This window comes from Cimex lectularius, unplaced genomic scaffold, assembly GCF_000648675.2.
Source record: "Cimex lectularius strain Harlan isolate CLEC.00 unplaced genomic scaffold, Clec_2.1 scaffold135, whole genome shotgun sequence".
Lineage (NCBI taxonomy): Eukaryota > Metazoa > Arthropoda > Insecta > Hemiptera > Cimicidae > Cimex > Cimex lectularius.
Genome location: NW_019392793.1, coordinates 726,141 through 798,229, shown reverse-complemented (window position 1 = coordinate 798,229; position 72,089 = coordinate 726,141). Strand labels below are relative to the sequence as shown.

The 72,089-nt window shown below is 33.9% G+C and overlaps 1 protein-coding gene and 1 long non-coding RNA gene across 4 annotated transcripts; one reads left to right on the top strand and one right to left on the bottom strand.

Annotated features, from left to right (window-relative positions):
- Positions 1 to 55,267: 55,267 nt before the first annotated feature.
- Positions 55,268 to 57,896, bottom strand: LOC106663760. Of its 3 annotated transcripts, none has more exons than XM_014388848.2 (7): positions 57,188 to 57,896; positions 56,885 to 57,099; positions 56,451 to 56,601; positions 56,218 to 56,386; positions 55,744 to 56,134; positions 55,583 to 55,683; positions 55,268 to 55,517 (listed from the first exon to the last, which is right to left on the bottom strand). In XM_014388848.2, the coding sequence occupies exons 1-7, from the start codon at positions 57,882 to 57,884 to the stop codon at positions 55,427 to 55,429; spliced, it is 1,815 nt and encodes a 604-aa protein (XP_014244334.1). In that variant the 5' UTR covers positions 57,885 to 57,896; the 3' UTR covers positions 55,268 to 55,426. The 3 variants fall into 3 exon arrangements, with proteins under 3 accessions (XP_014244334.1, XP_024083685.1, XP_014244335.1); XM_024227917.1 differs by having other exon boundaries at positions 55,599 to 55,683; XM_014388849.2 differs by having other exon boundaries at positions 55,269 to 55,517; positions 55,603 to 55,683.
- Positions 57,897 to 58,140: 244 nt separating this feature from the next.
- Positions 58,141 to 58,529, top strand: LOC106663761. Its single transcript, XR_001340083.1, has 2 exons — positions 58,141 to 58,225; positions 58,274 to 58,529. It is a non-coding gene; the product is annotated as an uncharacterized LOC106663761 (long non-coding RNA).
- The last annotated feature ends 13,560 nt before the right edge of the window (positions 58,530 to 72,089 follow it).

Here is a 72,089-nt window from a genome sequence, read left to right as displayed (position 1 = left end):
TGTGTGTGTTTTACATGTAATTGTATCTGACATACGTCGTCACATACATATATATCCGTCTTTGTGCATACATAACGGATTATTGTAAGTGGGATAATTTGGACTGTACTCAGTATCATAAATTAACCTTTATGACATGTTGAAAAGAAGGGCTTTGCCAACACATACGTACATTCAACCGCAACGCAAATGACATGAAAATGGGCAACTCCAAGGGATTAATTTAGATGTTAGTGTCATTCGCCAATAAATATTAAACCGGGCTGGCCGGATCAGCAGAAGATCCTACTTTCTAATAATACCTTACGGCCGATAAATCCACTAATCCGACAGTTAATGAACAAGGTGAAACGAATCTTGTTACTGGAAATGAATTAATTATAGATGCAAGAAACGGGGGAAAAAGAAGTTTCCTTTTAAAACATTTATAAAGATTTTAATGGGGTTTTATTTCTTTAATGGTATTGGAAACTGGGTTTTTTTTCTCCTACCATAACAAAGTGATTAATTCAAATACGACTGTTTCTGCTGAAATCTCGTCTGTGTGGTTTTAATTTAATTTAATTTAATTTGTTATTTATTTTAACTGAATAACGTTTCAAAAAGCTCTCAATAGAGTGTTTACATTTTTTTCCTTCAAATATTTTAATATCTTTTCAGTTTGTTTATTTTCAGAGAGAATAATATTAAAAAGCAAAGGGGCTATTATTTACGGTGAATCTATCTTATTTACCAGGAAATGAATAAATCAACGCTTAATAAAGTCATTTGGTAGATTTGTGTAACACGTAAACAACAGAATTTGTGTTTGCCAAAATTTCGATTGCATTTGTGAACGGAAAATGGATTTTACATACAAGCCAAATTGATTTTCTGCAGTGTGGATGCTACACAAAATCTTCTAAAGTTTAAAAAAAAATTGAGAATCTTGCAAAAAGATAAGCAAAAACGTCAACGTGCGTCAACATAATTGTTATTGATGATTTGTTTCCTTTACAAGTTATAAATTGAAAGTTTAAACAGAGAACATGAAATGCATGTCGAAAATTGACTTTAAAATCCAGGCTACGCCCAGTCAGAAAATAGCAAGACTTAGCCACGCCCATTTATACTTTGTCTATAATTAATACATCGCAAAATAAAAATAATGTCCCAATTAAGATTACAAGTAACATTTAACTTACATTTTTAGTAAGATATGTTCAAATCAAAATGAAAAAATAATAATATAGTTTCCCAATGTTATCTTAATAATTCACAGGATAAAATAAACACGTCATTACAAACATTATTACCCTGAATATTTGCATCGAAATTAGGCTTTCAGAATAGCTGTTTTACCTTGCTGTAGATTATTGGGTAGTGAACTCGAGTTGACTTTTTCCCTGTTATGTTCCAGGTCGATAAGGTAACAGCCGCCAAATCCGTATTAAATAAAACCCATTCCCTCGCTTAAATAAACGTACAGGCCTCTCTGCTTAAGCAAGAGCCGTTGGAAAGTTGTACATTTTAGATCTTTATCGCTAAATAATTAAATAGAATAAGTGAACCGTTAACCCGAAAGAGAGGCGATCCTTTTAGGTTGGATCGATAAAGTCTAAAATCAAACAACAAAAGAAGATATATGAAACATCCACAAATTATTCGAGACATCACCATAAAAAAAGGATTTATTTTCTTGATAAATATGCTAGTTATGTAGGAAGTCCCAGTAATTATGCATTTGGGGTCTGTTTCGATGACGTACGGTATCATCACTCTTTTGATATATTTTTATGGGAGCTTTTGATATATACAATCGGCTTTCGATTACAAACAACCCGTTTCAACATGCCTGCTCTTCTCGGTTGAGTATTAATCTTTTAATAACAAATAAATACTGATGCTTACAGTAATTACTTTTATACAAACCCAACTTACTACCGATAATTTATTCAGAAATCAGATGGTTTAATTTTATATTGTGTTAATTTTACACATTTAAAAGCAGGACTGTTTTTCGAAAAGCAAAACCCGAAATGGAAAAAAATTGGCGCATGATTTTGGTAAAACGACACAAAAATAAGTCAAAAAAAGGTTTTTGTAAAACAAAGATATCAGAAAAGATACATACAAAAACTAAACAAACTTACAACAAACCGGACTTAGACTTTGACCGTCTAGCAACGCCAACTATGACGCCATAGCAGATATAATAACTTGATCGATTGCTATTGCAATTCAACGAAGAACCGTAGTTACCATATTTATTGCTAATTGAGTAATTATCTTTATTATTGTTTGATTCCAACAATCCAAATTTTCCGTGTGAGGAGTTGTTATATATATTATCTACTTATCTATTCACCAATCTATTAAACCATCTAACTTTCTAACAATCTGCCGACGAATTTGCTACGAATATATAAGTCTGCGACCAACAGCCAAAATTATTTTGATTGTATTGTAAGAAAATCTACTGATGTCGATCTATGTACATGTATGTATCTATATATATATGTATATTGTTCTATTTATACCATATACCAATTCATACTTTTCCCAATCTATATAAACTTTATCTTCTCTCTCTCTCTCTCTCTCTCTCTCTCTCTCTCTCTCTCTCTCTCTCTCTCTTTCACTCTTTTCCATATACTGTTATTTACCTATATGTACATGGATATATCAATTTGTATCAATTTGTTTACCTCTTTATCATGTTATCTGCCGATGGATCTGTCTAAGTATACACTTATCTATGAATTTGTTTTTTACACTAGCAAAACTATACTATTCTTTTTTATCACCCTATTTTCTTATCACAATTGTATCAGCCTATTCATCGATTACCGATTTATCAACAGCTTAACTATCGTTAAATACAGGACAGTTAAGCGTGCTATTTAAAAATATGTTTTGGATATATAAGCTCAAATCTGCACATGTGTGTACATAATACACACTTGTACAAAGTCGACCCTATCACTTCTCGAAGTCCGCCGGCAATTCTAGCTTTTGTAATTTACAATATATTACCGGTAGGCCTCGAAAATCACGAACCTCGGGTGTGGCCAGTCTAGGGTCAGACTCCGTCTTAACGAAGATCCATAAATAAATCACCGTTCCGAAGACCCAAAAACCCCAAAGAGTTTCAACTAGGTAGCAAAGGATTTTTTACCAGTACATTTATAACATAATACTTGTTAGAACTGAATGTAGAACCTAGAACTTGATCTTAGTTCTTAAAAAAAAAGGTTGGACTTCAATATAAACAAAAAAGGTTGGGAGCAGAAAACAAAAAATTTTGTAAACAGAAAGCTAGGAAAACATACTAAAACTCGGCCCACAAAATACAAATTATCCACGCCCAATCGTTTAAAGTAAATAAATAATAATAAAGATAGTATATATTCACTTTCAGATAATATATTCACTTTTCTGTACATTCAGTAGCATTAAAAAAACAAGATTGTCAAATTTCTGGAATTGAAGTAATTATGCAAATCTTTTAACGTAAAATCTCTATTTCACTAAATTAGCCTTTTGCAAAAGTATTATTTTACCGAATATTAATTAAACTGGTAAACTATTTATTTATCATAGCGTTGACTAATTAATGTAGGTATGTACACAACTAAATTAATAAAATAATTAGTATGTACAATAACGAAGACTAAATTTCAATTTTAAGATTGATGAAGTTAACAACATTAATTACACGAGGAGGTGCCCATTCCCTACTACGCTTTCTTTTAAGTGGAATGTCTTTGATCTTCAACGAACCCCAAATCCATTTTAAATTAATTCGCTATCTTCTTACTTTTTAATGAGAAACTGTGCTCTGGGCGAGATGTCAAATCTTTTAAAATTAGGTTGTAATTTATAAACGGCCTGAAACGCTATGAGGCGATTTACAAACAAGTCGTTGTGCACGCGTTAATAATGATTAATAATAATGATGCAACAACGGTTAATGGTTCATATGAGTGCTTATATTAACATTAAAATCGTTGTAAATTGTACAAAAAGTAAACGAGAATAAATTACGTAATACTACAAAACAACTTTTTAAATGTTAATAAAATGCTCTTATCTTGAGATGAAAAATGTCATCATGAGTGATAGCGAGTGACAAGTGTATGCTAAGGCTTACTTATATCGGAGTGTCTCTACTGAGTGACTTCTCCGTTCAAGACAATAAAGTCAATTATATTTTTTATCACCTTGGTATTTCCTTGTTGCATGTCATTCAACAATAGTAAATTTCAAATAAAACAAAAAATCAAAATAAAAGCTCATTTTAATCAGGGTAGATTAGAGGCGATTTATATCGCGAGTCACCTCTCCTGTTTTACAGTATAAAACACAACCACACAAAACATATGTACTATGCGAAGAAAGAAAATATGTATTAGAGTTATAAAGACCATTTTATATAACATATGTATGTGTAAAGTTAACATATGTAAACACTTAGCTAAAGATATAATACATATGTATAACATTACATATTGTGTATACAAGGTGTATCTACTTCTATATTCCACCTATTTAATTCGCAAACGATTAACTTTAGCAAACAATGGTCTTATACAAGCCAAAAGTTTATTTTAGCTAGGAATCGCGTTGTGGTAACAGATTTAACATAACTTTCTCATCTAGCTGGGAAATGTCACTAACTTTGTTATTTTAAATGAGTATGTCATATTTTTATTGTGCAATTCGATCTGGAGCTTATTTTATGCCACTTTTACTGAAAGGAAAATTTTGACAGGATCGACCATTTCCGAGTTATGCCCGATGGAAGACGCGTGAGCAGAAAATCCTTCTTTCTAATTTATTAGCGATAAATTCATAAATCCGACAGTTAATGAACAAAGTGAAACGAATCTTGTTATTTGAAATCAATTAATTATAGACGCAAGAAAGGGAAAAACGAACTTTTAAAACAAGTGGCATAAAATAGCCTCTAGAAACGAATTGTACAATAAAAATATGGGATTCTCATTTAAAATAACAAAGTTAGTGTCATTTCCCACCTATGTAAACACTTAGCTAAAGATATAATATACATGTATAACATTACATATTGTATGTACAGGGTGTATCAACTTCTATAGTCCTCTCATTTAATTCGGAAACGATTAATTTTAGAAAAAAATGGTCTTATACAAACCCCAAGTTAATAGAAATAATGAATGATGGAGTGAGTGTGGTGTTCAATCCTTTTTAAAAAGATAGTTCCTACTCACAATAAGTTGTTTTGCAACGATCCGGATTTCGAGCACTTTAGCTCATCACCAGGTTGAAGAAATTCTACAACCTGATGATGAGCTAAAGGGCTCGAAATCCGTATCGTTGCAAAACAACTTACTGTGAGTAAGAACTATCTTTCTAAAAAAGAAGCCCAAGTTAATTTTAGCTAGGAATCGCGTTGTGGTAACAGATTTAACATAACTTTCTCATCTAGCAGGGAAATGACACTAACTTTGTTATTTTAAATGTGTATCTCATATTTTCATTGAAGCTTATTTTATGGCACTTGTAATGGAAGGAAACTTTTGATAGGATCGTCCATTTCTGAGTTATGCCCGATTTTTTTTTTTTTTTTTTTTTGCAAGCAAAAAATATGTTCTCACTTGTTTTGACCGAGTTATGGTATTATTTTTCATTTTGTTTTAGCTTTCTTATCTAATGGTAAATGTGTATATAAAAATATTCATGTCTCGATGTTTTGTTACGTTTAGTTGTGGCTTGAAGAGAAATCCCTCCAGAAATAATAGAAAATGTCACAAACGAAGAATTCTTGAAACGAGAGAGCTCTGGGCATCCTACGCAGAGAGCGTATTTGAGCATTTATTACAAATATAAATTTTAAAAAATGTTCACATCTGCAACAATATAATAATAGCTGTGTCATTTTAAAAATAAAATGGACTGGATGATGATAAAAAAAATCCTTTTTTGCAAAAAGAGTTCTTTTTTTTCAAAAATCAATATAAGCTAAGTTTAAAAGCAACCCCATGATTCCTACCCTATTCTGAGACGATTCCTACCCTAATTAACTTGCTAATGCTAATGGTCGTCGAAATAAACGCACCTCCTCACTCGTCTTCCGTCGGGCATAACTCAGAGTTGGACGATCCCAACAAAATTTTACTTTTAGTAATAGTGGCATAAAATAGGTTCTAGAATCGAATTGCACAATAAAAACATGGGACTCGTATTTAAAATAACAAAGTTAGAGACATTTCTCAGCTAGATGAGAAAGTTATGTTAAATATGTATCTACCTAGCGATTATTAGCCAGAAATTAACTTGGGGTTGGTGTAAGACCATGTTTTGTTAAAGTTGATCGTTTTCGAAACAAATGGGCGGACTATAGAAGTTGATACACCATGTATACATTCTCTACGGTTATAACTTTTATTCTGCCTAATATCAAGTTCAATGTTTGTAAAGCACAATGATGTTAGATGGCGTGGTTCTTATCTTTGAGGGTGTTCCCATGTTTGAAATACCGACGCCTGACGATTCAGTTTAGTCGAATCTTTTTCGTCTTTTTTAAAATTATTTCATGTCCCAAGTTTTACACCCAACTTCATCCTCTACTTAGGGACATCAGCCGACTTTGTATTTTTGTATTTGTAAAACTCGGCCGCTCACTTTTAAGCTGGACACTCACGTTGCCTGACTACAGACTTCGTAAAATTTCTACGGTTCAAGTAATAAATGTTTATTTTTCCAGGCTGAAAGCGCTCCACTCATTAGAAAAATATAAAAAATTCTGGTGCTAAATATACGTAAAAATATCGAGTAATTTTGGAAACATTTATTTATTTGGGGATCGAAATCCAATAACTTAAAGAAATTAAAAATATGTATAAAAACAATAAGGACATACATACATGGTAATATTATAAATGTTAAATATAAATGATAAATATAAAAGTACAACTCAAAGGGTAAAAACTGAACAACAACAAAAGTATAAAGTCATAATTATTAAGTAAATTAAGGCAAAGGAAACAAAATAAAGCTGAAAGACAATTGAAACTACATTATTTAGGTACATATTTAATGAAAATAATGCTCTTTGTAGACATGTAATAAGACTAGAGTGCAAGATTTAGGTGGACCAGCAAATGAAATAAATTGTAATAAACATTCAGAAATCGTGAGATGCGGTCTGGTGTGATGTAGGTTTCAGAAAAACATTTTCTTTATCGTGCCAACGTTTCGATCTTTATTGAGATCATCTTCAGGGNAAATATAAATTGGTAAGAAAATTCAACTAGAGTAGGGTTGTAGGATATTGTTTTTCACAGATTGCACAGAAGTATTGAAGAAGCCGATTGCAGATGTTACTTTTGATCATCATGCGGTGTAGAGGAGAAGAGAGAATGTAGTTAGAGCTTTGGAATTCAATATAAATTAGTTTGTGGGTTTTGAGAGAGTGCAAAGGGACGTATAGCTGTAGCTGAGAGAGGAGAAAAAACTATCAATGAGATTGTTTAATAATTTAAATACAAAAACAATATCAAAGTAATCCATTCTTAGTGCCAGTTCGAAAAGTTTAAATTGAAAGCGGATGCCAGGGTAGGCGGAGTTCGGAGGAAGATTGAGTTTGTAAGAAAGTTTTTTAACAAATTTCTTTTGTACAGATTGAAGAAAATTTTGATAATTTAAAGAGTATAGGTTCCAAACAGGTGTAGCGTATTCTAGTATGGGTTGTACAAAATCATTATAAAGATGGACAAAACATAGAGGATTTTTAACTTCATAGGTGTTCCGGATGATGAAATCTGGCATCTTCATAGAACTAGTGTTATTGATTAAATATGTTCTTTAATCTTGAGCTTTTGATCAAAAAGTACACCAAGATCCTTTACGACCTCAACTCGCGTTAAAAGAGAATCATTGTCTGTTACTTTGTTTTTGCTTGGGTATATGTACTTCGTTGGTTGTTTCCCCCTTGATCGACTATTGTAGTTTTGCAGAATGCACTACAATTTACCTCCAATTGTTTAGAGCCCTCATCGTAAGAGCAAATAAAAACACACCCTCCTAAAGTGCTGTTAGACACTCAAGGGACCCTGGAAATGATCGAACTTGCAAGAGTCGCCAGTAGCAGGATTTATCGGATAGTAAATTGAGATGGGCGTAAAACTGACAACCGGACCTTTTCTCCGAGCTTCGTACTTGCGTACCATTTACATCAAACAACTTTTCTGACTTTCTATAGTAAAATCGTATTTACTGATGTAACTAAATGTGTTTTTCTAATCAGTTTAATAGCTATTAATTTGGAATCTAGTTTCTATGTTATTAATTGGTGAGGAAAAAAGTGTTCAAACGTATTTTTAATGAAGCTGTACAATTAAAATGGTTTTAGTTTTAATTTGATCTCGTTTTAGCTTTCAAAAAAGAAATGCCTTAGTTTGTTTTTACTCACAAAAGAAAAAATATATAAAAATGAAACCATGACAATAAATCTTTCGAGAGCCGGTGTACAACGCTTTCCCGGTCCAAAGTTTTGCTGAATAGCAGCTATTTCTTCCCTGAGACGAGCTTATCCCATGGAGATTATACATCGTTATTTATACATCCATTTAATACTTGCTTGTGTTTTTCGCATACATTTCTCACAGAACAAAAAAAAACATTTAAGCCGGGTTAAAACAAATTGTTTTGCTAAAAATTAAATAAATCACTTGAAAGATTTAATAAATTTCCTTAAACTGAAAGTGTGTCTTAAGGTTAATATTGTTCATACCGCAAGGTCATTTTTTGCAATTCGTCAACTTAATCATTTATTTAAAATTTCAAATAAGCGTAAGAGAATATCGTGTTGTAAATTCTTCTCAATTTTATTTTGCTGGATGGAAGCATCCAATTTCCACAAAATGGAAAATCCGGCATTACCATGTTCCATGGTAACAATAAAAGTATTTAAAGCTCAAAATAAATTAAAGAACGGTCGACCATGTATAATTCCAGCGTACATTACTAAAACTGCAGAGACATTTCACCCTACATAACTGAAACGACAATTTTAAAATTACTTTAAATAAATTCCTATGAAGTTGTGGCAAAACGAGTTTTTGGGTTTGCGAAAGAAACACATATTGTCATTTAGGCTTAGGTAATTGCCTAAAGAATAAGACATGAAAAATGCAAAGTACAAAATTTGATACCGATTCGAACTGGATTAAGTAGTAACTAGAAGGAACTTGGTTTTAAGCGCGATCTAACAATAAGGCGGAAATTGGATTCCTTTAAGTCAAATAGACGGATATTGAAAGTTTGCCAAGAGAATAAAAGGCTGGGTCTAACTCTAAAGAGTAAATTAAATTAAAGAAATTAAAAAGTCATTAAAGAAATTCAAATGGGAATTTAAATTAACGTTAGTATCCGCTTAATGTGATTGTTTCCACTTCAACCAGCAGTTGAAGTACAAGCGAACACGGCATTCAACAAGTATCTATTTTTCTTCTTCTTCTTATTTTTCTTTCTTTTTTTTTTTTTTGTAAATATTAAGTTAAAATAACCGACACCTAAAAGATTTAGGTACATAGTCGGGAAAAGTCTAGTATTTTATATAGCTAATTAGTTGAGTAACTAATTAATAATAATTTGAGTAAAGATCACTGTTTTAACTGTGTTGAACAATTATGAGGAATTGAAAATAAAAAATCAAAGTCGAAGCTACTCATGTTGTGTCCCCTTTGGAAGCTCGAGAATCCCCTCCAAAGGAAAGCTCAAGAAATGTCAAATGGTGAACCAGCGGGTAATATCTACCACGGGGAAGAAAGCCCTACGAAGTGCTCTCCGGGGAGGATTTGCAAAATTTGGGTGCCACCAAAATGTAGTAACTAGTCAATCAGTACTGAGTAGTCGAGTGAAGTTTGGTCTGTTGGTCATAAGTCAGTTACAGTTTAGTGAGTTAGACACTGGCCAGTGCCGAGAGATGAGTCAGAATTTGGATTTTGAATGGGACAGTCGTTGGTAGCAAAATAGTGACGTGCTGGGGGGGGAGTGTCGGACTTCAACCTAAATTAAGTACCTCCTTTGTGGATTTTAAGCAGCTTATAACCGTTGTTTTGAAATGTGAAGACCTTTTTTTATTGCTCCAATGACGGATTCTGGATAAAACCAAATTATGACAGATGATTGATTCTCCGATATACAGTCCGTCTGTCTCTTTTTTTTTATATTTTCCCTTCCACCTCCCCGCCGTACCTAAGGGAGACCTCATACCGGCGGACCACGGCCACTAAACTAATTCAAATGGGATGCAAGTTTAGGGGATATTATTGTGCTTAACGTCTTCTTCCTTCGACCTTGCCCTGAAAGGGAAGACCCAAGGAAGAAGGGAAATTTTTTTTCTTATTATTAATTTATCTAATCTAATAGGTCTCCCCCTTGCTGGTTAATCCTTTTGAATACACTTTCTAATAAATACAATATTTTAATAAATAAATAACAATTATGGGTACAAGGAGTAACCAGCCCGGAATGAAAAGTTCTGGGAAACACTAAGATCTAACAAGTAACTTATCATAGGAAGAAAAAGAAGAAAAAAGAAAGAAAGAAAAAACTAATCAGGTACTTTATCCACTATAGCTCGGCTAACAGGCTTGAGGACCTCAAACGTCCTCTTTTCTTTAACCAGTTCGTTGAAGGTCGGTGGCCAAGTGTGGCGGAAGAGGAGCTTTAGTGGTTCCTCACAATCTCAAGGAGGGGGCAGTTGAATAGTCTGTGTTGGACACTGTCATCAACTCCGCAGTCGGGACACAGTGGACTGTTGGCTCTACGGAATCGGTGCAGGTAAGCTTTGAAATTTCCGTGACCTGTCATTATTTGTGTGATCCAGAAATCTGGTTGAAACCACTTTGCTCTTCCTCGGTCCTCAATACTGGGTAGAAACTCGAGGGTTAACCTTCCCTTGGTGCTTCTGTCCCATCTTTCCTGCCACAAGTTGTCTATCCAAACTGTAAGGATCTCCCGGATCTGCTTTCTAGGTGCTGTTCGTAGCCTTTCCCTATCTGATTTAATGAATCTGATTTAATCCCTATCAAATTTACCATTGTTGGCTCCTTTCCATCTCTTAGCTGCCGGATTGCAATTCTACTGTGGAGGACAATGTCTATTGGTGCAGCGGAAGCAAGGACTTGGAGGGCCTGAGTAGGGGCTGTCCTATAAGCTTTAGTCGTTCTCAGGAGCTGTATTATTTGACTCTGCTCGAGGATGCTTCTACTCCTGCTTTGCAATTTTGTTCCCCAAGCTGCTCCTCCGTACGTGGCAATGGGCAGGTATACGCTTTTGTAAGTGATGGAGAGCGCCCTTGGACTCAGCTCCCATTTTGATTTCGCGATCGAGCTTAGTTTCGAGAAGACGCATCTCGTCATTTCTCTGATCTTGATGGCATGGTTTGTAGGACTTAGCCTTTCTCCCAAAACTATGCCTAGGTACTTTACCTTTTCGCTCAGCTTGATTCTTTTCCCTTCGATCTTAATCACGGGGCTTGTACTTAATTTGCCTTTTAGCATTAGCGATTGGCATTTGACAGGAGCAATTTTTAATTTGGCCTCTTTGCACCATGTTTTGATCGCCGTCACCATTGCTTTTGATTTTTCTTCTACTCTTTCTTCGTATCGGCCTCTATGATGGTGACAAGGTCATCCGTCTGTCTCTCTGACACCACCCAAATTTACATTTTTTTTTTTTTTTTATTATTATATCTCAGACTATTCGTGAAGTATCGCCAAAATGATTTTACGATGGTGATTATATTGTTAAATTATTTTGATTTGGGATAATTTTTTTAACTGTTCAAAATTATGTATAGTCCTAATTTAAAAAAAAATACAATTTTTCATGCGTTCTACAGTTTTGAAATCATCTTTTTCTCCTTTGTTCAGTGTAAATAGGTCAAACTTCCCGATTATTGAACAAAATGCAATTGAGCTGCATCTGCAATGCGAGGGCGTTAATGATCAGGCGGAATGATCCGCTTAGACGATAATCCCCTATTTGAATTGCAAAGGAATTCCATACCGAAAACGGTCCAAAAGGAATCGTAAATCTGACGAATCAAAGAGGTTCAAGGATTTAACCGAAATCCCGAGTTATGTTACTGGACCAAATCCCTAGAACTTAACTACAAATTCCTGTTTTTTGTTTATCACCGCATTCCCTAGTGCTATGCACATGTTAAAAGCCAAAGAAGTCAAGTATATTATAAGTCAAATTCATTATTGTTTAAACTACATCAAAGATTGTTTTTGTACCCGACAATAGATGTATGTAAGGTCAAAACTAGATATTTGAGGAATTATATCTAAAATTGTTCTAGTATAATTTTTCTACAAAAGTATAACTCAAAAAGATAAAAACAAAATGTGTATGAGAGGAAGAGGGATAAAGAGAGATATTGTGAGGTTTAATGTTTATTTGAAACAGGCTCCCCCAAAATAAACATTAAAAATTTTAAATTAACAATATAAAATTATGTGTGGTGTTTAGTGACCGTTAGTCAATGATTATTCGGAGATCGTGAGATGCGGTCTGGTGTGATGTATGTTTTAGAAAAACATTTTCTCTATCGTGCCAACGTTTCGATCTTTATTGAGATCATCTTCAGGGCTCAATAAAAATCGAAACGTTGGCACGATAAAGAAAATGTTTTTCTAAAACCTACCTCACACCAGACCTCATCTCACGATCTCCGAATAATATAACATTATATGGAGCTTTGTAAAAACAGAATTTTTACAAGATTGACCATTGGTATTATTATTTTATTTTATTTTTTACGATTAAACATAAAAACAAGTGTGGAGTTGTTATTTTTATTATCTTAACCTATCTAAGCAACTTGTTCCAGAAGTAAAATTGAGGGCTGTGAAAAAGGTAGAATAGGTAGAAATAAATTCTTAGAGAGAAAGTGAGATAGAAATAAAACTTTTTGCAAATCGATATAAATATAGTGAAAAGTGGCTGAATTACTAAAAGGGAAAATAAAAAGAAAGAAACGATAACAGCTTGATACGTAGTGATTGATTGACTTGAGAGATAGATTGTGATCGATTTATGGAAATATAAACGGAGTGAGTTGATCATGGCTTGTGAGAGTGAGATGGGGAGTTTGGAAATGGGAGTGGGGCAAAGAAGAAGGCCAATAAAGAGGGGTTTTAAGAAAGAGAAAGAAGGATAGTATATTACGTTATTAAGGGTACGATTTCCTTCTAAACCAATTGGAATCATGCTGTTTTCCTTCTATTATAATGCCAAAATCTTTTTAATTGCTATGCAAAGTATAGTGGAGTTGAAATATTATCGTCACAAGCGGGATTCGAACACACGACGACCTCCGGAGCTACTTAAGCTATCGTGACTTCTGTTCTCGAGACATCAACTAGTCATCACAACCTACGACTTTCTGGCATACACTCCTTTTCGCCATTATATTCTCGGCGTATAGGTGAATTAGCTACAAGGTTAATAAAGTATGGGTCGTTCAGTAATTATATCCGTCTATTACATGTTTTTAATTGGTCCTATTAACCAAAGTGATTAATTTAATTAGAATGCTAAGAGTGATTGAGTTGCAAAATAAGAGTCACGCGAGAACTCGAACTCACGATCTCCGGATCAGTACACCTACAACTTGAGCTATCGCGACTTCTATCCTCAAGACAACAACTAATATCATTCTACTCATAATAATTAAAGTAATCACTTTGGTTAGCAGTACCAACTAAAAATATATAATAGAATAGTATAATTAATACTAATCCGTATGTGTATTTAGTAGTCATAATTGACCGTTTTAATTATTTTAATTAATTATACTTTTTATCTAAGGTCTTGGTTGAGATGAAGACATTAGATAAAAAGAATAATTATTTAAAATAATTATTACCATTAATCTAAATAACGTGGTATTTATCTCATCCCATGATAATGATGTTGATTTTTAACTTTACTTCACTCCAAACCATTTTCTAGTGAAATAGAAGAGCATATCCCAAATCTGCAGATCTTTCAATTTACTACTAGTTGTTTATTTTTGACTTGCTTCCACTATCTGTCTTCTTAAGTTTCTATTTTTAAAAAAGCAAAAAAGCCAAAACCCACATTACAGAAAAAATTATTTATTAATCGAATTAACATTAAAATTTTCAATTATATGTAAATTATCATCGGAAACTTGAAAATGTTTCAAACAATAATAAGTTTACTTTTTAAATTTATATTTCTTTTGACATTTTACGAAAAGTAATAGAGAGATGGTGTGGTAAAGGAACTGGAAAAGTGGCGTTAGCTTTTCTTTCAATATCAGTGCGTCACGTGACAATGATGAGAACGGTTGATCCTGTGAAACAAGGCAGGTGTACCTAACAATAAGGCGAGAGAATTTCCCTGGAGAAAGGTTAAAGTTCGTTTTAACATATTATACTCGATATATATATTATTAAAAATTCAGACTTTTTTTTAATTTGCCGAACACACACCATATTTTCTCAACATCGATATCCTATTGAAATATTTCATATGAAATATTATGTAATACCAAAGAGACGTTAGGTAATTGAATTTGAGAATTTTCCTCGGTTCAAGGCTATCGTCAACTGATACTTCCATAGGCATATTAATTTATTATTGTTGTTTATTAAACCAATACAAAGATAAAGAAAACCACTTTTACTCACTATGTATGGCATATTTAACGTGACTTTGTAGGAAATGGCGCATAATTTATTTTTACCTTAACGGCTTCAGAAATGGTAAATCTTACTCAGAAATAAGTAGACCTGCGGCCGAGCTCAATAGACGACAGGAAAACAGGCATGACACGCCGTAATGTTAATTTATATTTATTTATATTTTGTTAAATAAATTATTGAAGGTGTACACGGGTAGTGTGTTCGACTGAGTGTGTGTTGTTTCCGATCGTCCTGGTCTGTCTATTCTCGCTGTTTTGGTTTTTGTAGATGTTTATTGAATGGCGATGTGCGTGAAATATGGCAGATGCAAGTGAAATCACACAGAAGAAAAGGGATGGTTAGTATCAACCAGGGCATTACAGCTTACGGGCTCATCCTATTGAAACGGTTGAAATTAGAAACCTTTCATCCATTGATTCATGGATAGAATATGAAAATGTAATTAACATATTTACCGACGGAAGCAAACAAGTGAATGGGAACGTGGGATGTTCATTTGTTGGCTACCACAGAAACGAAAAAATTCACTCGGAAAAGTACAGACTGGAAAAATTGTGCTGAAATAACCTTGCCGTTTCTAAGGCTTTGATGTGTATTAATGCTGGTCAGATGCAGAGAAGCGGACATCCTAAGAAAATTATTATTCATACAGACAGCATGGTGGCAATCAGATCAATGATGAATCCGTAGAACCATGGACAGTTATGCGAAGATATCATGGTTCAAGCCAAGCAATTGACGGAAGCTGGAAAACAATTGGCTTTGCTTTGGGTGAAAGCACATGCGGGAAGGCAATGAAGAAGCGGACTGACTGGCCAAAGAAGCTCCTGATGACATTCAAATACCAATAGAGTGTAATAAATACCCTTCATCCCTGTTAAAAATGCCTCTTCGAAAATGCTCTTGAATGAAAATGGCGAAAGTCAACCAGAGGGGAAGTGACGAGAAAGTTTTTTCAAAAGGTACAAGATAGGAAAGGATTGACACTCAATATAACGGCAAAGCGGAGACTCTCATTGGACATGGGCCTAACATGAAATATTTGCATAGAATTGGTGTAACAACAGCACCGGCGTGCGTTTGCGGCAGTCAGGTTAAGGACGTGGATCATCTCTTGTTCCACTGCCCAGTGCTGGATGCAAAGAGATCAAATTTGATACGACACCTCTTGCTGAATGGATCGAACTGACCGTGTACTCGAAGAAACCTCCTCAGTGAACACAATGTAACAGTGTTTGAACAATTCGTTAAAAATTGTAACTTGCGGGAAATGAACAATATATAATCATAATTAATATTAAATTACATTTCATAAAAAATATATCTAATATATCTCAATTACATGTAAAACAGTAGTGGTTCATGTAGAAAATGAATGAATAAATAAATAAAAACAGAAGAGAAGAAATTCTAACATTTGCTGCAAAGAGGTTAAAAACGGCATCAACGCTGTTAATCTTTAACGTAATTAGTTTTCCTAAATTAAAAACAAGATAGTACACAGCAGTAAAGGTTACTGCTAATTTTCAATATTTTTTAATGTATTTTTTAAAATAATTTTAATGTGTGTTGGGGGATAGACAATTGTAAATTAACATTGAAAAGGACTCATGTCATGAGGTCGAAAACGTATTGTTAAACAATAAAATTCCATGTTAAGTTCAAGAAACTTTTTTTATTATAATGCAATTATTGGTATACTCTTTCTTCCTAGCACTCTTGCACGCGAACACGCTTTCGCTTTGAGTTATGAGTATCCCTAAGATAAGATAAAGAATATATTCATCGATTCAAATTACACCTTGTTTTTTAAAGGTTTTCATCAAATTGTTCGATATTTTTATTTGAATTATAAAATTATTACAGTTAACATATCAGAAGTCACGATAGATTAAGTGGTTAGAGCAGCGGCGTATTGGGCCGAAGGTTCGAATCCCTTTTGTGACACTAGGTTTTCATCCCAACCAAGACCTTAGATTAAAAGCATAATTCATCAAAATAATTAATTCGGTCAGTTATGACTAATAAACACATAGGTTAAAACTTCTGTTTGAACTTCAATGACGTTAATCCCACGAGTAAAAGCTTTGTCTTTTCTTTTTTCTTTGTGACTAAGTTTTTTGAGATTTGATTTTTCATTTTCTAAGCCCTATTAAAACGTTATTATTGAAAAAATAGTTTCATATAATATAGTATTATTTTAAATTGATTTTGCCTTAAGCCAGTACAACTCCTAATAACAAAGAGAATTTGACAGAGGAAAACCAGCGAAAATAAGCGGACCAAGATGATAAGAAAATAATAATAACAATCTTTATTCACGGCTTTAACCATTTTACGTCCCATACAAATATATAACATGCAATACATCGTTTATGTTGAGCAACACTCAAAGCCGGTGTAATTTTATTTTTAAAGTTTTGTAAGCTATTACAGAAAAGATCTACCTTTACTGAATTCATGAACCTACATGCTCTGAGAAGAAAGGTGCTGAGAATAAATAGTTAATATTACATAAAGGGATAGAAAATAGATTTTTATGACTAGTTAATTTCAAAGGAACATGTAAATAAACTCGTTCCAGAAGCTTGGGATTTTCTATAATAAAATTTAGCAATTTATATAAAAATATAACATCATAAATATCTCTTCTTATTTTAAGGGAATAATTTCCATCACAGCTCTTAGTTCATCATAATTTATATATGTAAGGTATTGGTGCAAATGAAAAAGTCAGTGTCAAGGTCAGGATTCGAAACCACGACCTTGCTCAATACGCCGCTGCTCTAACCACATGAGCTATCGTGACTTCAAACTACTCGAGCCGAAGGTCGTTGGTTCGAATCCTGCTCGTGACACTAGCTTTTTCATCTCAACCAAATCCTTACATAAAAAGATTGATCAATTGAAAGAAGTTATTTGGTCAATCGGACCACGGAGTACAATGGATTTAATAATTTATATAGTCTAAGTTTAAGTGTAATTAATAGGCTAAGAATCTTAAAAACTATTTTGAAATTTTTTTAAAGTTTATTGATGTATTTGAAATAGATAACTTGGAGGCCAAACTGTAGAGTTGAACTCAAGAATAGAACGAATAATTAAAAGTAAGAGTTTTTATCCAATTTATATTGTTGAAATCCTTGGAGTTTCTTTTTAAGAATCCTAGCAGTTTTACGGCTTTATTTACAATTGCATCAATATGATCAGTAAAAGATAGAGTTGTGTCGAAGATGACTCCTAAATCTTTTATTGATTTTTGCTCATTTAAATTTATATTACAAATATTATCACTAAATATAATAGGATTTCTATAAAAGCGTATGATTTGGCATTTGTTAATGTTCAGGTATAAGTTTTTTTTATCACACCAATTAATTAGGTTGTTCAGTTCAAATTGAACACTATCAGTCTTCTAATGACTTGATTACTCTATAGATCTTTAAATTATCTGCGTACAGCTTAAATTTACACATCGAAAAACACATGAAAATGTTGATGAAAATGTTGAAGAGAAGAGATGAAAGATGACCACCCTGAGGTACCCCAGAGGTTACACTAATGGCCCTTGACTGAATACCATTCAGAGATACCATCTAATAGACAACTTGTCTTTTAAATGAGCGAAAATTCCAACAGTAACTCTGGGAATAGAACCCTAAGGCGACAGTGTGTAATGAGGGACTATATAGAACTACAAAACGATGTTAATTTGTTAATAAAAAACGTTATGCTGTTCACCCTGAATTTTAATTATGTATCGACTGTGCGTTAATTAATAATCAAAGACGATCTTACGGCCTACAACTCGTACAAAAGTAACCATTCGTGTTCAGAATATACATGTCTCGTTTGACCGCTCAGCAATGTTTTAAATGAGAAATATCAAGTCAATATATCAAAGTTTCCCCTAGCAAATCAAAAATGTGTGCTGAAGAAGACTGAAGGTTTTGTTATACCAGTTGTTCATGAAGTTATAATTTTTGGGACGAACTTTAGATAGAAAACAATTGGAAAGGCCACATTGGTAAAAAAAGAAAGGTGCACAATCTTTCAACACTTTGAAATGTATTTCTCATTTGACAAGTGGTGCAGATCCCTGCATAAGTCTTATGTTTTACCGTACAACCATCAGAGCAAATTTTGACTTTGGAGCACAGTACTATGGTCAAGCAGGCAAACTATTTTGCAGAAATTAGGTAAGATACAGTACAAATGCCTAAGACCTTGGAGCACTCAAATCAACACCAATTGACATTGTTCTAGCAGAGACAAACCTCTGCTTGACCGTAGAAGGTACTGACATATACATACTGGAGAAAAAAAGAAAGAACCACATTTAACATACGCTTTCTCCAATCTAGCCAAACACGAATCGTCAGTCGAATCATTATGTCTTTCACCTTATTTTAGCAAAAATTTTGAAAATATTCAACAATATTGTACACCTACTTACACCTCCAAAACATACGCCTACTTGAATAAAATCCAAGTCACCCAAAAATAGGTCATATTTAAGTCATATTTACACCGACGGATCACTCCTAAATCGACTATTAGGTTGAGTATTTTATGATCCTGTACAAAACTACAGTAAAAAGTTTTCTCTCTCGCAGTATTTATCTATATACACTGCAGAATTGGTTGCTATAAGGGAAGCTATGAAGTATGCGAACAAGAAGCAATTTCCGAAAGTCATATGTACAGATTGTCCTAGTTGTGTGCAAAAACTTCGCAATGACAAAAGGTTGTATAGACGGACATAATTATAGAAATCCTTGAATTTGCAGCAATGATCAGGTCTATGGTAAAGAATAGTAATCACCTGGATAAAAGGCCATACAGGTTTCCAACATAATGATGTCGTAGATCGGCTTGCCAAATATGCCACCACAACGGGCAATTTTCTCAAAGCGGCAGTACCCAGAAAAGATCTTCATGCTATATTAAGATTACAGCTGCAGATAGATCGGCAAATAACAAAGGGATCAGATACAAAAATATGTTTCCGGTGGTAGCACGTGCACCTTGGTTCACCAAAGAAAGTAATATAACCATTTTGCAAAACAATAGTAAGGTTAAGATCCAATCACGGATGTGCAAGGGATATCTCAACAGATTTAATATAATCCCGTCACCGAACTGTGAGGACTGCGGAACATATGAGGATCTCGAACACATTATCATGCACTGCAAGAAACATGCAAATGAACGCAGAAATTTGTTCGAGAGACTCTCAAATGCCAAAGAAATAAATCTTCAACCACCTTATGGATACAAATCTCTAATATCGTCAACCGAATTAGCTGTGTACCGTGAATTGTATAGTTTCATTAGGAATATATGTAGGTAATTGTGTAAATAATGATGTATAAAGTATATATTAGTATTGTAATACTTAGTTTTTAGGAAATAATAATAATTACATAATAAGATGTACAACTGGTGACTGTATAAATATTTTGGATTCAATAAAGGAAAAAATCAGAAATGTAAGATGGATAATTTCAATAGATCAAGGTTTTTCAACTTGTTTACATAGAATATCACACAGTTTAATCAACTCAATAGTCAATGTTAACAAAATATTCTGTCACGATGTTCCAGTTTCACTCACCCTCGATCGGTAAGATTGTTTTTAGTGTTCTTTCTTGTAACGGATAATTTCTTCTTTTTTTTTAAACAGCTCGTTAATGGAGTAACCTGGGCGATCTCGGCCTCCACTATATCCTGCGAAAGGTTTATTTTTCAACCCGTATATCATTGCGGCACGCTGGCTCTTGTAGATTTATAACACTTGTTTGTTTTCTAAACATAGACTATGGAACATAAGTAAGAGGAACAACATCAACTTGGGTCAGTAACAACATCGAAGAGGAAGAATAATACAGAATTGTGATGATCCGGTTTTAAAAAATAAATCCTCCAAAAACAAACAAGAATTCAAATAAATATTTGTTTTGTTGACAAAAATATAAAGTAGAATTGTGTTAATTTATGTATAATAAAATTTTATTATTAGTTTTTCTATAGTGTCTCTACACTCATTAATTGTTAAAATATTGGTAATAATAAAAAATGCGTGAAAGACAAGAAGCAAAGACACTCGGTGGGCCGGCGACGACACCTGCACATATACATTTATAATCATTGCAAAATAATAATATTGGTTTTGTCGGCACAATAATAATATCTGGTAAAACATAATTTTAATGATTAACTTATACTTAAAGACTTAAAAAAATAAAATAAATTGAGAGACCATAGCTGTTTGTCGCCTATAAATGAACCAACCACCTATTAATTAAAGAGGCTTAAAATGTAGAAATGCTGTACTTTATTGTTGAGTTTTGCGGAGGGATGAAGTACGAATTTAGTCGTTTTGGAAAATCCTGGTCCGCCTATTTTCGCTCCTTTGGTGTGTCAGATGCATTTCCATATTGTGCCCTCTTCAAGTGGCTCACCCACCGTCACGGACCGAATGCATTCGATTACTTTAAACCTCTCGTATGTGGTATATCGGACGAAAGCAGGAAGCGCACAGCATGAGAGAATACGAAGCTCATGTTACACGGACCACTTTCATAACCAACCTCCTGCCTTCCCGTACCATCCACTACCGAGCTTTTGAGGCTGGGTAGTGAGAGCAACCCGAAAGGGTAAGCCTACGAGCCTACGAAACCCTTCTTCTCTAAAAAAGGGGAGGTTTGAAGCCAGTTCTGGTCAACAGCCTCTTCTCTAAATGAATAATGTAGACCATCACTCTTTAAAGCACAATCAGTATATTGGTGAAAGAAATCGTCAGTTCGCAAACGGTGGGTGCGCGATCAGTCTCACAGGTTGGTCAGGAACCAGATCCTGTCCGAAGCAATGGGGGAGAGAACTATGAAATTTCAAAGCACATAGCCTGCTATTAGTTTTGGATTCGTAGTGATTCGATGGTGAGTCTCCTAGTGTAAATTTATGATTTGATGGTGTCGTTCCGTAGTTCTGTTCATCAGAAACTTTTACCGAACGACTGGGCTCCTCTAAGGGTAGCTAGCATTCCACTTAAATCGAAAACCAATGCCTGTTGTTCGTACTTTCTTCTTTCAGTTTTTAGTTGGATGAGCTTACACTCGGGGGTGATGGAACGGCCAATTCCACCATAGGGAATACGCCGGGAGGATCGGATAAAAACATTTTCATTCCTTTTAAGTCATCGTTCGGCGTTGGTCAGCCTTATTGATGCTGATCCGCTTATCGGAAGAAGCAAGTGAGAAAGAAACTCGTCCTGATCCTTAAGGATTGAGGGGGTTTTTCTTCTTGTGTACTTACGAGAATAGCACCATCCTCCCGTAAGCAGAATTGCGTCTCTTTCCGCCTTGTTATAAACAAACGTTTGATAAGGCCATGTGCCAGGTGCGAACAAAAAAAACCTCACCGTCTCTCACCGAAGCGACCCTACAGGCAAATTTATGTGCCATCTTCAGATGCTTAAGTTGTTTTCATTCTAAATATGAGATGTATTGCATATCAGTGATTATTCTCCTAAAAGACCTGTCAAATAAACGTTATCAAATAGCATTTGGGATAAGAAATTGAAAATATAAAGCAATAATGTTATCATGATTTCAATATTTTATTTACACTTATTAACTATTAAAATCTTAGGCAAAGATTATCAAACGGAGGACTCCCATATGAAATAATTGAAGCAGTTTAATTAATAAATTTCTCAATTCCCAAGAATGACCATTATTGTAAATGAATTGCTATTAAATTATAAAACAACGTAGGCGCCTTAGAGTTGGATTTTTTTTTTTTTTTTTTTTAATAAGCTGAAATCAGCATATGTACAGAATTGAGCACATCACTTCTCGCAGTACACCGGCAATTCTAGCTTTTGTAATTAACAATAAATTACCGTCAAGCCTCGAGAATCACTCACCCCGGATGTTGGACGTCCGGGAACAGACCTCGGTCTTTTTCGTCCAGCGAACGAGGTTGGGCTCCAGGGGTGTCAATACCTAGGTCAATTTCAGCACCGATTGCTTGCAGTTCCTAGATCCAAATTCATTCACACTCTCGTTCATTCTTAGATACATTCTTTCCTATTTACATACCATTTACTCGATTAGGGTGGTGGAGTACTTAATATACCTCCATCACGCTTTACACCTGTTATATAACTAACATAATTTTGGATTTTGATTTACATAGGGCCTATTGACTTCTCGTAGACCCCGGCAATTCCAGTTTTTGCTATTTACAGTCAATTGCAAGCAGACTCAAGAATCGCCCACCGAATGTGTTGGATGTCCGGGGTCAGACCTCAGCCTTATCCGTCCAGCCACCGAGGCTGGTGTCCGGGGGCGGGTGTTCAGTCAACAGGTAAACGCCCATTTATTCAATTAGGGTGAAGAAGTACTCGATATTCCTCCATCACCCTATAGAAATATTGTACAACTAAGCTAATTGAGGGTTGATGGGGTACTCGACATTCCGCCACACGTTCTCTCACATCACACATTCACGCCAAAAAATATATTCACTCTCAATACACATTAAGATTCAAAACTATCACTACTATATAGAAAAAACGCTGTATGGATCCAAGGAATTCACCTCTCAGTCAGATGGGACACATCGAGCAGCCTTTCTCCGCATGACGGACATGTGTCGCTTTGGCCCAAAAGTAAGTGCCTGTGTATGAACCTCCCATAGGCTATACTTAATCGAGTGAAACACGAATCATATCTTCCGAAGACCTCTTACAAATAGAAATATTATTATTATTTCTTAAATATTGCTCATGCCTTATTAAGTATAAACATGTTTTATCTTTATAGAGTTTTGTTGTTTAATTAACATCTTTTACCACTGAATGTATTGGAATATTTTTAAATGTTTTTACTTTAATTCTCCAGCGAACAGTAATATGTATGTGTATATATANATATCGGATATAAATCAAATTTGAATAAATGAACATTTTTTGTATAATTATTTATCCTTGTAGGGTCAGAACGACTTACGTGTTTATTGCGATATACACATGATAAAAGGCCAACCGGTGGAGTTGTTCATGAGTAAATTCTTGTAAATTCCTCTGTTAATTTGGTTTTTCCAGCGCGATAATCACAATTTGTGCGATTCGCTTTTTCGCTGTCACTCGATGGTTAACAGTCACGAAATCGAATTGGCCCATTTTGCCCTCGTATGTGTTGCTCGCTTGTTTATCGTGAGCCGGCACGTTTCAACGAAGAGGTCAAACACTCGATCTGCAATGACAACCAAAAGCACTCCGATCGTCATCCTTCCAAGAAGTTTCGAAGTAGGAAACTGTTTAATTGGTATATAATATAATACTGAAATTGAATTTGAAGCCTAAGGACGTGTTGAACTTAAACTTTGCTTTTCCACTCCATTCTGCTGTTTTTCAGTGTTTATTATAAAGTACCAAGTTTATAAAATGTATTATATTGAAAAAAAAATAATAGTTTTTATTCACTTCTGATAATCCCCCTACATCACATGGTAACGAGGACAGCACAGAAAACTATCATTAGTATTACCAAAGAGAAACCTCCAACATGAATAAAACTAAAATGGAGCATAGCAACAAAATAACGAAAGATCATCCGATACTCATGGCTCCAAGAGACGACACGAACAGGATGTTTGAATTTAAATAAAACTTCCAAATAAATCTAGGTACCAAAAAAGAATGGGAACGAGAGGGAAACACCTCTTTTAAGAATGGCACCATCCTTTGGCACACAGATGGATCTAGGTCACAAGAAGGCACAGGGCCAGGAGTATTCGTCCTGGAATCAAATACTCAGAACCCATGGGAAAATACACCACGATCACCAAGCTGAGATTTACGCAATCGAGAGATGTACTCAACTCAACTTGATTAAAGGGTACAAAAGCAAGAACATAGTTATCATGCCAGATAGCCAAGCAGCCATCAAAGCACTAAGCTCAAATATCACTTGTTCTAAGATGGTGCTGAATTGCTAAACCAAATTAAACATATTAGGTACGCAGAACAAAGTCAGCCTCTGCTGGGTCCCAGGACACATGGGAGAAGAAGGCAACGAGAAAGCGGACACCCTTGCAAGGAAAGGCGCTGCTACACCGCTGTTAGGACCCGAACCCACACTATCAATGAGTATCTTAGACAGAAGTACTAAAAGAAAATGAAGGAACAATGGAATTCACTCATTGGACATAGGCAATCCCAGATCCTAACAATGAGATCATAACAACAGGCAATCCTAACAAATTTCGGAAGAAAAGAGATTATAGAATGTGTCAAAGGAAGCAGCTAGACGGACACTTAAAGAAGATTGGAATAATCCAAGACGGCATATGTAGATTCTGCAAAGAGGTAGAGGAGACAACAACACATCTACTACAAACTGCAGGGCTACACCTGCCCGACGGGGAAGTGCTTTGGGATGTACAATGTGACCGTAGAAGTGATTCAACCATTGAAACCGGGCCTATTAATCAAGTTTCTTGATGAAATAGGACTCACCGGTGTGCTTTAGGTAGAGAAAGGAGGATACAACGGCTCTTAAATGATGCAGTATATTACACCCCGACGATTACATCTACATCTTCACTTCTGATGAAGACGATACACAAAGTTCGTTTTATAGGACCTGTTAAACAACGGAAATTAGTTTTTCATAACATTTTATATAAAAATAGTTCTCAAACCATGGGAAATGAGGAAAAGCTTCTGACTGACCTAACCAGCAAAAATAGGCAGACCGGAATAATCCTAATCATAGACGACTGAACTACAACCTGCTACACCAAACCAGCAAAAATACGTAGACCAGGATTCGGAGACGATCAAACAACACGTTGAAGACTCTTTCATAGAGCAAATTAAAGGTAATAGACAGACTGGGACAATCGGAGACAGACAAATTACATGTTCACCTCCACAAAATTCGCTCATCAATGTTGATTCATTTATTAAAAACTACTCAGTATTCTGTCATTATTGAACTTTCTCACATCCTTATTGCGTATTTTTTAATTATTTTATATATACACTAAAGCTAAAAACCATAACAGTTTCATAAGGAGGATTTTGTGAGCCGTACAGTGACGACGAAACTTTAATAAGAAAAATTAAATCATAAAGAAAAAGTAGCAAAGTTGCTAACTATACAGTTTCCTTATTCCTGGATAATATCAAACTATTTCTGCCCAATTTCTATAAATATTTAGTATTACTTTTGGTCATAAACATTACTTTCGTAAACTTAACGAAAGTAATTTGCTAACATCAGTTAAAAGATTCAAAACACTCCATCACTAAGCATAAATGGTAGCTCTTTGAGAAAAAAAAATGAAATTCTGAATATGACTGAACGCTAAGCTGTCATGGATTGAGTAAAAAACCTTTAATATAAAATTCTGGTTCACAGGACTAAATTTGACCCTGTTTAATAAATAACTCTTACCTATTGCTGAACTTATTTGACTATGTGAAACATTCAAAAACTAAACGTGCTATTTTCGAAACACTAATATTCACATATATCTTAGTGTGCTGTCAATTAAATCAAAGGGTTTGATAAGATAGTTGAAGAAAAGATCAATTTACATGAAAATTTAGTACCTAAGCCTGCTGGACAATCAAACCCGATCCTAAGAATGAATAAAATAAAGCCACTTGTGTTTTGTCAGTATTGCGTTAGTTTAAAGCAAATTAACTTAAGGACGAAATATGACTAAATTTAGCGTATTGGTGTGAAGTATTAAGATATGTTGGAGGTAAGTTGATGTTCGGTCATACAGATTGGCTGTAACGAGAAGCATCTTACTAAAAAAAAGTTTTCCCTTAAAATAAAATACTACAGCTAATATTTTCTATAAATCTTATTTTTCTTTATTAATATCCTTTCAAATTAAAAGAAATTTTGTAAAGCAAATTCCTAAGAAATTTCCTGAGTCGATCATCCTCGGTGTGCACGATTTACACGGTTAAAAGAACATTTTCAGATTGTCATTGTTTAGTATGATTGTTACGATATAATTAGCGATCTACCTGATGGATATCCGGGCGTAGTCATGCCTTGTTAAGACCGCGTCAAAGACTGCCATGGGCCGGGGGCGTTTGCCGGGTGAGCGGGGGTCGAGGGCGGCGCATGCACTCCGCCTCGGGGGCTCTCTTCGCCCTCGCCACTCGTTATCGCGGAAAACGCCCGATATGGAATATATTAAATTACGAACGGTCCGCTACGTTTCGGCAGATTGTGCGAGAAAAAAAATTATTCACATGCAGGTCGATGAGCATGTGGACAAACCAGGGGGGACAATCGAAAAAAAAATCACTTGACCCTCGTGAATATTTCAGGTTCGGACACTCACAAGTCAAGATAACGAGTAATCAAAGTTTTCCTTTTAGAATAATTGGTCCGATTGAAAAGTAAATTAAAATCATCGACCGTATCATAAGAATGATTTTTTAAAATTAGTACGTAATTTGTTTCACTTTATTGACACTTACATCATGAATGTAACATAAATTTGCTCGATGTATCGCTCATCACATTAACGTAGTAAACAGTGTGTGTGTGGTGTTTAGTGACCGTTAGTTAATGATTATTTGGAGATCGTGAGATGCGGTCTGATGTGACCAATAAGTAGTAAACAGTGACTATTTTTTGACCGACAAAACAGTCGTGACACGTTTGACGTCTTAGGTTAACTGAACCGAGTTCAACTAAAAAATTGCCGTTTTTCAATTTATCTTGAACCACGATCAAACGATGATCCTGATTTTTTTTTTTTAACAAGGGTTCGCAACAACAGAGGTTATATCAACCCTCGGGTTGCCGGGGCGAAAAAAAGCCCACTTGTAAGTATGAAGTATGTCGGGTTCGAATGCAGGGCCGCTGGATTCGAACCCGGGACTTTTACCTTACAGTGATGAGCACCGTGTCACCGCCTAAACCGTTCTCCTAAGTATGTTCTTAAAGGCCAATTCTCACGATTCAACTTTTGATGTGGTTTTTTTTTAACAACTTGCAATAAAAATATAATTAACTTTTGATTTGAAAACCACTGTTCTTTCTAAGATAATGTTCGAATTTGCTTAATTTTGGTGTTCTAATCACGAATAGTCCGGCAATTTTTATTTCTTTTAAGCTAAAACTCAACGCATTTTATCACGCATATCATTTATACTCATCAAGTCGTGTCATCAATAGGCCAAGAGGTTCATAAAATCATTTTCATTCAATCAGGCATCAATTTTGTGCCAAAGACCTTAATTTTTCAATAGTGGATCCAGTCATTTCTGTTTTTCATCTGTATTTCTTGTATGTATATTATAAGTCGTTGATTCCAAAGACTTTTTTAAAATACTTATTTTTCATTACTTACTACATCACTACTACCATAAATGTGAAAAACGTTTGAGTAAAAGACGCTACCTACCATTGCCTGGTAAACCGAGGCAAAAAGCAAATGTCTAGATTTTGCCGTAATAAATCAGGCAATTCAAAAGTTAAATAATTTTAGTAATTTTAGCATCAACTTCAAATACAATTGATGCTTCTTTTTGTTTTGGTATTTGACTATTTTACAAAAACTAAAAACTAGTTGAACAAATCTGAACAACAAAACTTAAATCATAGAAACTTGCCTTTAACAGTTCATTAGTAAAGAAGATTCCATTTGGATAATAAATGGATACAAGGGTAATCTATTGAATAAATTTTTACAAATAAATATAGATGAACAACACATGATGAAGAATTAGTAGGTACAGAATTGAATCGGTGAGTGTAACAAAGTTAAGAATCCAATTTCCCACTTTTGAGAAAAACAAAGAAAACTTATTTTCTTCCTGAAAAATAGTTTTGGTCAAAATATTTTTATTTTACGTTCATTCTAAGTCTTGAAGGAAATATGTGAGTTGTTGAACAAAAAGGCAACAGTATTTATAGCTATATTTTTAAAATAAACTGTTGCAATTTTATTTTTCTTCCATTAATTGAGAAAAAGCGAAATATTCATGTAATAAAAAATGTATTTTAAGTATACTTTTCTTTAAAAAATACAAAAAGTCATTTTAATTATTGTCGTTGTCGCCCTCACGATCCTGGTTGGTAGTTGGCCACAATCTGCGATCAAGCGCGATAAGATCGCATCAGTAAGAATCAAATTTAAAAGTAAATTTAAATTTAAAAATAGCAGTCGTTGGTCGAAGCTAAAGAGTTTGTTGGAACACAACAATTGAGATTCATGTCCAAAGTACTTTTGAAAAGGGCGTCTGGTAGATCCAAATTATACTTCGTCGCAAAACAGTTGAATTTTCCCACTTTAACAGGAGTATTGTGTAAAAATATTTGCCGACATTAATTAATATCCAATTGAAGTAAAAAATTTTATTACGTTTCATGGTCCGCTTGATCAAATAAATTCTTTTCAATTAATTAAGGTTTTAGTTGAGATAAAAAAAGTCAGTGTTACAAGCGGGATTCGAACCCACGACCTTTGGCTAAATACGCCGCTGCTCTACCACTTGAGCTATCGCGACTTCGATCCACTCGGACACCAACTTCCCATCTCAATTCCACCTTTGGAATTTTCCCTCCTTTTTGCCATTTTTCAAAAGTCGTGTAATCTGTTTGAAAAATGGCAAAAAGGGTAAACTTCAAAAGGAGGAGTTGAGATGGGAAATTGGTGTCCGAGTGGATCGAAGTCGCGATAGCTCAAGTGGAAGAGCAGTGGTGTATTTAGCCGAAGGTCGTGGGTTCGAATCCCGCTTGTGACACTGACTTTTTTATCTCAACCAAAACCTTAATTAATTGAAAAGATACTAATTAATATTATTTCATTTGAAATATTGCGATCTTTTGTTCAGTAGGTAAATCATCAGTTGCATTGATATCAATAATCTCTTACACTATGAGACTCAGGGTTAAAATGTCATTTAACATTAAAATAATGATACAAAAATGTACGGATTAAAAATTGCACAGTATTGTTTGTATATAAAAACCGAAACATCACACCTTATTTTCAATTCATTGATTTATAGTTTTAGAGTAAACTGGAAGTGGTGGTAGCCAGTATTGCTAACAAATTATATAAGTCTATAAGATTACATCAATGTTATTATTTAATATTTATTGAAATTTTAGTTTTTAGTTTGTTTTTCCTTTTATATAAAAGCGAATAGCTCGTATCTATCTGCATATTAATATTAATGCTAAATTTCCCAAAGATTAAAAGAATATTCGTTTGTCATTAGGACTTTTACAGACTAAATTTATATACCTTTATAATTTAATATACATATAATTTATTTAACATATTAATAAAATATACTGAATTTTGAAAAAGCGAGACTTTATAAAGATTTTAACGGACAATAATTTAAATTACTGCAGGGCTCACGAAAAACCTTACTTGATACGCCGTAAAAATAGGATACCTATAGTAATTATAACGGGATTTTGAAAAATGGCACGAAATGTTTGAGGATAAAAATAAACCGAGATCCGATAAATAAATTCAGCTATTTCATAGCGGACAGAAGGTACGATATTCGATGATTTTTCAACTAAATGACGACTGAGAATCGGCACTAAAATGCCAACAAGTTATTTTCAAAATTGTCTCCCCCCATGTTGGGTGTAGGCCTCACATTGGGAAACCCTGAAGTATATTTGGATGATGGATTCTTAGTTAGTAGTTAGTAACTGGAACTATAGTTTGAATGCGTTACGGGTGAAATGACCAAGCTGTCGAAAGCTTCCGTTGGAGCCTAAGGGGGTTAAAACCGTGTTCACTGGAACGTCGCTCATAATTCGAACCAAGTTCAGAGAAGGGAGCGTTGCACCATCTCTAAGGGACCTCGCTTCAATTGATCCCAGTTCAACCACTAGTTACTGTAGTTTCTTTGTACGGTGTTCATTAATTGTTTATATTAGTTGTTGTACCACTTTCCGTAGACTTTTATTCAGTATTTTTGTTTTTTTACTTTTTCCTTAATTTTTCTTTCTTCGAATATGTTGAAGAAAATTTTTGTTGACATTCTGAATCTATTAAAGAATCTATCATTGTCCCATTCGTGAAAATGGTTTTGTTAGTTCCAAAACCCTTTCTTTTGTATATCTACCAATTCAAGGAATTCTTCATCGTCTGTCGTACATCTACATTCATTTGTAAAAATTCACCCATTAAATTAATCTTGCATCCATGACTTTTGAAAAATGGCAAAAAGGAGGGAAAATTCCAAAGGTGGAATTGAGATGGGAAGTTGGTGTCCGTGTGGATCGAAGTCGCGATAGCTCAAGTGGTAGAGCAGCGGCGTATTTAGCCAAAGGTCATGGGTTCGAATCCCGCTTGTGACACTGACTTTTTTTATCTCAACTAAAACCTTAATTAATTGAAAAGAATTTATTTGATCAAGCGGACCATGAAACGTAATAAAATTAATTAGTATTTTGCTTTTGCATACAAATATATATGATTTATCAGGTGAGGGAAAATAAATAGAATGAAATACATGATTCTATTACTTTCTAAAATTATAATTTACATGAAGAAAACTCCTTTGATCTGATATTTTGTTAAATTTGTAAATTTTAACCAAATCTACGGGAGTTTTTTCTTTTTTCGAAAAAATAAGGTTTTTATCAGATCTACGAATTTCCCTGAAATTTATTATTTTTTACTTCAATTGGATATTAATTAATGTCGGCAAATATTTTTACACAATACTCCTGTTAAAGTGGGAAAATTCAACTGTTTTGCGACGAAGTATAATTTGGATCTACCAGACGCCCTTTTCAAAAGTACTTTGGACATGAATCTCAATTGTTGTGTTCCAACAAACTCTTTAGCTTCGACCAACGACTGCTATTTTTAAATCTTAAATTTAAATTTACTTTTAAATTTGATTCTTACTGATGCGATCTTATCACGTTTGATCGCAGTCTCTTTATAGGTCGTGGGTTCGAATCCCGCTCGTGATGCTAGCTTTGTCATTCCCATCAATATTTTACATAAAAAGATTAATTAATTGAACGAAGTAATTTAGTCAATGGATCACTAAATATAAGGAATTATGATTATGTACGTTGGGATTGAGGAGTGGGGAAGAAGGGATTTGAAAGTCTAAGTGGAACACGACCCAAAAAGGTTTGGAAACACTGGTCTAATTAATATCATACATTCGCACAAATAAATACATTCACCCCTATGTACATCGTACATGGTGGAGTACTCCATCGACCTACACACAATATTAATAATTTAACCTAATGGGGTAATAATCTAACGATGGGGTACTTTCATAAATATTCCGCCATTGACCCTAAGCACACACTGTGTAATTCCATTAAACCAGATTACAGAAATTTTACTGTAATGACTTTTGTATTGTTGTTCCTTTTTTGGTCTTTTTTAGTTATTTTCTCCAATTTTTCTGTTTTGTTTGATTGCTATGTTTATCCAAGTTTCCATCCTTGTCATATATATTCTAATATCACGTTCTTAGTAACTTATGTTAAAGACTGTTTTTTTTAATATTTCTTTCCGTCTAACGAGTGCGACAATCAAGACTGACAGACGTGAGTGTCTTTATATGGGAATCTGCGCTTGTCTGTGATACGGCGAGCATGTCAGGCATATCTCTCACTATTACCGCGGATTGCCGAGTTGGAAAAGATTCAAGTCGGTCGTCATTTGTCATCGTAATCACCCGCCAAGAACATCTTTACATTCAGAGCAGATTTCCCCTCGAGATACACTAGGTTTTTTAAAAAATAAAACGTAAGTATGAAAAATTTATTCCATTTATCAAACTATATAGTGCCTCAATTAAAGTTCTGCCTAATATTGGTGCGTACGTACAAATAAACCTAATTAATGGGGAAATCATTAGTAATATATGGTCTTGAAGTTTATCGGTCCCAAACGTCGGGTAAGTTTAATCCTGAAATTACTGTTTTGACCAACGCAATTTATTGTTATAAATACTTCCGGAAATATACAATACATTTAAGTGGAGGTAATAATAACAATTTTATAAAGGTTAATGATAAATAATTTTAGTCAAATTCGTTTGAGTTTAATCTATAAAAACGCACTTTTGATTAATTATCGTTTCTATTACGTTCTTGCTTAAATACTTACACTACAATTTTTGTTCTAAATTAGTTATTGCTATTTCATGATAATTAGACAAATTGTAGTCAAAAGTCCTGTCTTGCGTATATATATTTAGGTAATTCATATTAATTATTTCAGAAAACGGTAGTTTGTTTCGGTTCACCCTTGTCCGCCTAGCCTCGCTAGTTTAGTTTGACGAGTTTCAGCATGCCACCTTCTCCATTGTTGTTGGTCTGTGCGCTTTCAAGCGTGTTTGCCCTTCTTGCGGAACACCCTTTCAAATACAAAGGTAAAAATGTAAATGGAAAATAATAGTGAAATCATTACTTCTTTCGAGCAATTGACTAGAACGTCTCGCTATTGTCGTATGTTGTATCGTGTAGTTAGTTGTTCGAGTAGCTTTTTTAACGTTAAAACATAATTTTCACGAATACTCTCTCTCTCTCTATATATATATATATATATATATATATTAATCAAATACATATAACTTAAATGAAAACGTTAATAAACTGAATGAAATAATGAAATAAACTGAATGTAGACTTACAAAACCTACTTGATTGGAGTGAAAATCATGGATTATCAGTAAATGCTAAAAAATGTAAAGCAATAATCTTAGGACATCACAAACTACTATACAGGGTGAATTGCTACTCGTGCTACAAACTTCTCCAGTAGATTCTTCACCCTAAAATGAACAAAAAAGTTCATATTGTTCATGGTCCGATTCTCAACCATTTCAGAGTAATTTCGCTTTTTATCGATTTTGAAAGATATCACGTCCTGGCGTCGGAAAATCGTGATATCTTTTAATCTAAACATTTCTCTTAAAATCTATAAGCACCGTTGAAATCCCCGTTAATTTTTAGAGAGAATCAAAATCATAATTCCATTGAAATTTTTTAATTTAATTTAATGCCCATTTAGTATGTAATGCTTAAGAAGTTTACAAACAGCTAGAAGGTCAAGGAAGAAAGACCCAAACGTTTTGCCACCTTCATCTTCTTATTGAAAAATTAACGGGGATTTCAACGGTGCTTATAGATTTTAAGAGAAATGTTTAGATTAAAAGATATCACGATTTTCCGACGCCAGGACGTGATATCTTTCAAAATCGATAAAAAGCGAAATTACTCTGAAATGGTTGAGAATCGGACCATGGTCAATATGAACTTTTTTGTTCATTTTAGGGTCAAGAATCTACTGGTGAAGTTTGTAGCACGAGTAGCAAGTCACTCTCAAACATTAGCAATCCTTGAACCACCATTTTTTCTCTTTTTGTCATCAACATCTTGGTCTCACAACCACTAAATAAGAAAATGACGAGTGCGTTGGAAGCGTTATTAAATCAGGTAGTTTTCCTCAAATTTGCTGCCTTCTGAGACTAAAATTAGAAACTCTGGATTACTTTATACACTTTCCGATTTACACAATTTTCCACTCTTTTTGTAGTTCTGGCTGAAATAAAACACAAAAAATTAGCCCAAACATTTTGCCACCGTCATCTTCTTATTGAAAAATTAACGGGAATTTCAACGGTGCTATTAGATTTTCAGAGAAATGTTTAGATTAAAAGATATCACGATTTTCCGACGCCAGGACGTGATATCTTTCAAAATCGATAAAAAGCGAAATTACTCTGAAATGGTTGAGAATCGGACCATGGACAATATGAACTTTTTTGTTCATTTTAGGGTGAAGAATCTACTGGAGAAGTTTGTAGCACGAGTAGCAATTCACCCTGTACATAGGTTATAACAATGTTTCAAAAATATAGTAAATAAAAATATTCTTAACTTTGAAAATAGCATCAAAACCTTAAGATTATTTTTTAATAAATACTTAAATTGGAATGAAAAAAACAAACGAAAAATGTTATTTATTACAGTATAAAAAGTAATGGGCCTAACACCTAATTGTTTCGGATAGTTTTTCTATTTTCAAACTTTTTCGTTAATAATGTAAATTTACCACAGCGATATGTATTAATATACCAAACGGCTAAATTGATACTAATATTCAATCTCCCATCTCAACCTCACCTTTTGAATTTTCCTTCCTTTTTGCCATTTTTCAAATGTGGTATAATCTATTCGATATGTTGGTGTCCGAGCGGATCGAAGTCACGACAGCTCAAGTGGTAGAACAGCGGCGTATTTAGCCAAAGGTCGTGGGTTCGAACCCCGCTTTTGTCACTGACTTTTTTATCTCAACCAAAATCTTAATTAACCAACTTTCCAATTATGTGAAAATATGAGAATCTCAAAATTCGTATAAAGCTCTAAAAGAATATCTCTCATGTATGTACTCCTAACATGATTAAGAGATTAATAGAATATACCGAACTTTTTAAACTTGCATTTGTATTAAGGAAAAGTTTGTAGAATTTAATTTTTCTATGTTTGTAAAATCTCGGTTTAATTTAATTGTCAATTAATTTTATCTGTAAAAATACAACGCTAAAAAAAGTTAAACAAAATATTGTAATACAAAAAAGTAAAACTAATAAATGTATTCATTCATGCAATTTAAAGTTGTTGTTTTTTTGTTTTTCTTTATATTGTAAATTATTGACCTCTCCCCCTCTCTTTCTCTCTCTCTTTCTCTCTCTCTCTCTCTCTCTCTCTCTCTCTCTCTCTCTCTCAGATGTTATTTTAATTGGTATAGGGTTCATCGCTGAATTTTGAATGTCACTGTTTGTCTTATAGACAAGAAGTTCCTCGGTTATCTACTCCAGATGGCGACTTATTCTGAAGTCCACAACAGTTACTCAGTTGGGCGACAACTTTCAGAAATCAAATCTTGAGTTAGTGGCAGTTAATGAGAAGTTTATTGTCTTTGAATCCAGACAAGTGGTAATAGATAAATAAAACTACTTTATTCACAATTTTCTGCACACCGATGAAACATATTTATAAACGGATATACAACCTGGAACTAAATACGTCTGTCGTCGAAAAGTGTTGTAAGTTGTCACAATCGATTCAAAATTCGAAATTAAACGTAGAACTCTGAAATACATAAATTAATATGGAGCATAAAAAGAATAAAAATTAATTCGCATAAAATTATTGTGTTTTTTCTTCTAAATCATTAGCTATTTTATATTATTGCGCAATTTAACAATGGAAAGGTGTGTATAAAATTCAAAATTAAACGTATTACTCCGGACTCACATGAATTAATTGTACAACATAAATTGAATAAAAATAAGTACACATAAAAATCATGGATTTTTTCCTCTAAATCATTAGCTATTTTATATTATTGTGCTATTTAACAAAGGAAAAGTGTACATAAAATTAAAAATTAAATTCCTGGACTAAATTGAATCTATACATCCGAGAAAACATTCGGTGTCCTTGGGAGGGGGATAAAAGAAAGCTCTTTGAATATGGTAATCATTTTTATTTTATATTCTGTTTTCCTTGTTTTATATGTTTTTATAATATACATATTATAATTTTCAATCCATCTAAGTTAAGGAAATTTGGAGGAGTAAGGTTTAGACAGGATTCCTGTAGATAAAAAGTGATTGGAAGATGATCCAAAACGGCTTGGACTGAGACACGAGCAATTATTTCATTTGAAGTGTAGCATAAATCGATAACAGAGGTACTCATAGAATCCAGACAAGTGTTTCGAGCGATTTGTTACTGGAGAAAGTTAAAAGTGAAAATCGCTCGTTAATATTTTTCCCCTTTTGTTAACGTTTTGATTGCAGTTTGATAACGTTTCTTAAATATTGAAAATTTTTAACACATTCTGTCCGAATTCTATAGAACGGCTTGCCGGGCCTTCAACAATAAGCTTTAGTGATCAACCTGCTAATTAAATAAATTTTCTTTTAACATTAAAAAAAAGAATGTAAACATTTTAATAACGACAACATTATTGATTTTCTAACAACCATTTTTTTGCATACATTATTGTATTTGTCACCAACGAATAGAGAAGCTGTGGCAAAATTACTTCAGTATTTAATTTATTGAGATATCGCCCTAGCGGGGCATGCAAATGAACTATCTACAAACGTGGAAAAAATGAATATTTCTGGCGGTGTTCGTCGATGTGGAAAAAAATTAAGGTCCCACATGAAAATTTATTCAAAAAAACTTCTCGGTCTCATATTGTGACTTCAAAGCTAAAGTTTCAAAGGTGCTCAAGTCTGCATTTTGAGAAGCTTTTCTTCTTCACACCATTTATTTGATTATTTAATAAATGTGCATATACAGACAGATAATTTTCAGAAGCCGATGTATGTATGTCTTCAGACCATTTGACATGAACCAAGCATATTAACATGTTACCGGATTCATGCATATATGAATTATGTTTGAGTGTATAAACTTTATCACGTATAAAACCTGTGGGTAAAAATCACCTTAAGAACAAAGCTGTTTTTCTACCATGTTAATTAATCTAATAATAAATTTAATTAAACATTTTTAAAGCGAGTTGGTATACAATTGTTCTGTTCTGTTGTTCCCCGAAGACTAACTTAGCTAGTTGATTGACGATTGATCCCACTACTCTCAAAATGGGATGATAAAATGATGGGATTATGTAGGCGCTTATTTTTTGAACAAATGCGTTTTTGTGAACCGAGATAGTTTCTTTGTCAAAAAGTATTATTGAGGTCGGTGAAGAGAGTGACGATACGTCGATCGTCCAAGAAGCATTTTAGACTGCAGTGAGTTTGGAACGTCCCATAGTTCTACTACAGTACAGGTCAGTATTTTACCTGGAAAAGTACCTTTGCAGTAAGTTAAGATTAAGAATTCGTTGGGATTTCAGTAACGTACCTTATAAAGAGAATAGGCTTCCAGCCCATACAAGCAAGTAAGATGAGAGTTCTACTCGTTTTGTGACTGATAATAACCACCAGACAAATAGGGAATAAGAAAGAAATCTCAGGAATGTAGTAGATCGAATGCTTACGCCAAGCCAAAATTCTAGAGGCTAGAAGAAATTAAGCCCTCAACATATTGCCCTTGTTGACGAGAACGAAAGCCTAATTGGTAGTTTCGTAATAAATTTTACTAAACGACGACTAATCAGGATTTTATATATGAAAAATGCTTGTAAATATTTGTAAGTTGGAAAAGTTTATTGGAGTTTGGTGCTATTCATTATTAGGAATACTTCCAGAGTAAAGGGTTATACAATAGCTCTAAGGAAGTAATTGGAAAAATTGGAAAACTTTACACTTTTAAAATTAGATCTAATAAGTAAAATTAAGTTTTAAGTTTCATCAAGACAAACACTTCTTAAAAGTCAAAAAAGGTGTACAAATCTGGGATGATAAACCTCATCATTGATCAGATAGCACGACCATCTCGTCATTCAAACGACCCATTCCACTTGTAATCAAATTTATTGTCTGATACAGACTGCCTAAACTCTCGGTTATGTGACTTTTTTGATCAGTGATAGTACAGTGTGTTTTAAGCTTTATTGCAATTAAATACCATTTTTTGGAACATACAAACATTTACCGATCAGGCACGCTCATAAATGTCAGCATGGAAAAACGGTTAATGCAATGTCATCACTGCGCACAATGCCGTTTAGAGCTGAATGTTCCGTTTTCGAGCTGAACGGTATTGATTCACAGATTTAATTCTTTCTCTCCGTCTCTCTATCACTCTCAATCACAGATAACTCTGTGAAAAGCTATGCCCTCGCCTCATTTCTAAAGAATTTTAACAAACTATTCCAAAAACGCAATTGCCTTTATAGACCCCCATATAAGCTCTCTTTGCTTGTTGACGGCTTGCAATTGGAGTCATGGGGCCTACAACTTCTGGGAAGGGGTTTCATTAAATTAAGTCCTCCCCTCATTTTTGTCTCTTCATTTAAACAAAGTGTTTTTTTAAATCTAGTTCCAAAGAATGAGATGAATTTATTCACTTTTTTTTACCTTCAAATGAATANTATATATGTTTAGTTGTATTTTTTAACAAATTCGAATCTGCTAAAAAACATATAAATATATTTTATTTTAAATGTAGTGTAATATTTGCTAATTATGAATACAGTACATTATTATAATATGAAAGATAAAATTAGAATGCACAAATTTAGGCTAATTTAACTCACCTGCATATGCTGGGCCAATTTGCTACAGAACTGGATAAATTAACAGTGGCTGATCCGTTGGCTGACCAGTAAAAACGGCAGGGCGACTTTTAAATATTTCCCAATCGTAACGGCAAAGTTGAAAGCTCTTTGGATCAAGCCCGACTTCTGGGTCGGCCAATTTTTGACCTCCGCACGGGAATTTCAAGGCGTACTTTTGCAAACTCTGACTCGGCAGTTTGAATAAAAAATAGACACAAAGAGAACCACTGTAAATAAAAATCCCTAAATGGCCCCCCACAGTGAAAAGAATTAACCGAAAACGAGAAAACGTATCGGGTTTTCCACGTCACAAAGCTACCTGTTTTCCCTCAATGTTTAAATGTAGACCGTAGGTTTAATTAAATTGTTAGAATTGTTAGTGTTAAATTTTTCAATGCCCAATTTATAATTTATAAATTATTAAATTCATAGACTTTCTTATTTATATTAATCCATATATGTTTAGCGGACATAATTGACCATATTTATTATTTCAATTAATTATTCTTTTTATCTAAGGCCTTGGGATGTGATGAAAATTTATTGAAAGATTCGAACCCACAACCTTCGGCTCAATACGTCGCTGGTCTAAGCACTTGAGCTATCTTGACTCTTCGCTCGTGACACTAACTTTTTCATCTCAACCAAGACCTTAGATAAAAAGAATAATTAATTTCTTATTTATTTTTATTTTGTGATATATTTTAAGTGTGAATGTTAAACCAATATATAGAAGTATGCTTTAATTGTTTTGTCACATCTGCAGTTAAAAGTATGTTAGTAGAAGTATAAAATTGTCTATGCTTTATGTATCTTAAAATTATAAAGAAAAGAGAGAAAACTAAAAGAGAGACCTTCAAAATCTGATTAGTAAATTAAAATAATTTCTTTTAATTAATAATCTTTATGTGAGGTATCGGTTGAAATGAATTAGCTAGTGTCACGAGCGGGATTCGAACCCACGACCTTCGGCTCAATACGCCGCGCTCTAACCACTTGAGCTATCGTGGGTAAACAAGTTATTTGGGCAATCGGACCACGAAATATAATGGAATTAAAATAATATTAAACAATACCCCAATTCCTTCCTATCTCTCGGCCATAGCACTGAGGAATAAGAAGGATATTAAAGTAACCATTTAGGCAAAATCTAATATGACGGGTCCGCCGGTGGGGGCAAAAAATATACTGGAACAAAAAAATGTTTTGCCCTCTGCTAGTGAAGCTATAAAGGGATGATTGATAATTGTTAAATTTCTTACAGAAAGCGCTGCGATGAGGTTCTATAATGAATTGTTTGGTTCCAGGGTGCTATCGCACATTTCCAGGCTGGCTCCTCGGTCCAATTCGGCGGTATTCCAGCAATTTCAAATCTCCTTGAGATTGAGTGAATTATTTACATTTTAAACCTATTAGGTTGTGAAAGCAGGTTTATGATTTTTTTCCTATGATTGTTCCTGTTCATGGAGAAAAAAGGCTGTTGTACTGTTCCCTGTCATTACAAACACACTCTTACGGTTTAAGTAAAATTTTTTTAAGCAGTATTTTCTACTGGGATAGTATTTACATTTTAAAAATAATAATGTTACTCTTACTGCAAGCCAAAAAAAAAAACAGATCAACTAAATTTATAATGGCTCCAATAAAACCTAAAAGAGAAACGCACACTCTCTTTTTCTCTTTGATTTTAACAGAAAAAGATCAAGTTTATTACAGGCCTTTGATCAGGTGACGGTGTTTTAAGATAATGATTTATCCGTCGATTTGGCTTTTAACTCTTAACCGACGGATTAAATGTGTCATGAAAATCAATAATATTCAAAAATTGTCTGCTTTAGTGAGATGTTAAAAATATATATAATCTCTTATGTTCTCGTTCAAATAATAATATTGTTAATAAAAGATTAGTAATTTCAACAGTTAAAATCGAACATATAATTAGTCCATATTTTGAATTAATTGTTATCACCTAGACAAAACCAAACAAAATCTTCTCCTATATTTTACCGTCAATTGTCAAAAAAGAAGCAAATCAATCTCCTGGCAATCAACTCAATTTTGAATTAAAATAATTCTTCTTTTTAACTTTCGACGTTTTTTCATATTTAAAAACTTTCTATTCTTAAATAAATGGGTTATCGGGAAAGGTGGTTCTCTGATCGGATTCAATGATCACTTGGCAATTAAAGGCAAGCTACTCCATTCTCTTGTGATCGTACCCCTTGGATTTCAAATGAAAAGTCTTCTGCAATTTGTGCTTTGAAGAAGTGGTGGTCCGGTAAAAGATTTCCAAATAGAGTTCGGTTTGCGAACTCGTACAAAACAGATATCACACGGACCCGTGAGTGAGAAGAATCTCCTTGTATCGTAATGTCTGTAGTTGTGGGTTTTCTATATATGTCTATTTCAATTAGAATATTTATTATGTATAGTTTTAAGTCTAAAAAAGTTTAAACAACCATCTTTATTTATTTCCAATTTAAAATTTATACTAGGGTGTAAAGAATTAATTAATTCGAGGAATTCTTTTAACTCCTCTAGTGTCCCCGACCATATGCATAAAATATCATCTACATAGTGATTTAATTAAATTATTATTTGTTTTGAAAACAAATTTTTTCAAAGTATCCAGGAATGTTTCGTCATAAAATGTCCAAAAAGGAGGACCTCGGTAGTGTGATAGACTCTGGGGTCGTTGAGCCCACGGCCGTGAGTTCAATTCCCATCGTCGCCCCTTTTTTTTCACGCAACCCTTACCCTCGGGGACCGCGGTAGCCGAGTGGTTAGCATGAGAGACTCTCACACCGCGGTCGTGGGTTCGATTCCCACCGTCGCCTCTGGCCCTTTTTCACGATAACCCCCCCCCCATTTGAACACACATATAAGAATTCGTCACCATGGCTAATATGCATAGATCATAAGGCAAAAAAAAAAAAAAAACCTTACCCTCCCCTACAAAAAAAAAACTCACCACATATATACACACAAGTTGCTGCAAAGTTCATAAGGACATTGAAAAAATGACATTTTCATTTTCCTTAACCAATGTAAAAAGCAATTTGCTGTTTTCACTCTTGAGAGGAATTTCGTTATACAGAACAATTCAAGTTCAACAATAAAGTTAACATTACATCAATAACATTTACATTAAAAGATAATTAATTTAGCATAAAAATTTTAAATAGTTGAAAACTGTACAAGTCTATACTAACAACAGTTGCTAGAAAGATCGTAAAAAAGTTAAAATTACAATGCCATAAATATCTGTTTTCTTTGATCACCCGTCCATTTATGAAAGAATTATTTTCCGGTGGTCACATTCCTCTGTAAATACGACTACATCGATCTTTCAAACAAAAAGTACAACCTTTTAACAGTACATTCCTCCCTTGGTCACAGCCCTCTTTCGACTGATAATACCTTTTTTATGATTATCGGATTATTTGGAGATCGTGAGATGCGGTCTAGTTTGTCGTAGGTTTTAGAAAAACATTTTCTTTATCGTGCCAACGTTTCGATCTTTATTGAGATCATCTTCAGTACTCAAAAAGTAGATTTTCTAAAACCTACGTCACACCAGACCGCATCTCACGATCTCCGAATAATCGTTGACTAACGGTCACTGAATTCTAATTAAACTAGGACTTACAATTATAAACAACATTCTTAAAACAAATAGTAAAACCAAATACAAAAACCGAACATTATTTATATCATCTGAAATATATGAAAATCTGTATAACACAATCATAGAAGAAATAATTAAAACAAAAGATATAAATATTAAAGATATTCAATCCAACAACAAAACCGCAGTAAAACTACATGAATTAATAGAAAAAAATCTCCCAATCCATAAAAACAACATAGCCATAATTTACAAAACAAAGTCCCACAATAAAAAAATTACACCACACATCACTTTTTTTTAGTTTTAAAAGAAGGGATCATTTATTTACAATTATGTTCCTACTGAGAGTAAATTAAAATATTTCATAAAAATTAAGCCAGGAAATTGTATTTCTCCCATACATCAAGCTCGCCATAATTAAATGTGATAATAAAATATAATTATAAGCAATCCAGCACAGTTTTTATAGATATTAATTGCAACAGTTAGAACAAGATGACATCGGATGACCGCGTTCCTTCCAGCGAGAAATCCAAGCTTCAAACTGTTCCCTTACTAGTTTCATATTTGTCCAATAACTTCTGCTTGCATGGTAAACCGAAGTTTATTGCCGTCCAACTTCATAAATGGTAGTTGGAACAGTTTGGAAATATGTATCAACATTTTTTTTATTTGTTTGAGAATTATTGTTTTCAGTTGTTTAACTGACTTACTTTAGTAACATTATAATATAATTAACACATAGAATAAGTCCAAGACTTGACTGCGCGTATTTCTTAGAATCAATAGCACCAATTGGATTATTCCCTATTTATCTATTTATTACATTATTAAAACTGGTCAATAATTATTTTCTCAACAATAGACAGTAAATTTAGAATTGTTAGATAGAAATGTAATTGTTAATAGAAGAAATATTTAAAATCATCTAAAATTATCTCTGATAGCTCTTAATTTAGTTAATTTATAATAATATGTTTACAAACATTCGGTTTACTAAGGGCAATAACTAATCGATCTGTATTTTTCTCAAAAAATCTTGCTTTTCTTTAAGACTGACAAAATTTAGAAACTTTATTAATTATTTAAATTCTAGATCAGAGGATTGTCGTGTGTATTTTAAGCCGTGCTTGGATACTGGCTTGTGTAAGGTTGCCCATCAAACCAGTCTGGTAAATAGTAGAGAGAAAACAATTACAAACAAGTGTAAACTAGTTTGGAAATTCAGATGGAAGCGATTTATTTATAATTGAGGTTTTTATTTGTGCTTTAGCTAAAAGTTAAATCCGTTTAATGTTATTAACAGTTCGAGAGTAGTCTATTTAGATTTCGGTTTCCAATAATATTGGCAAAATGACAAATTCGTCGGCTTCAGTAGTAACAACAAATCCATATATACCTATTGATAGTTAAATAAAAGCCGAGACACGCATAGATGTTACACAAACAAAACTTTGCTGTGCCTTACTTCGTAACACAAGTGAGAGTTTGAAAAACACCTTCCGGTCTCGAGTACTCTGGCAAACTTTCCACTTTTTCACTCAACTTCTTCCTGCACATGGCCCTGTTGAGAAAATCTAATATTGTTTTAATTATGTTCGAAAGTACAAAAAGCATAGACTTTCTCGTCAGATCTTCAATATGGAAAACAATTGTCTCGAGATAATAGGTAATAATTAATATATATCCATTTCAGTTTCAATTAAAAAATATCAGGGATTGCTCTGACTATTACCTGTTGTCAACCTTTGTCTAAACCTCTTCCCTTTGACTTCAGACTTCATTGTAAAAAGGTACAACGAGACTGACAGTACCAATACGACCCGCCCCATTCACAAAAATATAAATGGAACTCGACTGTCAATACTGTGACGCCCTTCGCCTTCAGCTTTCACTTACCGTAAACATCAATCCGAGTTGCTTTGCATTTCTGAACCATAAATTTTGACTATAATACATTGTAAACATTATTTTATACATAATAAAAAATAAGTATATAAAAACTACATTACCATAAATTGATATTGTTATTATTTTTTCTTCGATTAGTTTTCTTTGTAATTAATTTTTATCTTATTATTAATTCTCAGACGGTGTATTTGTGTATGTGCGGTCTGTGTTATAACTGTGTTAGTTTATTGTAATAAATACAACTAATCTGTTTATGTTATATTGTGGTTGAAATGAAAAACTAGTGTCAAGAGCGGGATTCGAACCCACGACCTTCGGCTACTCCGCTGCTCTAACAACTTGAGCGATCGTGACTTCGATCCACCCGGACACCAACTCCCATCTCAACCTACAACCTTTTGAATTTTCGTCCTTTTGGCCATTTTTCAAATGTCATGTAATCAGGAATCGATTCTCAGCTACTGATGAAGTGGCCAGAGGGAGCTATTAGTGAAGTTATCCTTCGTTTTACTTATTAAATCCATTATATTTAGTGGTCTGATTGACCAAATTACTTCTTTCAATTAATTAATCTTTTTATGTAAGGTTGTGGTTAAGGTAGCTCAAGTTGTTAGAGCAGCGGTGCATTGAGCCGAAGGTCGTGGGTTCGAATCCCGCTCGTGACACTAGCTTTTTCATTTCAACCACAACCTTACATAAAAAGATTAATTAATTGAAAGAAATAATTTGGTCGATCAGACCACTAAATATAATGAATGTAATGAATATAATTTATTAGCGTGAAAGAAAGGAGCTGCCTTGAGAAACATGGAGTACTCCGGGATGAGTGTATGACGTCTAGGAAGTAAAAGTAAATTATTAGCGACAATGGAGTGCTTTCAGCCCCCACCCCGAAGAATATCGACTATTTTGGGGTGAGTTTGTGATGCCTAGGGCGTGAAAATAAGTTATTCGGGTACGCCTGGAATTATAGATTTCATTTAGTCTAAGAATTTAATTTTTAATTTCGTATACGCCTTTCCTTCGTTAAATACTACATGATGATAAGGATGAAAAACTCATTATTTTTTTGTAAATATATTTCTATTCTTTGTATGTTCTATAATTAATGCACGTATATCCAGAGTTCTATGTTTAATTTTTAATTGCGAATTATGTGTGACAATTGACAACGATTTCCAACAACAGACGAATTTAATTCCAAGTTGTATGTACTTTTTAAATATGTTTCATTGATGTGCTCAGCAGTGTAAAATAAAGTATTTTTAATCTATGTATCTATAAGTTATTCGGAAGAATAGAGTTGGTTGGGTGGGTTCAATGTGGGTTCGCTCCGAGGAATATCGAATATTCTGGGTGGTGGAATGAATATGTCCAGACTTGTTGTTTTTATTGGGTTTTGTGTTTTTTTGCTTATTTTTATATATTGAATTTAATGGAATGAATGTAATTGTTAGAGTGAAAGTAAGAGGTTGTTTAACCCGGCCTGAGAAATATTGTGTACTTCAGGGTTTGTATGTGACGTTTGGAGAGTAAAAGTAAGTTATTAGCGAGAATGGAGTGGGCTCAACCCCCCTCCCCCCGAGGAATATCGAGTACTCTTGGGGAGTGTATGTGACTAGACTTCTAAGTTTGTGATGTTTTTTAAGTATTGTTTCTTTTGTGTCTATTCTATAATTGACATCCTGAAGTACATGAGAGAGTAGCATTTTAAGATATCAACTTAGTTTTCATATAAGTGCAACGAGTAAGTCACAGATCGTCATTCCGCTCAAATGGCTGCATAGATAATTGTGAATAATATGTGGATCATATTGTAAACTGGTTTAAGCGACACACAATGAGTGTCATTACAGGAATTACTTTAGTTTTTTCTATTCCATAGACGAAGGCAACCAGAAACACAATCTTTTTTTTTATTATTGTACGTGTATAGATTTCGTGGTACTGCCCTTCCCCTCTTCCGCTGTTTTAACATAAAAGCCAAAGTACCGTCAAATATTAAAAAATCAACTTGTTAATAATTAACAAAAATAACTTACATGTCCAGCTTCATGGAAACTTAAACATTAAAATTTACAACTTGACTATGATATCTCAGTTGTTCAAACAAATAAAACAGATAATAAAATAAAAACATAAAATTAAATTATAAATAAATAAATGAATAAAAATAAACATGGTGTATAACACGGCACTTAACGTTATATCAAAGAATAATTAAAATATCATTCCGAAGTGGATAGATGTACTATAAAAAGTATTTTTATAAAATTATGTTTTTGGTTATCACCGGGTATGGAATAGAACAAATAACATTTTTTAAAAATTTAAAAATAAAAATGTTCAATTTTTGTATTTATGTGTGGTGTTTATTGACCGTTAGTTAATGATTATTTGGAGATAGTGAAATGCGGTCTGGTGTGACGTATGTTTTAGAAAAACATTTTCTTTATCGTGCCAACGTTTTGATCTTTATTGAGATCATCTTCAGGGCTCAAAGTGTTTGTTTTCCGTGTAGATGTATCATTCTTGTTGAAGGCGCTCTCAACACGACAGACAAGAATGACACATCTCCACGGAAAATAAACATTTCGAGCCCTGGAGATGATCTCAATAAAGATCGAAACGTGGCACGAGAAAGAAAATGTTTTTCAAAAAACACCTAAGCCACATCAGACCGCAACTCACGATCTCCAATAATCATTTCGTATTTATTTTGCTTGTATGTCAAGACTAGTATTTTAACCGGTGTTCACAGTCTTTGCATGTAGAACACCAAAAGTGATAATGTTATACAGTCTCAATGGCACTACCCTGTAGCTTTACCCCTATGAGCAGTTTTGAACTGTCTATGTAACCTCAAATGTTCTTAATAAGGTAAATGAAATCCTGAAGACATCTTGTGAGTTGACTTCTGTGTCTACACTTGAATCGAGGACGTAAATAGGCCCGTTTGTATTAAAAGATTTTTAATAAGGATTCACAGTTTACACAGAAACATATAATAATAATTGTAAATTGTGGGTTGAGAGTTGATTATAATCGAATGGATTTCAAGATCAAGATTTGAAGTACGCAATCTGAATTAAAATCTTAAGCCTTAATCTCAATTCCGACCGCAATGAAAATCCTTCGGACGGCGTGTTGTATTGTTTAATCTATATAATCTAGAAGAATAGCACTTAATCGCGCTAACTCCGCTTGTATAAAATTGGAGATCCCCTCTGGGGGAAAGAAGACGTAAGTCCGAGGATTAAACGACGCTGGCTGGAAGAAGAAAGTTGGCCCCTTAGCATAAAAACGATGAAACGACGCCCCCTTCAGGCACAAATTAATCTTCAAGATTACATAATAAATAAATAGCAGACATACAAAATATTCTTGAAATATGTTAAGAACAAGAAAATATTTCGTAAATCAAAGCAGACAGGTAGTAAATAATATATTCGACCGTGTGAGATCTGAGTGTTTTATTATATAAAGTCATACCACTAAGCTTATAAACGATCTCTTCTTGACTTGACATTTTTTTATTCTTTCAATTGCCAATAAATCATTGACACAAGCTTCTTCTCCGATTATCTTACTAATTATTGACACAAGGTTCTTCACCGATTGTCCTAGTATTCCCCCAATCAGACGGGTTTTGGGATTTCGCCATACGATTTCTCGTATGTTGTTCTTTTAAGTTCATCATGGGATAAGCCCAGAAAATAGCAAAATCAGGTCCCAGAAACTAATCACCGTACTTGTACTTCTTTTAATCCACCTTCTCGCTCTCATTAAAGTTTCGAGGCAAAACACCTTCAATCAAGTGGAAAAGTTGATACAAATGCAAATTCCCAGTACGTTAGTTGTTAAGTTGATAACTGCCTTCTTTCGTACAATTTCTTCACAAACCGATTGGTAACAAAAAATAGTTTTAAAATTCCTGCATTTTCTTTCTTTTTGAATGACACAAATGCTTCTTTTTTCTGTTTTGTTTAAACGTTTTTAATTAATCCGAACATGCGATACCAGAAGAGTCGAGATCAATCGAATATTGTGGCTTTCACTTTTCAGCCCGGATGGAAAATGTTGACCGTCGAAACACGATATCTTGCTATTTCTCACTAACGAATCCGTTTCCATTCATCAGAGAACCCTTTTTCTTCTCAGTTGATTACAATTGATATTTGATTCCCAGACAATCAGGTAACCCTAAACCAATGCATATTATCGAGAACCACGTGATATCAACTTAACTGAAAAATAATTGAAAATTTTCAGTTGTGCTAAGGCATAATTTATATCAATTAACTTTCATAGTTTGTTCATGCTTAATGGTTCATTGAAATGACATTTTACAAGAAAATCTCTTAGCTTTCTACTGATATAAATCATTTTAAGTTTTATTATCATTCTTCTTAAAATCATTTTTAAGCAAAGCATTTAAGAACTGTCAGATTCAAGTTCGTAATAAGATCTTCATTAATATGTTTTTTTTTTACAATATAGTGCTTGTACAAGTGTAGATCACGGCTGGTTAACAGATAATGGAATGGTTAACTGTCTTCTGTCTCTTCTATTATGTTTTAATTGAATGTACAAGGTTTCGTGAGTTATGTATCACAATTTTTTTCTTATTAATCTAATTTGGCTAACGGATAATTATAAACTGAAGAAAAACGTAAGAAGACAATCACAACACATTCTTACCTCAGTTGGCCTGCGATGAAACCGTTCGACACCTTAATGACTGGGGTCTGTATACTTTCGTGGATTTAGATTTTACCCAAACGTGTTTCGCGGCTCACGCCACCATCAGTGAAGAACTTTTGTCTCTTGCCCGTGTATGTTGTATATATAATCTGTACATAGGGAACAGACCCTTTACAGATAGAGAGACTTCTATTATTACATAATTGTTTTACAGAATTTGACCAGTTTAAATTAAATCCGTTGGTCTTGTGACATTTGGATTTATTTACATTAGTTATTCAGATATCATATAGTGTTCACACCCGACCGCATCTCACGATATCTGAATAACTATCGATTAACGGTCACTAATCTCTACACATTTATTTACATTCTAACTTATGTAAAGTGATATCAATTATGATGATTTTGCTGTATTATGAAGTGAAGTTTTGTAAGTATATTTATGTTTAATCTTACATTCTGACTTTTTGACTCTGCTGTTGTGGAATTGTATTAAAATACCACAACAAAATATTGGTCGTCGCGCAAATGCAGCCGAGAGAAAACGAGAAGATGCACGAAATGAAACAGAAGAAGAAACAGCACAGCAAAATAAACGAAATAGATTTTATAAGGTCACGTGTTACTAAAACATCACAACACGAGGCACACGAAATGAATCAAGTCAAGTAAGAATTAGAGAAGTCTATTTTTGTTCTATTGTGATCAAAATTAACAACGTGACAGTAGTTCATTAGGCATGCAAATGAATCGATTAAATAAAACTGGATCGTATTGCATTTCTGCAAAATTGGATATTGAATATAGCTTGCAACCAGTTGTGGTTGTTGAAAGTATGAAAAATTTTGCACACATTGAAACGCATTAATATTAAAGAATGAAGCACTCGAGATGTGTTGTTTGTATGGTAAAGTTAAATTGCCACCATTAAAATCCCCACCTGAGCCTTTGTTCTCATTAGTCGCCGAATCGAAGCATTTTTTAATAACATACAAAATTATAATACTTGCTTTCAAAATCCTTCGTTTGGTGCAATAAATATAATAACTGACAATTATATGCCAACATTCAAGACTCCAAGACTACCATACAGCTCTTTGTTACCATTGCTGGATACTGCCCTCAAATGGGAAATAAAGAATGGACGCCCACCATGTATCCCAGTTATGAGCACCGAAGAAGCAGATGAGTGGATGGTGAGGGAGTGGCAGCTCAGATGGGACAATTTATCCAAAGGTCGTCACACATATCACCTCCTCCCTAACATTGAAAATCGACTTAACATGAAAAATCTAGTCATTGACCACTATATGTCTCAACTACTGAGAGGGCATGGAGGTTTTGCCGCAAAATTCCATGCCTTCAGACACAAACCCAGCCCGATATGCGAGGGCAGTGAGGAAGAAACGGCGGAACGAGATCAATGAGCAAACAGCAACCATGGAGGCTCTCAGAACAGTGATTGCCATTCTGGCGGGTTTCAACGCAACGATGTGGAAATGCGTAATGAGACAGTAATTAAAAATTTAAATGAGACTTAATTAACTTTGGACAATAATGAGAAGTTAGACAAGCCTGAACATCCCGAGTTAAATAAAACTGTGACTAAGAGCTCGCCAGGTGGAGTAGAGATGCGACCGTCAAATAGACATAAGAAAGCTTCCGTCTGTAATCTAAAAAGCTATACACCAGCGCAAGACAAGAAGCTGCAAAGAGCCAGATATGGCTTAGGTGCGGCAAAAAAACAAAGGCACAGACGGATGCTGCCCTCAAATATATTTAATTAGAAATTGAAAATCAAATAAATCAACGTTGCGAAATTAACAAATATATTTTTATAAGAGACAAATTTAAAAGAGAAACAGTTGAATCGTTGCAACAATTATTTCATGAGCACAACGAATTGATTAAATTGTTCAAAACAACCATCTGAGTTCGTAGGATGCTCCAATAATAGATGAAGTAGTCTTTGTTGGAGAACAAATCACACGACATAGTACTTCAACGTCGAAATAATCGAATTCGACTTGCTGCAGATACTCACCGCTCCTACGATGCATTACTGTATCCAATATTGTTCTGGCAAGGATAAGACGGATACAGTTTAAACATAAAAATGATCGATCCGGCAAATGATGAAGAAAGAAACGAAAAGGTCAGTGATATAAAATTCATATCGATTCGTGAAAATGAACAAAACCAGATTTTAAAATGCCGTAAATCGTTTGATCAATACATTGTTGACAGCATACAAACGGTTAAATATATGAGGAAATGAACGGAAAAGGGTTGTTCCCCAATGAAAAGGTTCATTATAGGCTATCCTCGGCCGAATTAATTATCAATGGCGGTTTATACACTTTTCAACCTGTACGTTGCAGGTAATTTATTAAAACTAATCATTTTAGCACATCAAACTCTCTTCCAGGCCATCCTAATTATGTATTGACCGCACGTACGATTGGCAGCAGAATATGCAATACTGGAATAAAAAACACAATGACAATTATCATCTAACTAGGCTTTGTTCTTTGTTTTCTTTAGTGAGATGACAGACCCACTGATAACAATAGAGTTTGTTCCTTTTACAATAGAATTTGTAAAGGTATAAAATATCATAAATTAACTTGACAGATGGATAAAAACCCTGCAAGTAGGAATAGTAGCAAATTTACAGTTAATCCTATTTGCTATTCAATTATAATAAAATAACAACAAACGTCAAACAAAAGCTGGAAACATTTCTCATTATGCAAGGAATAAATGGAAACAGAAGAAATCACCCAAAACAGTTTTCACATTCCAGTTGATGACCTTTTGGACAGATTTAAATTGATCCGTAAGTTTTTTTATTGTTCTTTTTTGGCCTTTTTTGATTATTTTTAATATAAACAACAAATTTGTCAGCTATTTCATTGATTGAATTAGTGTAACGTTGCTTGTAAGTCTGCCCTAACGGCGTACAAGACCAACACTTCTGCACGACTTATATGTCTTGCGGGTCTAGTATATGTAGTATGCCATGACGCCCTAATCGCAAATATCTCTAAACGGAGGCAAAATATCCACAAAAAACGTTCGGAGTAAAAGAATTTTCTTTTCACTTCTATTTTATAAATATGTTAATTTTATGCCATGAAAAAGATGAAAATAAAAATTTTCATTAAACGTATTTATTTTTTTCCTGCAAAGAGCTATAGTCATAGCCGGCGCTATTCTGCATTTTCACGTTTTCTGCGTTTTTTCTACAAATCTATAATAATAGATTAGAAGCCCCTTCGTGGGTAACTTACTCTCTGCTGAAATGTGGTATACATTGAATATATAGCTTTTTCCTTAATAGACGTTTCCCCTTCACACCTGGTGATAATCCTAATTCTATACCTAACTCAACTACAAAGAAAATGGCCTTAAACGCCTCGTCCGGTCTAATGGATTCATTACGTAAATATAAATGTTACTAGAATAAAATATGCCTTATCTATATAAAACAACTTTGTAATATCACTACAATTCGATTGTTAAATTAGAGCAAATTTTCATCCAAAAAACTAGCTATTTTAAATATAAATTCTGAAGTTTTTTATACATAACTTATTACTACATTCCTTAGAAGCCACGCCATTTTTGTGTATTCACAAAGTATTTTTCGGCTAGAAAGTCGAGTTTTTCATAAGCACGTTAAGGAATGACATTGTATTTACAAAAATAAAAGAAGAACAGACGGCCAATAAATTCCTGTTGTATTAGAATACAATACTTGCTTTATATATATACTTACTTGTATATACTTACTACTCTCTATAAGGAACCAAAGTTTAAAATAGATACCTTTGCATTAGACAGGACACACGGTGCGACCTTTCCCAGCATTCGAAACTTGTACGTGTGTTTTCATTTGTTTATATTTTTTTTATATAAATATATTTAATTTATAATTAATTTTAAAAAACTAAATATATTTTACTATTTTGCCAGTGTAATTTATCTTGATGTGACTGATATCCTCCTTAATATTATAATTTTGTTATAATTATATATAAGAAGATCAGGGATAAGGTAAATTTGAGAGAGGTTCCTTTGTTTAAGGTACAAGTAGAAAGATCGGGTGAAAGATCTCATGCACTCTTCAAAGCGTAAATCATAAATTTATTATGGCAGGAGCCACAATTCCCTGTGTTGAAGTGGATTGTTAACCGTTTAAATCATTAGAAATAATTTCGAAATAATCCTGATGAAGAGAATATATTCTACGAAGCTTAATGAAGGAATTGAGTCTTTATCTTTCTTTCAAATTTGCTTTATCCCTCATCATTTCGTATGCATAAATGTAATTTATTTAAATGTAAACTTTGATCAGTAAAAACAATTTATTGAACATTAACAACAACATTCAACATTATATTTCAACTACGTCCTGAAAGAAATAACTAATGAAACTATCTAATTCTAGTTTAAGTTGTGAAATTCTTTCCGAGCCAACGAACCATAAATACGTCAAAATAATGTTTATTTGGCAGAATTGGATCTTTGTGGCTCTAATATTTTTCAACAGATTAAACAAGTGTTACTGAACGTGATATTACACGATTTAAGTCCACTGGATTAATAACCCCCCTTAACATAAATTTATCATCTACTAGTGTACAAATGATAAATTCCTTCCGCTTAAAGCACTGGTCAAATGTCTACCGATGGTCAGTCAATTTTTTTGTAAACTTTGTCTGTATAATTTTGTAAGAAAAAACACAAGTACATTATTTAAGCAAATAAGATTTCAAATGATTATTGGGAGATGGGGAGATGCGGTCTGGTGTGACGTAGGTTTAGAAAAACGTTTTCTTTTTCGTACCAACGTTTCAATCTTTATTGGGATCATCTTCAGGACCTGGGATTTATCAACATTGTTTAAATTATACAAATACATGTAGGATGTGAAAAAGGTAAATTTATACAATGCTAGAAATTTTAGACTCAATCAAAGAATTTGTACTCACTCAAAGTGTTTGTTTTCTGGGTAAATGTGTCATTCTTGTGTGTCGTGTTGAGAGTGCCAGTGAGATATGGATGTTTTATGTTTATATACGTTGCATTTTGAAGGGTTAGAAAAGGAATTCGGGATAGAAAAACATTTTTATACGAGGAGTCGGCTTCTTTGAGGTGAAAGGAGCCGACAATGGGAAAGAATGGGAAAGTGTTCGGTCTGATTATCCTTTCAGGATTTTATAGACGGGGATAATTAGGGAAAGGAAAGTCAAATGTTTAAGAATAAGTCTATGTAGAAATGTTTAATGTGAGGAATATAATGATTGTTTTATATGTTAAATTTTGTTTTGTGTGATGTGATGATGATATACGTATACGTGTATGTATGTTATTGATATTGAATTTGAGTAATGATATGCGACTGAGGCTACATGTGTCCGTTTAATTGATGAAGTGGTTATCTCATAGTATACTCATACATATATCATCATCACATCGGACAAAACGTAAGTTAACATATAAAACAATCGTTACATTCCTCACATCAAAAATTTCTACATAGACTTATTCTTTAACAATTTGGCTTTCCTTTCCCCGTCTATATAATCCCTAATTGATAATCAGGCCGAACGATTACCCATTTTTTCCCATTCTCGGCTCCTTTCACCTCAAAAAAGCCGACTCCTCACATAAAAATGTTTTCTGTCCCAACTTCATTTTCTACCCCTTCAAAATGGAACGTATGTTGTTTATATAAACATAAAACATCAATATCTCACTGGCACTCCCAACACAACACCCAATAATGATACATCTATACAGAAAACAAACACTTTGAGTGAGTACAAATACTTTGAGTCTAAAATTTCTAGCATTGTATAAATTCACTTTCTTCACATCCTACATGTATTTGTATAATTTAAACAATGTTTACAAATCCCAGACCCTGAAGATGATCTGAAAGATCGAAACGTTGGCGTAAAGAAAATGTTTTTCTAAAACTACATCACACGAGACCGCATCTCACGATCTCCAAATAATCATTAATTAACGGTCACTAAACACCCCACACTATCAATTATGTAACAGTAAATTGAGGAAAAAATACCGTTTTAACAATAAAAGCACATTTTATGTTAGTTTAAAATATATAAAGTATTAATTACAGTTATCTTATAAAAGGTTAGATTTCACCAGAGTTAAGCGTTTGATTTTACTCTCTGACGTTTTTTACTTCCTGTAATGTACTTAGCCGCATGACCAAGTTTTGCGTTTCCGTGGAAAAAAAGATTTTGAATCCAATCCTAAAACAAAAAGAGTTATCAATATCGTTCCATCAGTTGAACTCAAAAGTTCAGGTATGTTTCACTTAAGTGTTAAAACACCTACGACCGTCAAACTGATTCCCATGGCCATGAGCGCTAGGCCGACAAAAATGTAAAAGACTGTTACTATCAAATTTATCTCTTCCTGGAAAGAAGGAAACATTTCATTTGATTCCTAAAATACTGGTATATATTCGGATTTTACATTTGGGATAAAATCGCCAAAGCTTATTGTCAGAAGCATCCCATGGACGAAATACCAAGCGTCAAAAAGTTTCCATTGTTTTTCACGTTGCCAGAAATAAATGGCCCCTAACAAAATATAAATGAATTCAATGAAGACATACAGCAACAGCATCCCCCCCGTAGTTTCTGACTCCTCCGAGTGCTTATGGGTTTTTTCCTTTTTATCCGTTTTATTATTTTCATTCTTGTTATCCTTAGGGTCTTGATTATCCTTATTCTCTTTAGGGTCCTTAGTATCCTTAATGTCCTTATTTTCTTTCTTCTCTTTAAAATCCTTATCCTTATGATCTTTATTATCCTTATTAACCTTACTATCCTTTTGATCCGTATTTCCATCGTCCTGATTGACCCTTAAAACCGATTAAATTTTATATAATCCATTGATTAACCAATTCTATCAGTTTTCTAAATAAACAGGGAGAAATACACATACACTTTCTTTTTCTTTCTTTTCCGGCAGCACATAGGCAACAATATTTTCAAAATATGCGCCAACTTTACGCCCACGATTGAAAGAAAAATGAAAAACAAAGGAATTCCAAACAGAGAATACACGATTACGGCAAATTTTCCGATAGACGTTTTCGGAGCGTAATGATTTCCTGTAAAAAAAAAATAATATTGATAATAAAACCGTACAATTTTTACAAGCAAAAAATTACTCACCGAGAGTAGTATACGTCGAAGTACAGAAAAAAATCGACTGAACAAAGTTCCAATTTATTTCATCATTTCGGCTTAGTAAATTCATATCGGATGAAAATTTTTTTTCAAGAAAATCGTAGTAGCTACTTATTTCTGAATTTGCATCTGAGAACTACAATGAAGCAACAAATTACAATATCCAGTTGGTTATAATTCTATATTTATAGTTACTAGTTATAGTTTTATATATTATATCTCTCTCACACTCTCTCTCTCTCACTCTTTCTCTCTCTCTTTCTCTCTCTCTCTCTTTCTCTCTCTCTTTCTCTCTCTCTTTCTCTCTCTCACTCTCACTCTCTCTCTCTTTCTCTCTTTCTCTCTCTCTCTCTCNTCTCTCTCTCTCTCTCTCTCTCTCTCTCCATAAAATCCTCTTACCTCGTCCTCATCGTACTTACATTCCCATTAATTAACTGACCTCTTCTTTTCAGTATTGCATCAATCATATTCTGTTCATTTCTCCCTTCGATGATACGAAAAAACAAAGCGCCCAATAACGTATAAACTACTATAGTGACCCATATCACTAAATGGAGAGCCCAGCCAAGTTGTAAATTCGTACTTTGTCCTTGCACCCATGTCACGACAGAGCTATAATTAATCGGTTTCACCGCTATAAAAAAATACTAATTATTATGCAGTTTTACACGTGTATTTTGATATACAATTTTTTAATTTATATAGTATGGAAAAATACAAACGTTTTATTTTAATAATCGACCTCCTTTTGTTTTTTGGCACCTTGTGATGTCTAATGAGATGCTTCAGTTGTGACTTCTGTTTTAATACGCTTCTATTATCGAATTTCATCGGCTTCAAAGGCTTGACACGGTGACTTTTGATTTTGAGCTTCCTTCTCAGTGCTACCCATTCTGCGAAATTCCTCGGCTTACGACCGAACTGCTCGTGCAGCTTAATCCGTTCTCGAAGTTTGTCGTTCTGGATCTTCAACCTTTCGGCGTTTTTTTCCATAGCTTTACATCTGTCGGACAATTCCAAAATGGTCCTTTCGATTAATAAGAACATCAATCTCAGTTGCGACAGCAGCTGCAGCTTTTGACGTATCGCCTCCCTTTCCTTCGGCGCCCTCTTGTCGATCTTCATGTCGTTACGCCGGCAATTGCCACAATACCACTGTTTTAAAGTCGTGACGTGGTTTTCTATTGAGTGCAAGCTGAGCTGCGGTTTCTGGCAAAGCCCATGGTAAAATTTCTCACAGTTGAAACATACAACTCCGGGTGTCATTATGTTCACTTCTTTCAAGCAAACGGCACAAACACCTTTTATCGCTAACATTTTCCTCTTACATTGGACGCTCAACGAAAAATAAACACCGTTATATAACAGATGTTTTTTTTTTTTGTTTTTTTTTAAGAAAATTATTCGTGGTTCTTCCATCTGGTTTTAAAACAACCATCAATAAGTAGTTTTTCTATTCATAATTACATTTCACCCTTGCAGAAAAGAAAAACTTATCTTGGGATGCAATTTCATATACAGTTGGAAAATGAAGGCCCTAAGCAAATGGTGATGATGAATATGAACAAAATCGCTAACTTTTCCATTATTATCGTCCAACCCATCATACCATTTATTTATAAAGGTGGAAGGTAATTTCCATCATATGTAGACAAAATCTGATTTTATTATTTTTATTTATTTAAGAAGTGACATTTATATATTTGCTTGAACAAAAGAATGTTGGGTAAGAAGAAAGGCAGATATCGGAATTTTATAAAGTGAGTACTGAAAACCGTTGATTACTTTGCCACTTTAACTTTCTTCAGCCTGTGAGGAACATCCGGATAGGACAAACCCACGAGAAAACGCGCAGAAATTATGGCGACATGCCGACAATTATCCGGACGAAACGGGCAGTAATAGAACGACCAGGATGACCGAAGAATATCACCAACAAAAAATGTTCTTGTTTGGATAACCAAATCACTAAGAAAATACTTAAATATCTAAACAAATAAGCAAGTAATTATTCGTTTAAGCTAGGGCAGTAAAACTATTAGATAAAAAGAAACACATGATTTATCTATTGTTTTATTTAAAAATTATTATTATTAGATTTTCATTAAATTTTTATTTTATAAATATTATTTGAGATCATGAGATGCGGTCCGGTGTGATGTAAGTTTAGAAAAATCTTTTCTTTATCATGCCAACGTTTCGATCTTTATTTAGATCATCTTCAGGGTCTGGGAATTGTAAATATGTATAATTATATTAAATATTAAATTATACAAATACATGTAGGATGTGAAAAAAGTGAATTTATACAATGCTAGAAATTTTAGATTAAAAAAAATTATATAATGCTAGAAAATTTTTAGATTCAGGAAAAAATGAATTTATACAATGCTAGAAAATTTTAAATTAAAAACAAAATAAATTTATACAATGCTAGATTAGAAGTATTTGTACTCACTCAAAGTGTTAGTTTTCTGTGTAGATGTGTCTTCATTTGGTGTCGTGTTGTAGTGAGATATTGACGTTTTATGTTTATATAAGTGGCATTTTGAAGGGGTGGGGAGTTGGGACAGAAAACATGTTTTTATATATTAGAAGTCGGCTTCTTTGAGGTAAAAGGAACCGACAGTGGGAAAGAATGGGTAATGTTTCAGTCTGATTATCTTTTCGGGATTATATAGACGGGGATAATTAGGGAAAGGAAAGCTTAATTGTTGAAGAATTACACTATGTAGAAATGTTTGATGTAATGATTGTTTTATATATTATAATTAATTAAGGTTTTTAGTTGAGATAAAAAGTCAATGGCACGAGCGGGATTCGAACCCACGATCTTCGGCTAGATACTTAAATACTACCTCGGTCCACTCGGACACCAACTTCCCATCTCAACCACACCTTTTGAATTTTCCCTCCTTTTTGCCATTTTTCAAATGTCGTGTAATCGGATTGGATTCTCGACGACAAATGAAATGGCCACGGAGAGCTTTAGTGAAGTTTACTTCATTTTAAATCATTAAATTCACTAATTTCGTGGTCCGATTGACCAATTAATAAATTACAATTAATTAAGGTTTTTAGTTGAGATAAAAAAGTGAAAAAAAATGTAAAAAAAAGAAGTCAGGGTGTGCGCTCTAGGTCTCTTCCCGGGGGTGGCTTTGGTCGGCTCGCGCGAGTCGGGCGGGTGGTGTCGCTGGCAAAGCATATAAGCAAAGCTACAAAAAAAAAAAAAAAAAAAAAAAAAAAAAAAAAAAAAAAAAAAAAAAAAAAAAAAAAAAAAAAAAAAAAAAAGTAATATAACAGTTTTTTCGTTTATTAAGGTTATTTTAGCTTTCGTAATTAATTACACAATAATAACAACAAAAACTAAGTATATTTTCATCTGAGAGGGAGAAAGAAAACCAAACTGGTGATCTCGACGCGATGAGTTCCACACAAAAACGCAACTAAAGGAAGGCCCAGGTAAAGTAGAAATAGCCAACATTACACCCAAATGCCACCTTTTTGGAAGCCTGACCCGAGGATTTGATTTGTTCAACTGGAAGCACAGTTTGGGACAGCGCGTACATCAGACAAAAAAAAATTCGATGTTTTTCCCAACTCTATAGAAAGGGAATTGTTATCAAAAGGGTTGTTACTTCAATCCCCACAGCACAGACAAATATAACTAAAAAACAGGCTAATAAATGCATTTACAGACAGCGAGTTACACAAATTAAAAAATGGCAGACCTCAATATAAACGACAGGAAACAGTCACAGTTTCTTGCAGAAATTAGTAAACCTCTCGTAAAGCCAAGTAAAAACAATTTTCTCAAAACCTTATTACTACAGTGTTGGCATTGAGGCGTACAAGCTATTCTATCAGGTTGCAACGATTCCTAACCAAAATAACAGCAATGGCTGACAAAATGGGAACTTGGACCAACGCACATCCTTAATTTGCCCAGGTTTCTTCTCATAGGTCCAACAACTTCGGAAATAAAGAACTAAAAAAGCATAAGTCTAGAATAATTGGTAGCCTGATCGCGCTGTCATCCAATTTTTTGTAATTTCTAATATTAATTAATTGTACTTTTTTTACTTACTTTGTAAAATGAAATTTCTACATTTGTTTCTGCTTTGAGACTAGGTTGTTGAAAACTGGAAGCTTTTGTTATGGCAAAGAAAAATAACTTCCGTACGAACGCTATTAACAATGAATAATCTATGATCATTATAATATCCCTTTAAATAAATTTTCTGGTATACTGCTAGACCTACATGACATTCTGTCAATTAGACTGTTCGATCGATGAAGTCGCCGAGGGGGCAAAAACCTGTCTTATCTTGTTAACAGGACATGTTGGAACATGATAAGCCTCTAAAAAAGGAGGCGGAGGTTACCTTTTGACCATATTCCTTAAAATAGAACAACAATCAAAAAAATTGGAGGATATCGAATAATGATTATCTAGAGAGAACGGATTCAGCATTCCAAAAAATTATTTTTAAGGTAAGGTGTAAAAATCAATAATTTTGTTTTTCCTACAATCAATTGTGATTTTATTCCGATAATTAAGTTGCAATTCATATTCCGAAAAATAAAGAGGGAGTTCGCAAACGTTTTAAAATGTATAGATATGACAAGGAAACAAAGGCTAACAAAAAATATTAGTAGCTTGAGACATAGTCAGTCATGCTTGACTAATTAATAAAAAGATACATTGTGATTTATTGCAAATAAAATAAAGGAAAAGATAGCGAAATGATAAGAAAGGGGGTGAGAGGAAGAGAGAGGGGGACGGACAAACAGAAAGGAACTCTCACAAACAAAGAGATGGATACAGAGTGAGCGTGATAGATCAAAATTCACAGATATTGATTTACTTGAGAGAGAGATAAAATATTATTTTATTCTTTATTCTGGGACTAAAGTTCCCTAAGAATAACACTAAGGGCACAGAAATATTTACAAATCTTGAATTAATGGAGGTTTGACGATAACATGTAGTGAAATAAACTAAAATAAGTCACATAATAAAAAAATATAAAAAAATAGTGTATTGCCGGACCCGGACACAAATCCACGAGTGAAGATGGCCCAATAAATGACCCGATGCCGGTTCAGCATTTTGCAAATATGTAGAAAGATGGATAAAATAAAAATAAAAAAAAATAAAAAAAACCGTAAAACCCGCTCATCCCCAATCGACCTTATCCTTCCGCAACATACAACCCATACCTTCGAAAGATCCTTTCTGATCCGAGCCCCTAAACTCTGGAACTCCCTTCCCCTATCTATTCGTCACGCTGCCTCCTTCTCCTCATTTAAATCCCATCTTTATAATCACCTCCTCTCCCTCCAAGCAGAGACCTCACGATAACATTTATTATTTTTGTCTTTGTTTAATATACCTCGTAATTTTCTCTTCTGGCCCGCCTTACTGGCATACATTGTGCCACGATTTCTATCTATCTTTTTTTTCCTTTTTTTTTTAAATTATGTGACTTCATAGAAGGTTATTATATTTTGTCTCATGTAAATTATTCTAAGGGGACACCAGTCCCAGAATAAAGTTATTTTTCTTCTTCTTCTTAAAAAAAAATGTTAGTGATTCATTTATTAGAGGAGGGTGAGAAAGGAATACTGATATTTTGTTCTTGGAGTGATAACTTCAAATTTATACTGTTTATGTAAAGTCTTGGATGGGATAGAAAAGTGTCACGAGCAGGATTCGAACCCACGATCTTGGGCAAAATACGCCTCTGCTCTACCACTTGAGCTATCGTGACTTCGATCCACTCGGATACCAACTTCCCTTTTCAACCTACAATCGTTCGAGTTTTCCCTCTATTTGCCATTTTATATTTTTTTTCATTTTTTCACTGATTTTTTTATCTCAACCAAGACTTTACATAAAAAGAATAATTAATTGAAAGAAGTAACTTGGTCAAATGACCACTAAAATATAAATGGATTAATATTTAATATTATATCCATTATATTTCATGGTCCGATTGACCAAATACCTTCTTTCAATTAATTCATCTTTACGTGAGTTATTGGTTGAAATGAAAAATTTAGTGCACGAGCGGGATTCGAACCCACGACCTTCGTCTAAATACGCCGCTTCTCTACCATTTGAGCTATCGTGACTTCGATCCACTCGGAAACCAACATATCGAATAGATTACACCACATTTGAAAAATGGCAACAATGAGGGAAAATTCGAAAGGTATGTTGAGATGTGGAGTGGAGATCCGAGGAATCGAAGTTTCGATAGCTCAAGTTGTAGAGCAGCGGCGTATTTAGCCGAAGGTCGTGGGTTCGAATCCCGCTCGTGTCACTGACTTTTTTATCTCAACCAATACTTTACATAAAGTTTAATTAATTGACAGAAGTAATTTGGTCAATCGGACCACGAACTCTAATGTATTTAACTTATAACATTTAATACAAATTTTTTTTCTCGGGACACTGACGTTTTTACCTCAACCAAGACATTACATAAAGTTTAATGAATTGAAAGAAGTTATAAGTTAATTTGTTAATATCTTGGAGTTGCTGTTTTGATAAATTATTTAAAATAATGTACAGTAATAATAATAATAATGTTTCTTCCATATTTATTTGTGACCTTCTTTACACTATATATATTTCATTCAATCTAACAAATTGAATAAACTTCGCAACTCCAACTCTCTACTCAAGCTCTGCTTGCTGAGAGTTCGCTTCATAACTATAAGATAAGTAATAAGTAATAATTATTTGCATTTTTATCAATTATTATTAACATAATACTAATTATACTTGTATTTATTTTTTATTCTTATGTTTATTTATGATATGTAATATTTTGTATGAAGCATCTAAATAAATACAAATCCACTCGGACGCCAACTTCCCACCTCGACCTTCTTCGAATTTTCCTCCTTTTTGGCATTTTTCAAATGTCGTGTAATCAGGATTGGATTCTCGTCGAAAAATGAAATAGCCAGGCAGAGATTTTGTGATGTATACTTCGTTTTACTTATTGCTAGCTATAACTATCGTGACAAGTAGTTAGACCAGCTTCATATTGAGCCGAAGGTCGTGGGTTCGAATCCCGCTCATGCACTAACTTTTTCATTTCAACCAATACTTACATAAAAAAGTTAATTAATTAAAAGAGGTTATTTGGTCAATCGGACTCCACCTGTCTGTAAATGTAACGGATTCCACCACATGTCGATCCAATCTTTTTTTATACGTTTCGGCTACTGTTTTAATATGTCAAGAGGCGGGGAGATAGGTATTTTGAAAATTTGAGAAGAAAATGTTAAAATCCGCATTTCCTTATTTGGTTTATTTATCACAAGTACTGATTTCTCTGAAGAATCACATTGGATGATAAAGCTTTTACCCAATCGACAAATCAACCTTTTACAACTTGTTAAATACTTTCAACTAATTAGGAAACTTAACGGTGTTTCATCGACACTCAAAGGATTCAACTTATCTTTAAACTGTTTTCCAGTGTCACATATCAAATTAATAAGTTTGCCGTTAAAGCCGTGCTTAAACAAGCTTCTATAAGCACGGGGCGTTTTTATTCTCTACTTTTTGGAAAGCTGGTAATCAACAAATATTTACATGTATATTGTAAATTACTTATTTTAAATAATGAATCTTTCGGGAATTTTATATAATTTTTACAACCTTTTTATAAGAACTTATTTAGTGTAATTTCAAATGATATAATTCAGATCACTTAATTAAGCCACTTAAGATGGCTAGACAGAACGTAGCGATGCTTCCTGTGAATTCCTTACATGCCAGGCCATTTTACCCGTCGTGAAATCCTGAGTTTCTTGCCTCCGGGGTAACGAGTTTATCCGAGAGGAATATTTCTCGGTATTCCTGTGGTGAAAAAAAACCCACGGGATGTGGAATCGTGTTAGAAGTTATGTGACGAGGTTCTCCTGTAAAGAGATACTGAGAGTTTACCCCTTATAAGCCAACTAATTCCCTTAAGGTAAGATTTTGGAAAAATTTCTCCATTTCTCTTCTACATTGAAAACTAGTTTATAAAAAATATATTACCTAAGATATTTTGCTTTTCTTCAATCTAATCTGAAATCCGTGTTAGATTTCACATAATTAAAACTATTTAATATTTATTGTTTATAAGAATATGTTACCGTTAATTAAATTATAATCATCTCTAAGAATTCCGTTTCGTCTATTTTAAGTACAAATTTATTCTTAATAATAAAGGAAAGAAAAGAATCCCCTTTTACGGTGGTAACGACAGCGTTACAACAAAACTGCCAGGGACTTAACTGACAACTTCTGGAAAGTGAAAGAGTAAAAGAAAAGTATAATGAATTGTTACTTTCCCACTCCGATTCCACCTTGGTGTAAAACTAAACAATCAACACCTGAAACCGTACTTCGTTTATGTTACTCTTGAAAAGGCTCTTCTCTAAGTTACTATTTGAAAAATTCACACCTTGCCCTATTCTGTCAGTCATTTAAATGAGTATTTAAAAATCTCTATTACATATCTTCTCAAATTATCCCTATTTTTTACTATTTTATTCTCTTTGCCTGACTGATCCCTTTACGGCCTTTATAATTTGCTAAAATTGTCACTTTTCTGTTGTTTAATAAACAGATCATTTAAACATGTAAGACATACAAAAAGAAAAAAAGCGCGAGAGAGCGCAGAGACGCTAAGAAGTTGCGAAATACCTACCATGTCCTAGCCACAAACATAGAAAATAGGAGTACCAATACGACTGATAAACTGTAACAAAAACTGTAATATAATTGGAAATTATAAAAATGTAATATAATTGTCTGAGGGGCGTCGGTGGCCGCAACGGTTTAGGCGTTGACTCGGCGCTCATCACTGTAAGGTAAAGGTCCCGGGTTCGGATCCAGCGGTCCTGCAATCGAACCCGACTTACACACGGGCTTTAAAAAAAGAACACCGGCACCCCGAGAGTTGACTAACGTCAGCTGTTGCGGACCGGAAAAAAATCGTCTGATACGTGAGAATGATGTCCACCGACAACCCACCCTTTAAATACTCCCATTGTGTGACATAATTTTCAGTCGGAAAATTGCTCGGATTTTACTGGAGAAAAGTTCTACTGGTCTGTTAATTTTTGGAACATGTGCTTGTAGGAGACAGACGTAATCAGTCTTAAGGTCTTGAGATTTCAGAGATTCCGATTTCATTAAAACGCGGGGTGGAAGCTAAAAACCATATCCATCATCTGTAGAGAGAAACCGTTTTAATAATGACAAATAACGGCGTTTGGTCTCGAAGCAATAAACACATCGCTCAATCATGTATGAATTATAGTAATACATAGTTATTATTTGTACGTAAGGTCTCGGTTGGGATGAAAAAGCCAGTATCACAAGCGGGATTCGAACCCACATATTGAGCCGAAGGCCGAGAGTTCGAATCCCGCTCGTGACACTGGTTTTTTCATTTCAACCAAGACCTTACATATAAAGAATAATTCATTGAAAGAAGTAGGTCAATCAAACCACTAAGCTTAGTGGACACAAGACATAGTGTTAATTAGGAAATTATGAGTATGGAATTTCTTATGCATTAATTTCAAAAAGTCTCTTCTTTGTTTTTATTTTATATATGGAAATCCTAAGGTAGTCTTCCGACGAATATTGATGGTGAAGTAGCACGTTCCAACCCAAGTGCATAAATTATATATTGATCTTGAACTGTATGAAAATGAAACTATTTTTATTCACTGCGCAAGTAAATTTTTTGTACATTCTGTCCTTTCTTTACTAGAGACACTCAGTTGAATTGTCCCTGTAATTTTAATTTTCTGTGTGCAATGTGTATTTCTGCCAAATGATGAAACGCCATGAGCAAATCACTTTTACACTTAACAATAAATCCCGTCCTTATTCGTTGTTTTATTTGAAAAAGTCGTCTCAAACTTCCAAAATAAAAATATATAATGTGATGTGCAATGTAACAATAATAAGTAACGTAAAAAAAATTAAAAGAACTTAAACTATATTTTTACTGTTATTGAACAGTGATCTCGTCTGTAAAACAGAATCCAGGAAACTCAATTTGAATTTTGCCAGACAACTCAAGCGGCTAAAAGTATCCTTTTTTACGAGGATTCGCAACAACAGAAGTCATACCAACTCTCGGAAGGACCTTTTCTTTACAGGACGAGTGTCAACGCCTAATCCGTTAAGTCTATCCCTTTTTATCTTTTATTCTTGGAAATAATTAATTAAACACTGAGCGTTAAAGCGTTATGTGGTTCTCATTGCAGAATATTCGAGATATCTTACAAATTTTTAAAGACTCGTAGACTAAAGACCAGGAAGACCTCAAATGTATATCTATCAGACGGTACGAACATGCTAGTGAAATTCTGACTTTAAATTAACATGTCTTCTAACAAAAATTTCAAAAGTAGATAATGAAAAGTTTGACGCTTTAGTGAGTTTAAACACACAACCACGATAAATCCTTCCAACTTACAGAAATTCCTTCCCTATGACGAAAATGTACCACAAACAACCTCAACTAAAAACCTTAATTAATTGAAAGATATTAATTGGTCAAGCGGACCACAAAACTAGTGAATTTAATAAGATAAAATTTCACTAAATTTATTTCACTAAAGCTCTCCGTGGCCATTTCATTTGTCGTCGAGAATCCAATCCGATTACACGACATTTGAAAAATGGCAAAAAGGAGGGAAAATTCAAAAGGTGGGGTTGAGATGGGAAGTTGGTGTCCGAGTGGATCGTGGAAGTCACGATAGCTCAAGTGGTAGAGTAGCGGCGTATCTAGCCGAAGGTCGTGGGTTCCAATCCCGCTCGTGCCATTGACTTTTTTATCTCAACTAAAAACTTTAATTAATTGTAATCTATTAATTGGTCAAGCGGACCACGAAATTAGTGAATTTAATGATTTAAAATGAAGAACACTACACTAAAAGCTCTCCGAGACCATTTCATTTGTCGCCGAGAATCCAATCCGATTACACGAAAGTTGAAAAATGGCAAAAAGGAGGGAAAATTAAAAAAAAAAAAAAAAAAGATGGGGTTGAGATAGGAAGTTGGTGTTCGAGTGGATCGAGGTCACGATAGCTCAAGTGGTAGAGCAGCGGCGTATCTAGCCGAAGATCGTGGGTTCGAATCCCGCTCTTGCCATTGACTTTTTTATCTCAACTAAAAACCTTAATTAATTGGAATTTATAATTAATGCTCCACAAGAAACAATATTTCAGTTTAAAAAAAAAACTCAACGTAAAAGTTCGATTATTATAAATTTTACCTTACTTTACACCTCCGACATAAAAAATACCCTATCTATAATGTTTCTTTTCAATAAACTCTGACAACCAGTAAAATATCAAATGGTTCAGAAATATTTTTGGCTTCTGGGAATATTTGAGCGGAATGAAAGAGGCCAAAGTTTGCCTTCATTTCAAAATGTCAATAATGTCAAAGCGAGGTCGACCTGAAGAAAGTTTAACAATATTGTATTACCATCGAAATGAAATAGAAATTTATATAAAAGAGACGTCATCAACATCAAAGACGATCTTAACAGAATAATTCAAATAACTTCTACCACGCAATACACTTAGCAAATATAATGATTTTTGTAGCTAGTTACACATTATGTTTTGTTAGAGAGTTTAATAAAAATAAACAATAAAATATATACCCTACGTCTTGTAAGTATTTAGGATATTTTAGAGAGAGGACAGACGTGTTAACTTACTCCAAATCCTTGTAATTGAACATTAATATATATTGAATATTAGTATCAATTTAGCCGTTTGGTATATTTATACATATCGCTGTGATAAATTTACATTATTAACGAAAAAGGTTGAAAATAGAAAAACTAACAGAAACAATTAGGTGTTAGGCCCATTACTTTTTATACTGTAATAAATAACATTTTTCGTTGAAGTCTGATAGAATCCCTTACAGTTTTTCTGTTGATACGGTATTCCTTTTTCAATCTGAGTGTTTTGACAAACTTATGAATATTATTTTACGTTTTAGTGGTCAATTGGCCAAGATAATTCTTTCAATTAATTATTCTTTCTATGTATGGTGTTGGTTGAGATAAAAAAAGTCAGTGTCACGAGCCACGAGTCACGGTAGCTCAAGTGGCTAGAGCAGCGGCGCATTGAGCCGAAGGTCGTGGGTTCGAATCCCCCTCGTGACACTGACTTTTTTATCTCAACCAAGACCTTACATAGAAAGAATAACTTATGAATACTGTTTCAAAAAATTTCTTTCTAATTAAAACAATGGCTAGATTGTAACTTCCTATGAGTCAATATTAATAAATGTTCACTAGTATACTTTACTAGTGGAAAAAGAGAGCATTCAGCAAGTATTAAAGGTATTACACTTCATTCTGTTCAATTTTGAATTAATTTAATTATTCTTGCTATACCATTAATTTTGTTGATCAATGTAAATATTTGGGTGTATATTTTGACAGAAATATGAAATTTAAAATTCATGTTGATAAACTCACTGTAAGGATTAGAAAATTGTTTCATACATTGAAAGAACCTAGAGCTATTTTGGGATCAAATTTGTTGTAAATAGTCTATTTTGCACTTTGCCAGTCGCTATTACAATATGGAATTATTGCTTGGGGTAGTGCCAGTAATAGTGTTTTTACAAAAACTTCGTACTTCTCAAAACATTATCATCAAAATCATAATGAACAAACATCCGAGGTATAATACAATCACTTTATATGAAGAATTTAATATTCGTAACATAAAACCATTATTTATATTATCTTCCTGTACTCATGTGTATAAATTAAATCTCTATTATTGCAATTACCATGAACATAATATGCGTTATTCAAACAATACTAATGTAATTTTACCAAAAATTAAAACAGAATTATATGCAAGACATCCTTATATTGTTGCTTTAAACTTTGCCATTACGCATCAAATTAATTTTAGTAATTTTTCTAATGTTAATATGTTTAAAAAATTTGTATTAAATGTTATAAGTTAAATACATTAGAGTTCGTGGTCCGATTGACCAAATTACTTCTGTCAATTAATTAAACTTTATGTAAAGTATTGGTTGAGATAAAAAAGTCAGTGTCACGAGCGGGATTCGAACCCACGACCTTCGGCTAAATACGCCGCTGCTCTACAACTTGAGCTATCGCGACTTCGATCCACTCGGAAACCAACATATCGAATAGATTACACCACATTTGAAAAATGGCAACAATGAGGGAAAATTCGAAAGGTAGGTTGAGATGTGGAGTGGATGTCCGAGGGACCGAAGTTTCGATAGGTCAAGTGGTAGATCAGGCATATTTAGCCGAAGGTCGTGGGTTCGAATCCCGCTCGGGACACTGACGTTTTTACCTCAACCAAGACATTATTTTGTATGAAGCATCTAAATAAATACAAATACAAAATATAATTAACACATTTCGGGGATGAAGTGTATGAATAAATTATCCTATTTTCAAACCATCGAACATGGGAGGTAGAGATTTGTTTAGACAGGGGCAAAATGAAGGGCCTGACTTCAACTTTATTTAGAACTTGAAGTACAATTGTTGTTCTGCAGTTAACGTACTAATTCATTGTAGTTATCGGTAGATAATGTTTCAGATTATTTTGTTTTTAAAAAATTTTAATTTATTTGCTTGATTGAAAAAAATTATATACTATAATTGTTCGGTTTAATACATTATGACATAAAGAATGGTGCAGGGTGCGGGGCTAAGAGGATTAACGGCTTTTTTCCTTTTTTCTTTTTGCTTGATTTTTGCCTCCACTTTGACTCGTTGCCTCAACGATTTTTTTATTAGTCCAAGACTCGATTTTTCTACTTTTATTGTTTAAACTCGATGGAACTATTATCCTTTCGGCGTTTTCCACCGTTTACACCCAATGTAATTGTTTTATTTTGAAAAAAGTGAAAGGGAAATACATGAAAATGACATAGTGCCGCTTAGAAAAAATGCAGCGATACAAATGAAATCATGGCGAATTACTTTATAGAGGTATCAAAAGAAATTCTCTATTGAACGTCAGTTGCAGAAAAAGCTCATTATTAGCTTCCTTTTTTCGTATATAATCGGAGTGAAATATTATTTGTGTTAGCATTAACCCCAAGACCGAACTGACGGTAACCTATTTAAGTATGCTACAGTTTTCCAGTCTGAAATCATAGCGATTGAACAATATGCCAGAGAAATAAAAAGGCTAGGAATACATTCCCGGAAGATAGCCATTTTCTCTGACAGCCAGGCAGCACTTCGGCCCTTAGCCTGATGCGAGGCGAAGGCAAAGTGTTGGGAACTGCTTGGAGGCCTTGACGGAAGTCAGCGACACTAATGACCTGACGCTGGCAGGGTCCCTGGACATTCGGGGCATAGAGGCAACGAAAAGGTTGACATGTTGGTCGAAAAGGGAGTCAACATGGACTCTATCGGCCCAGAACCCTACTGTGGCCTAGCAGCCTGCCACAAAAGAAGATACATCTTAAAATGGATCCTTAATGAGTCCAAAACCCATAAAAGGACTATCCGCACAACCTACAAAAGAATTACTGGCAACCGCAACCGAACCAGGATTCTGGTTGGACTCCAGGACAGGGCATTGCTTCCCGTATACTCGGTCGTCCTAAAAAGGACAATGACGATCTTTAACGTCCGCACCTAGCCTTCGGCCTTTTCGAACTTTTTGATTCTCAATATGAGAGCTGACGCACCTCCGCATTCGACAGGGCATTGCCACTTAAGAAAACACATGCACCGGATAGGAGTACAGACAGAAAAAACACTATGCAGATACTGTCAGGAAGAGGAGGAGACCGGAGAACACATTTTATGTTTCTGTGAAGGTCTTATGTAGGTGCAGGTTCTTACAACTAGGACAAGAAAAACCACAAGCAAGATCCTACACCAAGGAACCGCTGGTGAAGCTGTGGAGGCTGGTTAATAACCTGAAGCTGGCCAGTGAGTTATAAATAACAGGAGAGCACAATTGGCCTTGTGGCCGCCTCTTTTATCCCTATCCCCTATCCTATTTTGCCAGTAAATTCTTCTTCCACTGTCATCATTTTAATTATTATTAGATTTTTGGCTAGCATCAAAGTGTTGTATTGTAAACCGGTTTTCATTTAATCCTTTAATTTATGTCATTAGTCGTAAAAAGTGTCATTAAATTATATCGTCATGGACAGTCATATACGATGGTTGAAGAAACTGGTTGAAATCACACGCCGGGCCAAATCTTTGTAATCCTACTTCGATATTTTTTGCTCAGTCGCCCCCTGTTGGCCAAGATTTAAAAAAATCGCTTTCTAGAGCAGAATAAGACGTGAACTATTCTATAAATTGTTCACAAATTCAAGCTTACAGATAGGATCTGAGAATTGTGCACCAAGAGCGGGCAAACGACCAATTTTGCATTCTCTGTTTTGAATTCGGGCAAGATTGTCCTCCCTTCTACACCTTTGCCATTTTGAGCTTTATCGATGTTTTCAACAACTGAGACATAAAAAAGTAGCAATTATTTGGATCCAAATAATCATTAACTAACGGTCACTAAGCACCAACACATAAAAAAATA

Coding starts and splice junctions, on each gene's coding strand:
- LOC106663760 (XM_014388848.2), bottom strand. CDS start 57,884: ATGGAAGAACCACGAATAATTTTCTTAAAAAAAAACAAAAAAAAAAAA. Junction 56,387..56,450: donor TTCGACGTATACTACTCTCG/GTGAGTAATTTT, acceptor TTTTTTTTACAG/GAAATCATTACGCTCCGAAA. Junction 55,518..55,582: donor GTAGGTGTTTTAACACTTAA/GTGAAACATACC, acceptor TTTTTGTTTTAG/GATTGGATTCAAAATCTTTT.